The 72,089-nt window shown below is 44.1% G+C and overlaps 1 protein-coding gene across 1 annotated transcript; it reads right to left on the bottom strand.

Annotated features, from left to right (window-relative positions):
* Positions 1-41,154: 41,154 nt before the first annotated feature.
* PSKH2 (protein serine kinase H2) lies at positions 41,155-70,644 on the bottom strand. Its single transcript, XM_068983441.1, is given in 13 exon segments — positions 41,155-41,296; positions 41,298-41,403; positions 41,406-41,454; positions 49,440-49,545; positions 49,547-49,743; positions 49,745-49,803; positions 49,806-49,900; positions 49,902-49,965; positions 49,968-50,057; positions 50,060-50,094; positions 58,561-58,621; positions 64,164-64,222; positions 70,481-70,644. Coding segments are annotated over 13 exon segments (1,227 nt in total).
* Between the last annotated feature and the right edge of the window lie 1,445 nt (positions 70,645-72,089).

The raw sequence follows: 72,089 nt of genomic DNA, 5'->3' as shown, positions 1-72,089 counted from the left end.
CCATTCTGAAGATCAGTCCTGGGGGTTCATTGGAAGGACTGATGTTAAAGCTGAAACTCCAATACTCTGGGCACCTCATGTGAAGAGTTGACTCATTGGAAAAGACTCTGATGCTGGGAGGGATTGGGGGCAGGAGGAGAAGGGGACGACAGAGGATGAGATGGCTGGATGGCATCACTGACTCGATGGACATGAGTCTGAGTGAACTCCGGGAGTTGGTGATGGACAGGGAGGCCTGGCGTGCTGCAATTCATGGGGTCGCAGAGAGTCAGACACGACTGAGCAACTGAACTGAACTGAACTGAACTACTGAACTGAATGTGACTATTAGGAGAAGGCAATGGCAGATGACACCACCCTTATGGCAGAAAGCGAAGAGGAACTAAAAAGCCTCTTGATGAAAGTGAAAGAGGAGAGTGAAAAAGTTGCCTTAAAGCTCAACATTCAGAAAACAATGATCATGGCATCTAGTCCCATCACTTCATGGGAAATAGATGGGGAAACGGTGGAAACAGTGTCAGACTTTATTTTTTGGGCTCCAAAATCACTGCAGATGGTGACTTCAGCCATGAAATTAAAAGACGCTTACTCCTTGGAAGAAAAGTTATGACTAACCTAGGTAGCATATTCAAAAGCAGAGACATTACTTTGCTGACTAAGGTCCGTCTAGTCAAGGCTATGGTTTTTCCAGTAGTCATGTATGGATGTGAGAGTTGGACTGTGAAGAAGGCTGAGCGCCGAAGAATTGATGCTTTTGAACTGTGGTGTTGGAGAAGACTCTTGAGAGTCCCTTGGACTGCAAGGAGATCCAGCCAGTCCATCCTGAAGGAGATCAACCCTGGGATTTCTTTGGAAGGAATGATGCTAAAGCTGAAACTCCAGTACTTTGGCCATCTCATGCGAAGGGTTGACTCATTGGAAAAGACTCTGATGGTGGGAGGGATTGGGGGCAGGAGGAGAAGGGGACGACCGAGGATGAGATGGCTGGATGGCATCACGGACTCGATGGACGTGAGTCTGAGGGAATTCCGGGAGATGGTGATGGACAGGGAGGCCTGGCGTGCTGCGATTCATGGGGTCGCAAAGAGTTGGACACGACTGAGCGACTGAACTGAACTGAACTGAACTGAATGGCACCCCACTCCAGTACTCTTGAGCCTGGAAAATCCCATGGATGGAGGAGCCTGGTAGGCTGCAGTCCATGGTGTTTCGAAGAATCGGACAAGACTGAGCGACTTCACTTTCACTTTTCCCTTTTATGCATTGGAGAAGGCGATGGCAACCCACTCCAGTACTCTTGCCTGGAGAATCCCACGGATGGTGGAGGCTGGTGGGCTGCTGTCTATGGGGTCTCACAGAGTCGGACACGACTGAAGCAACTTAGCAGCAGCAGCAGCATGTGACTATTTTAATCCCAGATTCCTAATTTATCCTTCCCTCCTACCTTTTTCCTTTTTTAAAAAAAAGCACCTAGATCTTCTTGAGTTTCTGAAGACATCAGCATAAAGAAAAAAGCATGTAAATGATTGTATTTACATGATATTATGAAAAAGACAAAACTATAGAAACAAAAAGATCAGTGGTTGCCAGGGATTAAGTGTGGAGAGAGCGGTGACCAAAAATACAGCAGGATGGGATGGTGGACAGTGTGCAGCTGTCTTCTCTATACCTTGCTTTCAGCAGTAGTCACAAGACTTTACACACTTGTCAAAAATCTTAGAACAGTACATCCCCAAATGTGAAGTCTTCTGTACATAAAAGAGAGAGGGCACTGAATCTTATTAAACTGGCTTCTGTAAGAAATGGAGTTTGGAAAATGTCTTGCTGTATCTCACGGTTCGCTGAAACCACGGCAGGCAAGGCATGAGCGGGGAAGCTGGAAGAAAACTTGAGGAGCCGGTGGAGCTGCAGGCACGCTTATCCTCTGCTGACCGGCAAGGCAGCCTTGGCTGCCGACACACTGCGTTCTGTTCTGATTGACCCAGCCGACGTGGCCATAAGCCGCCGTAATGCGGGTGCAAGGGCTTGTCAGGGGCAGCTCATACATGTTTACTCCTCCCGTGGCCAAACCAGTACGTTGCGATGCGCACGTGCAGTGCTATGAGCTGTCTCAGCCGTTACGTAAGCACGTATGCACAAAACATGGGGCCAGGGCGAGAGGCCGACGGGCGAGAGAGCATGACCACCACCATCTTGGCAACAGCTCTTTCCTTACAGAGAAGCAGTTGAAAGGACAGAGACTCAACTTTTTTTTCCGTTGACATCTGGGGAAATCATTTACTTCTGTATTATTGCAATGAGAATAATCTTAATTATCTTCTCAAATTATGCATTATACGGATATTATGGCACATAAGGGATAGCAAGGTGGGTACAACAGCAGCCTTGTCCAGTATTAACAGAACCCTTTAAGCATTATTCCCAGCCCCCATCCAACCTTCTTTTCCTTTCTCTTCCTAGGTAGACACTTCTCAGCTAGAAAGATTTTATTAAAGGGATATATTGTTTTTTATCCTGAAGCACTTGACGCTTACACCCAGCCCCATCAGTGGAAACTGATTAATCATCTTCACGTATCAGATTGTTTACTGGTAAAGCTGAGCAGTCTTTGGAGTTTTTATTCACATCTGTGTCTCCAGAAGCTCTTCAGCCTGCTCATGTGTTAGTAGCCAAAGACCTTTTCTCTTGGGTAGAAACTGCAAATTTGCTAGTTAATTAGCTAATTTGTTTCCATGCCTTATGAGCAGGGCTCATTTGTCCCTCCCCTTTCCTCAGATTCATGCTGCTTGATTTTCTTCCAGTCTGAACGTCTTCCACTTCCTCTGAGCCCCAAATAAGATGACTAGGGTCAATTCATTGCCAACATATTTTTTTCCATTTGGGTATGTGTGTTTAATTAAAGAAAAAAAAAAAAAGAGGGATAACGTGGTCTGGAATAGTTCTTTTCTAAGGATCTCTCCGAGAGAAATACTGCTACTTTTTTTTTTTTTAAGTACAGTAAGTTTCCAACTGATATGTGAAGACAAGCAATGTTCACTAGATCAGATTAAGGTGATATCTCTCAACCAATTAAAAGGAGCATTTTCTAGCTCTCAGTTAGATATTCCTATAGGAATATCCCTTGCCTTTCTGCTGTTTAGTCAATAGAAACAAAATACTTAAAGGTCAACCAGCTATTATTCCTCCTGGTCTGGTCTCTACCCATTTGGCAGCCCATTAAAGAAATAACTTCACAGCGAGATGTATAATGGCAGCGATGTATCAGTTCCTTTTACATTCTCAAAACCATAATTTTTCCTTTCACTTTACCCCCAAAACAACATAAAGTCTGAGTGGATATTTAGAGACCTGTTCTTACACAAGTGACCTATTAAGAGAAAAAACTGTTAGGTTTGAAAACAATAGAGTAATGTTGCTTTGGGTTAATATTTGCTGTATCTTAAAAACTATTTGTAAAAACAAATGACCTGATTATCACTAAAACATCCGAGAGACTAACTTGAGCTCTAACAGTCTGTATTCTTTTCTCCAACTTCAGGGCTGGGATTGCATCTCTCCCTGGCCTCTGAATGCGTCACTGTAGCCTTGACTACAAGGGAGACATTGGTTTGAAACACAAAGCAGACCCAGGACCAGCCCAGAAAAACAGACACCCTGCACCTGACTCACACCTCTCCTGGACCTGGGCAAATGCTTTAGGCTACTCAAAACTCAATCTGAGTCAGCAGCAAATAATTCCATGAGTTTTAGAATAAGGTTTTTATTTTTATTTTTTTTTAAGTATCAACTTGTAAAAACCTTCTACAATGATGGCCAAAGTGTTGGAGTTTCAGCTTCAGCATGAGGCCTTCCAATGAATATTCAGGATTGATTTCCTTTATGATGGACTGGTTGGATCTCCTTGCAGTCCAAGGGATTCTCAAGAATCTTCTCCAGCCCCACAGCTCAAAAGCATCAATTCATTGGTGCTCAGCTTTCTTTATAGTCCAATTCTCACATCCATGCATGACTACTGGAAAAACCATAGTTTTGACTAGACAGACCTTTGTTGGCAAAGTAATGTCTCTCCTTTTTAATATGCTATATAAGTTGCTCAAAGCTTTTCTTCCAAGGAGCAAGCGTCTTTTAATTTCATGGCTGCAATCACCATTTGCAGTGATTTTGGAGCCCCCCAAAATAAAGTCTGTCACTGTTTCTACTGTTTACCAATCTGTTTGGCATGAAGTGATGGGACCCAATGTCATGATCTTAGTTTCTCGAATGTTGAGTTCTTATCCAACATTTTCACTCTCTTTCACTTTCATCAAGAAGCTCTTTAGTTCTTCACTTTCTGCCATAAGGGTGGTGGCAATCTTGATTCCAGCTTGTGCTTCATCCAGCCCAGCATTTCTCATGATGTACTGTAAAAAAGCAGTGTGACAGTGTGCAGCCTTGACACACTCTTTTCCTGATTTGGAACTAGTCTGTTGTTTCATGTCTTATTCTAACTGTTGCTTCCTGACCTGCATACAGATTTCTCAAGAGACAGGTCAGGTGGCCTGGTATTCCCATCTCTTGAGGAATTTTCCACAGTTTGTTGTGCTTCACACAGTCAAAGGCTTTGGCATAGTCAATAAAGCAGAAGTAGATGTTTTGCTGGAACTCTCGCTTTTTCGATGATCCAGTGAACGTTGGCAATTTGATCTCTGGTTCCTCTGCCTTTTCTAAATCCAGCTTGAACATCTGGAAGTTCACAGTTCACATAGTGTTGAAGCCTGGCTTGGAGAATTTTAAGTATTACTTTGCTAGTGTGTGAGATGAGTGCAATTGTGCAGTAGTTTGAACATTTTTTGGCATAGCCCCTCTTTCAGATTGGAATGAAAACTGACATTTTCCAGTCCTATGGCCACTGTTGAGTTTTCCAAATTTCCTGGCATATTGAGTGTAGCACTTTCACTGCATCATCTTTTAGGATTTGAAATAGCTCAACTGGAATTCCATCACCTCTACTAGCTTTGTTCATAATGATGCTTCCTAAGGCCCACTTGACTTCACATTCCAGGATGTCTGGCTCCAGGTGAGTGATCACAACACCGTGATTATCTGGGTCATGAAGATCTTTTTTTGTACAGTTCTTCTATGTATTCTTGCCACCTCTTCTTAATATCTTCTGCTTCTGTTAGGTCCATATGATTTCTGTCCTTCATTGTGCTCATCTTTGCATGAAGTGTTCTCTTGGTGTCTCTAATTTTCTTTAAGAGATCTCTAGTCTTTCCCATTCTATTGTTTTCCTCTATTTCTTTGCATTTATCACTGAGGAAGGCTCTCTTATCTCTCCTTGCTATTCTTTGGAACTCTGCATTCAAATGGGTATATCTTTCCTTTTTTCCTTTGCCTTTCACTTCTCTTCTTTTCTCAGCTCTTTGAAAGGCCTCCTTAGAGAACCATTTTGCCTTTTTGCATTTCTTTTCCTTCGGGATGGTCTTGATCCCTGTCTCCTGTACAGTGTCACAAATCTCCTTCCATAGTTCTTCAGGCACTCTATCAGATCTAATCCCTTGAATGGATTTCTCACTTTCACTGTATAATTGTAAGGGATTTGACATAGGTCATACCTGAATGGTCTAGTAGTTTTCCCTACTTTCTTCAATTTGAGTCTGAATTTGGTAATAAGGAGTTCATGATCTGAGCCACAGTCAGCTCCTAGTCTTGTTTATGCTGACTGTATAGAGCTTCTCCATCTTTGGCTGCAAAGAATATAATCAGTCTGATTTCGGTGTTGACCATCTGGTGATGTCCATGTGTAGAGTCATCTCTTGTGTTGTTGGAAGAGGATGTTTGCTATGACCAGTGCGTTTTCTTGACAAAACTCTGTTAGCCTTTGCTCTGCTTCATTCTGTACTCCAAGGCCAAATTTGCCTGTTACTCTAGGTATCGCTTGACTTCCTACTTTTGCATTCCAGTCCCCTATAATGAAAAGGGCATCTTTTTTGGGTGTTAGTTCTACAAGGTCTTGTAGGTCTTCATAGCACTGTTCAACTTCAGCTTTTTCAGCGTTACTGGTCAGGACATAGAATTGGATTACAGTGATATTGAATGGTTTACTTTGGAAATGAACAGAGATCATTCTGTCATTTTTGAGATTGCATCCAAGTACTGCATTTCAGACTCTTTTGTTTACTATGATGGCTACTCCAATTCTTCTAGGGGATTCTTGCCCACAGTAGTAGATATAATGGTCATCTAAGTTAAATTCACACTTTACAGTCAATTTTAGTTCACTGATTCCTAAAATGTCAATGCTCACTCTTGCCATCTCCTGTTTGACCACTTCCTATTTGCCTTGATTCATGGAGCTAAAGTGAAAGAGGAGAGTGAAAAAGTTGGCTTAAAGCTCAACATTCAGAAAAAGAAGATCATGGCATCCGGTCCCATCACTTCATGGGAAATAGATGGGGAAACAGTGGAAACAGTATCAGACTTTATTTTCTGGGGCTCCAAAATCACTGCAGATGGTGACTGCAGCCATGAAATTAAAAGACGCTTACTCCTTGGAAGAAAAGTTATGACTAACCTAGATAGCATATTCAAAAGCAGAGACATTACTTTGCCGACTAAGGTCCATCTAGTCAAGGCTATGGTTTTCCCAGTGGTCATGTATGGATGTGAGAGTTGGACTGTGAAGAAGGCTGAGGGCCGAAGAATTGATGCTGTTGAACTGTGGTGTTGGAGAAGACTCTTGAGAGTCCCTTGGTCTGCAAGGAGATCCAACCAGTCTATTCTGAAGGAGATCAGTCCTGGGATTTCTTTGGAAGGAAAATGCTAAAGCTGAAACTCCAGTACTTTGACCATCTCATACCAAGAGCTGATTCATTGGAAAAGACTCTGATGGTGGGAGGGATTGGGGGCAGGAGGAGAAGGGGACTGCAGAGGATGAGATGGCTGGATGGCATCACTGACTCGATGGACGTGAGTCTGAGTGAACTCTGGGAGTTGGTGATGGACAGGGAGGCCTGGTGTGCTGCGATTCATGGGGTCGCAAGGAGTTGGACATGACTGAGTGACTTCACTTCACTTCACTTCACTTCAAACTATGGTGGAGGTAATGAAGATAACGGGAAAAACTAGAGATCTCTTCAAGAAAATCAGAGATACCAAGGGAACATTTCATGGAAAGATGGGCTCAATAAAGGACAGAAATGGTATGGACCTAACAGAAGCAGAAGATATAAAGAAGAGGTGGCAAGAATACACAGAAGAATTGTACAAAAAGATCTTCACAAACTGGAGAATCACGATGGTGTGATCACTCATCTAGAGCCAGACATCCTGGAATGCGAAGTGAAGTGGGCCTTAGAAAGCATCACTACGAACAAAGGTAGTGGAGGTGATGGAATTCCAGTCAAGCTATTTCAAGTCCTGAAAGATGATGCTGTGAAAGTGCTACACTCAATATGCCAGCAAATTTGGAAAACTCAGCAGTGGCCACAGGACTGGAAAAGGTCAATTTTCATTCCAACCCCAAAGAAAGGCAATGCCAAAGAATGCTCAAACTACTGCATAATTGCACTCATCTCACATGCTAGTAAAGTAATGCTTAAAATTCTCCAAGCCAGGCTTCAGCAATACGTGAACCGTGAACTCCCTGATGTTCAAGCTGGTTTTAGACAAGGCAGAGGGACCAGAGATCAAATTACCAACATCCCCTGGATCATGGAAAAAGCAAGAGAGTTCCAGAAAACATCTATTTCTGCTTTATTGCCTATGCCAAAGCCTCTGACTATGTGGATCACAATAAACTGTGGAAAATTCTGAAAGAGAGGAATACCAGACCACCTGACCTGTCTCTTGAGAAATCTGTATGCAGGTCAGGAAGCAACAGTTAGAACTGGATATGGAACCACAGACTTGTTCCAAATAGGAAAAGGAGTACGTCAAGCCTGTATATTGTCACCTGCTTATTTAACTTCTATGCAGAGTACATCATGAGAAACGCTGGACTGGAAGAAATACAAGCTGGAATCAAGATTGCCTGGAGAAATATCAATAACCTCAGATATGCAGATGACACCACCCTTATGGCAGAAGGTGAAGAGGAACTAAAAAGCTTCTTGATGAAAGTGAATGAGGAGAGTGAGAAAGTTGGCTTAAAGCTCCACATTCAGAAAAAGAAGATCATGGCATCTGGTCCCATCACTTCATGGGAAATAGATGGGGAAACAGTGGAAACAGTGTCAGACTTTATTTTTGGGGCTCCAAAATCACTGCAGATGGTGACTGCAGCCTTGAAATTAAAAGACACTTACTCCTTGGAAGAAAAGTTATGACTAACCTAGATAGCATATTCAAAAGCAGAGACATTATTTTGCCGACTAAGGTCCATCTAGTCAAGGCTATGGTTTTCCCAGTGGTCATGTATGGATGTGAGAGTTGGACTGTGAAGAAGGCTGAAGGCCGAAGAATTGATGCTTTTGAACTGTGGTGTTGGAGAAGACTCTTGAGAGTCCCTTGGACTGCACGGAGATCCAACCAGTCCATTCTGAAGGAGATCAGCCCTGGGATTTCTTTGGAAGGAATGATGCTAAAGCTGAAACTCCAGTACTTTGGCCACTTCATGCGAAGAGTTGACTCATTGGAAAAGACTCTGATGGTGGGAGGGATTGGGGACAGGAGGAGAAGGGGACGACAGAGGATGAGATGGCTGGATGGCATCACTGACTCGATGGACGTGAGTCTGAGTGAACTCCGGGAGTTGGTGATGGACAGGGAGGCCTGGCGTGCTGCGATTCATGGGGTCGCAAAGAGTCGGACACGACTGAGCAACTGAACTGAACTGAATGAAGATAATGTGACCTCCTTCAAAAGATCCCATGGACTCACTGCTACACTCAGCGCCCCCGACCCTGCAGCAGGCCACCAGCAACCCATGCCTCCACCGCAGACTCCTGGACACTCCCAGGCAGGTCTGAGTCAGTCTCTTGTGGGTCTGAGTCACTGCTCTTTTCTTCTGGGTTCTGGTGCACACAAAGTTCTGTGGGTTTTTTTTCCCACCATGAGTCTATCTCCCCGTCCTGTGTAAGTTCTGGCAGCTCTATGGTGGGGTTAGTAGCAACTTCCTCCAAGAGGGCTCATGCCACACCTGGGTCTGCTGCACCCAGAGCCCCTGTCCCTGAGGCAGGCCACCGCCAGCCCGCACCTCCTCAGGAGACATAGTTCTGTCTCAGTCTCTGCGGGGTCTCTGGGTCCTGGTGCACACAAGGTTTGCTTGAGCCCTCTGAGCGTCTCTGGTGGGGATGGAGTTTGATTCTAAATGTGATTTCGCCCCTCCTACCATCTTGCTGGGGCTTCTCCTTTCCCCTTGGATGTGGGGTATCTTGTCAAAGTTGCTCCAGCACTGTGCAGCTGCATATATATATATATATATATATATATATATATATATAATGAAATATTAATCATAAAAAGAATGAAATATTGTCATCTGTAGCAACATGGATAAATCTAGAGATTATTATGCTTAGTGAAGTCAGACAGAGAAAGACAAGTATCATTTGAGACTCCTTATATGTGGAGTCTAAAATGAAATACAAATGAATCTACATACAAAACAGGGACAGATTAGAGACATAGAAAACAATATTATGGTTACCAAAGGGGAGGGAGAAGGGGGAAGGACAAATTAGTGGTATACAATTAATAGACACAAACTAGAATATATGAAATAGGGAAGCACTGTATATAAAAAGCCGCTGTAGAACACAGCAACCCATTCTGGTATTCTTGCCTCGAGAATCCCATGGATAGAGGATCCTGGCGAGCTACAATCATGGGGTCACAAAAGAGCCTGACACAACTGAGCCTGAGGCAACTGAGCACAGCATATATATAACAGCACCATATAGCGCAGGGCATTATACCCGTTGTCTTTTAATAACCTATAGGGAAATTCATGTAGCTGTTGTGTAGTTGCTCAGTAGTGTCTGGCTCTTTTGTGACCCTATGGACTGGAGCTTGCCAAGCTTCTCTGTCCATGGGATTTCTCAGGCAAGAATACTAGAGTGGATTGTCATTTCTTCCTGTAAGGGCTCTTCCCAACCCAGGGATCAGACTCATGTCTCCTGCACTGCAGACAGATTCTTTGCCACTGAGCCACCTGGGAAGCCCACAGTGGAATATACTCTGCAAAATACTGATTGCACACCTGTTGTTGTTGCTGTTGTTGTTCAGTCACTAACTTGTCCAACTCTTTGCGACCTCGTGGGCTGCAGCATGCCAGGCTTCCCTGTCCTTCACTATCTCCTAGAGTTTGCTGAGATTGGTGTCTATTGAGTCAGTGATGCAATCTAACCATCTCATCCTCTGCTGCCCCCTCTTCCTTTTGCCTTCGATCTTTCCCTGCATCGGGGTCTTTTTTCAGTGAGTTGGCTCTTCACATCAGGTGGCCAATGTATTGCAGTTTCAACTTCAGCATCAGTCCTTCCAATGAATATTCAGGGTTGATTTCCTTTAGGATTGACTGGTTACCTGAAAGTAACACAATATGGTAACTCAGCTATACTTCAATTTTTAAATTGTATTAATTGTCAAAACAGAACAAGATTAGGTGATATCTGGGGAGCATTCTCAGACATTTCTTTCAGGACTTTCAATAAACAAAACCAAAACCAGTAAATTGGAATTACTGTACAAATAAGATACACTTCAAACTAATCTCAAATATTAACTTTATTGGGCCATTATTTTTACTGAAGCAAAACATTATATTTAACCTTCCAGAAAACTCATTTGAACCAGAATTACACATATTATCTTCATTTTACAGCTGAGGAAATTTGAGATTTTCTTCATATACGAGACAGCCTCTCCCCTCCCCAACACTCCCAATTCCTCTAGGACAGATATTCACCTCTGAGTTTCTGGTACCTGCAAAGGGCAAGCCAAATAGTTGATGATCAAAAAGACTGTTTAACTAAAATAAAAGTTGCATCAGTTCAGTTCAGTTCAGTCACTCAGTCATGTCCAACTCTTTGCAACCCCATGAACCTCAGCACGCCAGGCCTCCCTGTCCATCACCAACTGCCACAGTCCATCCAAACTCATGTCCATTGAGTTGGTGATGCCATCCAACCATCTCATCCTCTGTCGTCTCCTTCTCCACCTGCCCTCAATCTTTCTCAGGATCAGGGTCTTTTCAAATGAGTCACCTCTTTGCATCAGGTGGCTAAAGTATTGGAGTTTCAGCTTCAACATCAGTCCTTCCAATGAACACCCAGGACTGGTCTCCTTTAGGATGGACTGGTTGGATCTCCTTGCAGTCCAAGGGACTCTCAAGAGTCTTCTCCAACACCACAGCTTTCTTTATAGTCCAACTCTCACATCCATACATGACCACTGGAAAAACCATAGCTTTGACTAGATGGAGCTTTGTCTCTGCTTTTTAATATGCTGTCTAGGTTGGTCATAACTTTCCTTCCAAGGACCAAGCATCTTTTAATTTCATGGCTGCAATCATCATCTGAAGTGATTTTAGAGCCCTCCCCCAAAAATAAAGTCAGCCACTGTTGCATAATTTGTGCCATAAAGTCATAACTAGGACACAATTCTCCTGACTCATTTATCTACAACAAAAATATGTCCATAATTGCACAGTCTATGATCACATTACTATGATTATTATTATAGGAACCATGCTTATCCTCCTGTTACATTTCAATCAGATGTGAGCTGCCCTTCTGCTTTCAAGACCATTCACCTCTTTTCTTTGTTTTTTTTTTTTTTTTTAGTTTTTATTTTTACTTTATTTTACTTTACAATACTGTATTGGTTTTGCCATACATTGACATGAATCCACCACGGGTGTACATGCGTTCCCAAACATGAACCCCCCTCCCACCTCCCTCCCCATAACATCTCTCTGGGTCATCCCCGTGCACCAGCCCCAAGCATGCTGTATCCTGCATCGGACATAGACTGGCGATTCGATTCTTACATGATAGTATACCTGTTACAATGCCATTCTACCAAATCATCCCACCCTCTCCCTCTCCCTCTGAGTCCAAAAGTCCGTTATACATTCACCTCTTTTCTGGCCCACTTACTTTCTTTTTTTGTTTAACTCCATACATTTTCTTTAACCTGGATAAATGTAACTTCTTAATAGGTTCTTTCCAATTTTTGCCTTTTCATACTGCATATTCATACATCGCTTTGTCAACAAAGGTCCATTGAGTCAAAGCTATGGTTTTTCCAGTAGTCACGTATGGATGTGAGAGTTGGACTATAAAGAAGGCTGAGTGCCAAAGAATTGATCCTTTCGAACTCTGGTGTTGGAGAAGACTCTTGAAAGTCCCTTAGACAGCAAGGAGAGCAAACCAGTCAATCCTATAGGATATCAACCTTGAGTATTTATTGGAAGGATTGATGCTGAAGCTGAAGCTCCAAAACTTGGCCAACCTGATGTAAAGAGCTGACTCACTGGAAAAGACCCTGACGCTGGGAAAGACTGAAGGCAAAAGGAGCACGGGGTGGCAGAGGATGAAATGGTTAGATAGCATCACTGACTCAATGGATGTGAATTTCAGCAAACTCCAGGAGATAGTGAAGGACGGGGAAGCCTGGCAAGTTGCAGTCCATGGGGTCGTAACAGACATGACTTAGCAACTGAACAGCAACAAAATAGGTTCTTTATTTTTTCTCATAGCTGGACTTTCTTTTCCTTTTTGTGTGCATATGAACAAAATAAATGAGCTCACTAGCTTGTCTCCTTTTCTTCCTTCACACTAATCCCTTCTCAAACCCCACCTTCCCTTGGAGCTAGCTTGAGTCGCCTTAAGATTTCCAGGGTCCACTGAACAATGCTGAGCATTCTTGCCTTCTGATGCATGAAGATCTCCTTCCCCTTGAGTGATCCCTGTCCTTTCTCTGCGACTTGCCTGTGTCACGTTTAGATTGTAAACCCAATGGACGAGAAATATAAGTGACGCTGTTGTGTACACAATCCAGCGTCAAAATGAAAATTGTCAGTAGCAGCTAGGACTATAACATTCAGAATTTTCATTAACTTGCAGGCAATTGCATTAATACAGTTATGTTAAAACTCTCTTGGAACATATTTGACTCATTTTAATCACCGCTGAAGTCATGAGCGCAAGTGAAAAGCTGATGTAATGTCGATGGCCTTAGGAAAAATTCTCTGGAACAATCTTCAGGGTGTTCACGTACTTCAGAACACACAGTCTCTTTTGTTGCTAAATCATTTCCATTTTGGAAATGGATATTAAGCAGCCAAAGTAATACATTACATATATTCTCATGTTTTACAGACCATGTATTAATGGGTAAATATGCAGGTTTGTTTATAGGTAATTCAACACAGAAATGAGGATTATGGTTTTCCCTCTGTGTGACACTGAAAATCTGAATCTGAAAGCCTAATTATCACTTGCTACTTAGTCTTTATATGAAATAATAAGATAATCATTTGAGACTCATGAAGTCTTGATTTTCCATCTTGAAGGGCATCATCAATGTCACAAACTGTCACGAGGCAGCTTGTGTTCTGTAGCTGGTGCTGATAGAAAACAGGAGGCCACCAGCACATGTGTCCTCGAATTACCTCTGAAAATGGAACTGATCTCTTTCTGTATAAGAACACATCTCCATCCAAAAGATAATTTGCCTTTATATCAAGAATTTATATAAAAGGCTCATTTCTGAAGATACTCCATAGACCATTCTTCTCTTAATTTTCTGTGTAATAGTTAAAATCCTGATGACCTAAACCAATTTTTATAAATATGCAATAGTGGAAAAAGCTCAGAGTATTTAAATTATTATTATTGATCATTTTGAATCATCCATTTTTATTAAAAAAACTAAAATGTATTTAAATTCCATACAATTTTATTGATTGCTTGTGCTGAACGCTGGGATTGTGATGCAAACGTGGGGATCTTTGCTTTCTTGGACGTCACGGTTCATAGTGGAAAGTATATTAAGCAGCTAATCATGGGACTACTGAATGTTACAAGAGGGTAAAAATAGGCAACTATAGGAGCATGCGAAAATATGATTTAATTTAAACAGAAGAGTCGTCACCTCATGACTCAGAAAGTGGTACATTGTGGCCAATCAAGCTTCCCATTCAACAGAGCCGGAACTAACTCTTCATACACAAGCCAGTTCAGCAGGGCAAGGGCCAACCTAGATAGTTCTATTGATGACAGTCTGGAGCTACTGAAGTAGAAATTCGATTCATTTCAGATTACTTGGCTTTTCTCAAGAGGAATTTCTCCTTCACCATCTCCCCACCCCTCACTACCCTGGCAGCTGGCCCAGGTCTCTAGCAGAATGTGTAAAATAGAAACTGGATATACGAATATGAATGACTCAGCATGAACTCTTCACTGGCAAGTCTCAGGAAAAGGTCCTGCTGATTGGGTCAGCCACTGTATTTCCATATGATTATAAAGCCTATTATTACACAGACATACTTGGAAACAACCATGAATATAAATAAGAAGCTCAGCTCTTGCTGGCTTGTTTATTAAAATGCTCTTTAAATATTTGGAGTAAGGGAAGAAGTGAGATTTCATGGAGTCTAGAGAAAGAATCATGCACGTTAAAATACATACTGAATTTTGCAAAGCTAGCCTGCCATCTAAGCAAGAAAATGAAGGTAGACAGATTTTAATGGAAAATTTTAAAATGAGCAGTCAGAGTAGTCCTCTACACATGGTAATCAAAAATATTCTGTAGATTGAATTACTGCAGAGTTGAATCAGTGGGCTCAGGTTCTTGCCACATAAATCCCCTTAGGAAGAACCAAGTTTGCCTTCTACCAGGGTGCACAAGACCTACTTGTGTTGATAAGATGGTACTTTTCTCCAGTTTACTCTTGACCTCTTTTCAGAGATCATTGCAGCTTTCACTTCCTCTAGAAGAGAAAGTGATAACAGAACAAGATCCTTTCCAGGCCATCCCCCCTTTGGTGAGGTTATTGGCTTGAGAGGAAGCATGTGGCGGCCCTGATTGTAGGGTCCCTGAGTGTGTAGTGGCAGCTCTCTGATGAGACGCACAGCATGAGGGCTAGAAGCTGCAGACGATAAATGATGCCGACGTTGCTCATTCCAAACTGATGATGATGAAGACCCTCCAATATGTAAACGGTAAGATGTTGACCACAGACTTACTGCGGCCTAGATAGAATCCCTAAAAATAAGAGCCTAAATCTTCTCCATATATCTGGCATTTCTGTGTGTCCCCTCAGGGGACATCTTTGTCCGTGGTTTACCTATCTTGAGCATATGAATGCCTTAACAGCTGACAAAAAATGGTGGCGTTTGTTAATTGGGATCAAAACGTTGACTGAGAGCTGAGAACCGGAGAATATTTTCAAAGGAGTGCTAAATCCTTTCATTGCCGGAGCCCTCTATCAGCAGGAAGCGGCCAGAGCTGTCATTGCCCCTCTTCCTCCAAGACTGAGAAGGGATCGAAGATGAGAGAACTCATCAGTCACATCCACTGCACCTGCCTTCACTACTCAAGGCTGCCGATGACAGCCTTACTCCAAGTAGCACCTCAACAGTACAATGTTTGCTCCAGCTGTCTTCCAGGAACTTGGAGACAGTGGTGTCTAGTCCAAGCTGAGCTATGGAGACTGGACAGGACTCCTGACCCTCCGACTGCGCATGAGCAAAGGTCCGCTTGGTGCCCTTTTGATATCAGAGGCAAAAACTCCCCCCTCAGATCATGTTGCGCATCTCCATTTTTTAACAGGCACAGGCCTGTAGCTCAGTTACCTCTGGGCAGAACTGGACCGTTTTCCATTCACTTTTTCCCCACGCTCCCCATTCCTCAGACTGCCCCGGTTCTTTACTCTTCACTCCATAAATACCCTGAGCCCCTTGCCTTTTGGGAGGCGGATCTAACACGTGTTCTTCCCTCTCTTGGATGTCTTGCGAATAACCCTCCCTGTATTGCAAATGTCACCGTCTCAGACTTTTGGCTTGATGCTCATGGGGCAAAATGAACCTGGTTTGGTAATATAAAAAATGTCATCCCCTTCCATAATTCTGTTCCGACTGCTGAGTATTCCAATGCATGAGGCAATATTTTAAAAGCAAGCTTTCAGTTGCACATGTCAAACTGAGCCCACCTAATCTATTTTGTTTTTATATGGGATCTGAATCTACAGAAAACTGGGCACTTTTCCTTCCTTCATCGCCCTTTTCTTCTTCATTAGTCTCCTCCGGCTGCCATAATAAAAAATACCACACACTGGGTGGCTTAGAAATTTGTTTTTCATGGTTCTGGAGGCTGGAAGTTCCAGAGCGAGGTCCAGGAGGCAGAATTTGGTTTCTGGTGGTAATTCTCTCCCTGACTTGCGCCTGGCCGCCTCCTCACTATGGCGTCACATCACACGCAGAAAGACAGACATCTCTCTCTCCTCCTCATCTTATAAGGCCACCAATTCCGTCGAATCAGGGCCCCACCCTTTGTCATTGTTATTCAGTCGCTGAGTTATATCTGACTCTCTGCATCTCCATGGACTGCAACATACCAGGCTTTCTTGACCTTCACCATCTCCCAGAGTTCGCTCAGATTCATGTCCATTGAGTGAAAGTGAAAAGTGAAGGTGAAGTCGCTCAGTTGTGTCAGACTCTTTGCAACCCCATGGACTGTAGCCTATCAGGCTTCTCCGTCCATGGGATTCTCCAGGCAAGAATACTGGAGTGGGTTGCCATTTCCTTCTCTAGGAGATCTTCCTGACCCAGGAATTGAACCCGGGTCTCCCGCATTGTAGGCAGATGTTTTACCGTCTGAGCCACCAGGGAAGTCCATTGAATATGTGATGCTATGTAACCATCTTATCCTCAGCTACCCTCTTCTCCTCCCGCTTCAATCTTCCCCAGCATCAGGATCTTTTCCAATGAGTCAGCTCTTCACATCAGGTGGCCAAACTATTGGAGTTTCAGCTTCAGCATCAGTCCTTCCAATGAACACCCAGGACTGATTTCCTTTAGGATGGATTGGTTGGATCTCCTTGCAGTCCAAGGGACTCTCAAGAGTCTTCTCCAACACCACAGTTCAAAAGCATCAATTCTTCAGCGCTCAGCTTTCTTTATAGTCCAACTGTCACACTCATACCTGACTGCTGGAAAAACCATAGCCTTGACTAGATGGACCTTTGTCAGAAAAGTGATATCTTTGCTTTTTTAATACACTACCTAAGTTTGTCAAAGCTTTCCTTCCAAGGAGCATCTATTAATTTTATGGCTGCAGAAAGGTAAAGCTTCAGAAATCTCTTGTGTGTTCTGGAAGCCCTTACGCAAAGAAGTAAGTTCCCATGTGACTCAGATAAGACTCGAGGACACCTTGCATTTATCTCTGACAAGGCCAGACACGGACCAGCCAGATCTCCATTTTTGCTTCGTAAATAGAACTGCTTTGTCCCCACTGCTCAGTCAGAACAAAGGGTTTGTTCTTCAGATTTGGGATGAGATGAACTTTGGCCCCATCAGTCTGAGCCAGCAAGCTGCCTCTCCTCAACAGCCCCTCCTGAAAGCCGGCCATATCCTGAGAACACTCTCTGCTGCCTGGGCCCATAGGCCACGCCCATTCCACCCAAGTCCACAGCCCGCTTCTTTCTAGCCTTGTTTGCTCCACACAGAGAAGCCCTTGCAGCTTCGCGGGTCAGAGCACCCTCCCCATTGCTACAATTCATCTCACACTCTTCCTTCATCTCTTCGCAATCATTCTTTCGGATAAAGTCTTCCCTTACAAAGTCTGGACCTGTTGTTTTTTGTTTTTTCCCCAACAGATTCCAACAGAAAATCCCACCCCCCACCCCCACTCCCCCATTTTTTTTCCCTTCCAACAGGGCAGGAACAAGTCTGGAGACCACACGGAACCGCTGCAATCATCCAGGCCAGAGCTGATGGGCGTCTGCAGTGGTTTGGAGCAGCAGGATCCTCTTGCTAGGGTAATTTTGTAGGCGCTGACAACACTCTGGACAAGGGAGGGCACGAAGAGCCACCTGTTGCCTGGGCGTCCTCACCGTGGGTGACCTCTGCCCGGGGCTCCCTGCCCAGGGCCACCCCTATGCCTCCCCCTGTCCCCGTGTCATTGCAGGCACACTGTGCAACCCAGCGTCTCTAGGACAACTTCCCCTTTGGGCTGTGAGCTTCCTGCAAATGGGGTTCCTGCTTTGCTCCCTGCACTCTCAGCACCCAGCCTAGCGTCCCGCTGTCCAAGGGTTCACTGACTAATTAGACATTAATTCATAAGGCTGATTTAAGATGTCCCAAGGAAAAGAAGAGAAGTGAAAAGCAAAGGAGAAAATGAAAGATATAAGTATCTGAATGCAGAATTCCAAAGAACAGCAAAAAGAGATAAGAAAGCCTTCTTCAGCAATCAGTGCAAAGAAATAGAGGAAAAGAACAGAATGGGAAAGACTAAAGATCTCTTCAAGAAAATTAGAGATACCAAGGAAACATTTCATGCAAAGATGGGCTCAATAAAGGAGAGAAATAGTATGGACCTAACAGAAGCAGAAGATATAAAGAAGAGGTGGTAAGAATACACAGAAGAACTGTACAAAAAAGATCTTCACTACCCAGATAATTACAATGGTGTGATCACTCATTTAGAGCCAGACATCCTGGAATGTGAAGTCAAGTGGGCCTTAGAAAGCATCACTACAAACAAAGCTAGTGGAGGTGATGGCATTCCAGTTGAGCTATTTCAAATCTTAAAAGATGATGCTGTCAAAGTGCTCCACTCAATATGCCAGCAAATTTGGAAAACTCAGCAGTGGCCACAGGATTGGAAAAGGTCAGTTTTCATTCCAGTCCCAAAGAAAGGCAATGCCAAAGAATGCTCAAACTACTGCACAGTTGCACTCATCTCACCTGCTAGTAAAGTAATGCTCAAAATTCTCCAAGCCAGGCTTCAGCAATACGTGAACCATGAACTCCCTGATGTTCAAGCTGGTTTTAGAAAAGGCAGAGGAACCGGAGATCAAATTGCCAACATCCTCTGGATCATGCAAAAAGCAAGAGAGTTCCCGAAAAACATCTATTTCTGCTTTATTTACTATGCCACAGGCTTTGACTGTGTGGATCACAAGAAACTGTGGAAAATTCTGAAAGAGATGGGAATACCAGAGCACCTGACCTGCCTCTTGAGAAATCTGTATGCAGGTCAGGAAGCAACAGTTAGAACTGGACATGGAACAACAGACTGGTTCCAAATAGGAAAAGGAGTATGTCAAGGCTGTATATTGTCACCCTGCTTATTTAACTTATATGCAGAGTACATCATGAGAAACACTGGACTGGAAGAAACACAAGCTGGAATCAAGGTTGCCGGGAGAAATATCAATAACCTCAGGTATGCAGATGACACCACCCTTATGGCAGAAAGTGAAGAGGAGCTAAAAAGCCTCTTGATGAAAGTGAAAGAGGAGAGTGAAAAAGTTGGCTTAAAGCTCAGCATTCAGAAAACGAAGATCATGGCATCTGGTCCCATCACTTCATGGGAAATAGATGGGGAAACAGTGGAAACAGTGTCAGACTTTATTTTTTTGGGCTCCAAAATCACTGCAGATGGTGACTGCAGCCATGAAATTAAAAGACGCTTACTCCTTGGAAGAAAAGTGATGACCAACCTAGATAGCATATTCAAAAGCAGAGATATTACTTTGCCTACTAAGGTTCGTCTAGTCAAGGCTACGGTTTTTTCGGTAGTCATGTATGGATGTGAGAGTTGGACTGTGAAGAAGGCTGAGCACCGAAGAATTGATGCTTTTGAACTGTGTAGTTGGAGAAGACTCTTGAGAGTCCCTTGGACTGAAAGGAGATCCAACCAGTCCATTCTGAAGATCAGCCCTGGGATTTCTTTGGAAGGAATGATGCTAAAGCTGAAACTCCAGTACTTTGGCTACCTCATGCAAAGAGTTGACTCATTGGAAAAGACTGATGGTGGGAGGGATTGGGGGCAGGAAGAGAAGGGGACGACCGAGGATGAGATGGCTGGATGGCATCACCGACTCGATGGACGCGACTCTGAGTGAACTCGGGGAGTTGGTGATGGACAGGGAGGCCTGGCGTGCTGCGATTCATGGGGTCGCAGAGTCGGACACGACTGAGCAACTGAACTGAACTGAACTGAAGGACTTCCCCGGTGGCACAGTGGATAAGAGTCCGCCCCCAGGTGGCGCTAGTGGTAAAAAACCCACCCCTGCCAGTGCAGGAGAGGTCAGAGATGCCCGCTGAAACCTGGGCTGGGAAGATCCCCTGAAGGAAGAAATAGTATCCCACTCCAATGTTCTTGCCATGAGAGTCCACTTGGATAGAGGACCCTTGGGGTAGGGGGTGGAGCGAGGGGGTTGGCTACAGTCCATTTGGTAGCAAAGAGTCAGACACAACTGAAGTGACTTAGCTCGCATGCCAATGCAAGGGACGAGTGTTCCATCCCCCATCTGGGAAGATTCCATCTGCCCGGGAGCAGCTAAGACTGTGCACCGCAACTGCTGAGCTCCAGGGCCCACGAGACGCAACCGCTGAATCCGCGTAGGTAACTACTGGAGCCCAGAGCTTAAAGCTTGTGCTCGGCAGCACAGAAAGTCCCCGCAATGGGAAGCCCCACACCTCGGTGAAGAGTGGCCCAGCCTCACCCGCAACTAGAGAAAGTATCCCCCCCTCCAAAAAAAAAGAAAAGGCAACAAAAACCCAGCACAGCCAAAAATAATAAAATTAAAATAAAAAGATTTCTCAAGACATATGTATGTGTGCAAGTCCTCTGGCTTCTGAATTGATAGGAATGTTTGGGAAAATAATTTGAGCTAATATATTTTCTAGATTTTGTTCGTGTGTCCTTTCACCTATAATCTCCAAACCCCTAAAAGCAGGTGCAATTGCTATGATCTTTATTTAACTGATCGGTACACAGACTAAAGAGGCTGAGCAATTTTGAGCAAGAAGCAGAGCTGAGAGCTCACACACTTCATCTCTGCAAGCTATCAGCTTCCTGCAACCTCAGAAGTAGCAGGGACCAGCTCCTCACAGGAGGGATAGCTCATCATTCTGTGTAAGGGAAGATCTGGATGATAATACATCAAAGATAGAGATGATTGAAAAGAGCAATGGAGCCAGAAAGACACAAATGGTTTGGGAATGTGCAGGCAATATTTAGAACTCAACAGAAATGCTGACCGAGGGATGAATTGTGATCATGAGACCTTTGATGTTCACTCAGTATAAGAATTATCTTCTAAAGAAAGCAGTCAGGCACTCAGTAAAAAAATGGAAAAGCATCGGGGTTTTTTCATAAATCTCTGCTCTTCTCAAATAGTCTGTGTACATTTTCTTGGCACGTTTCTGTATGTAAGCAGCTAGAAAATGCGGAGATCCAGACAAGCCAGCACGGTCCACCGCAGAGCTGACGACTGCAAATGGGAGCTTCCTCGAGAACCGCCTCCAGCACTCTAAGGTGCGACTCTGAGCGCCACCAGCGCTTTCACCACCCCTGAGACGTGCTTTAGAATATTTTAGCTAAGGGGCACTGCAGAGTGATGGCCCCGTGATAGACTTCAGCAGACAAAAACAGGGCTGACAGGAGCCTTAGTCCTAGCCAGCCTTCAGAAGGAAATAGAGACGTTTAAGAACCAAGATGATCCCTTGTATACCTGAAACGCCCATAATATTGTAAATCAACGATGCCTCAATAAGAAAGGGGAAAAAACACACCCAGATGATCCTAAGGTCACTTTAGACGGACTTGTTTCCTCCTGAAAGGCTGTGGACCAAGCACCAGCTTTGCCAAGTGTGTTTTCTAACCTCTGAACAGGACGTCACAGCGCCTCTGTTTCTGGGAGTTCTCAGGGTCAAAGTGATAGGTGAGGTTGATGACTCGTAGCTAAACATTTTTCAATCGATGTTCCATGGATTTTCTTGCTATTATATAGATTTTTGAACTGGGTTACAAATAATCAGGCTTATTCCTAGAAAGTATAATCTATCAAAATTAGACATCCTTCAGTGACAACATAAAGCAAGAGTGAAGTGATGGGAAGAATCGTTAAGGACGACATTCTCTCTGAGCAGCTGGGATCTGAGAGGCCCGCACGTAGCCCTGAAACAGAGATGCTTCAGACACTTGCCAAGAACAGGAGCAGAAGGCCGGCAGGAGGCGCTGCCCGGGGCGGGACTGGAGGCGCTGCCCGGGGCGGGACTGGACGCGCTGGGCGAGGGGTCTGGAGCTTTCCAGCGGTGCCCTACCCGGTAACCTGCACTTCTGTCTCCCCGCCCTTTCAGTCCTTTGAACCGCTTGAGTCATTTGCAAATGAGACTTTTCCGCTGCTCTTCTCAAGGTGTGCTCTTGCACATTTGGACAACAGTGACACTTAATTCTGACTTCATCAAGGTCACAAAGGTGAAAAAGAGAGGAGAGATTGCCCTTGCTAACGGGCAATTGCCCTCATCCAGTCACGTGAAGGCTTTACAGCAAAATCTGCGATTTCCCTGAGAAGAAGGAATTCTGCCTCAGGACTGCGGCAGAAGACTCCTCCCTCCGTTTGCAGCCTGTCAGCCAGCCCACATACTCCATACTCGACTGCAGATCAGCTCTCGGCCGTGGCCTGCCCGACAGATTCAGGGCTTGCCGGTCCCCAGGATTGCATAAGCCAACTTCTTAAATCTACGTCTGTATCAAAAAAATTCTCAAAATTTCTCTTCTTGTTGGATCTCTTCTGTAAGCCTTTTCTTAGAAAAATATCTTTCCCTTTTGTTTTAGATTTGTGTGTGTGTGTGGACCATTTTTAAAGTCTTTATTGAATCTGTTACATTACTGGGTTTTGTTTATTTTCTGGTTTTTTGGCCATGAGGCATGTGGGATCTTAGCTGCTGGACTAGGGATTGAACCTCCACCCTCTGCATGGGAAGACCAAGTCTTAACCACTGGACTGCCAGAGAAGTTCGTACCTTTCCCTTTTGACTGAACAAACAGATGGACCAAAAACCACAGTGAAACAGCAAAGGCCTTCAGCTCCACGTTTGTCCCCCTCATCTGCACCAGGGACTGTTCATAATACCATCTGCTCTGTCTCTAGGCTGTTTCCTTTGCGATTGCACTTGGTAATGCTACAACAAAGCTTGGAATGAAAACACCATCATAGCTGATTCATGATTAAAATCAATACAATACGTGTAAGTATATATAAACCAAAGAAACGAATATTCCATTCGCTATTCATTGATCTACAGTCTATAACTGCAGGTAAGATTTTGTTTTAAGAAAGAGCTATGAAGCAGAGAGGTTGACTTCTAGTATGCCATAATAATGGGCAAGTTGAATGACCTCCCCTTTCTCAAATGATTTGATTGTGAACTAAATGGTTGATGATCATATATAGTCATAGTTTTAATGAGCATAAAATGAAGTATTAATAATGTCATGTTTTGCATTGTATCACCCAAAAGATATGTTGGAGTCCTAACTTCTGGTGTTTCATCATGTGACCTTATAAATAAGATGCAATTAGCTAGCGGTGTAATCAGTTAAGTTGAGGTCACACTGGAGTACAAATGGCCCTTAACCCACGATGACTGGTGTCCTTGTAGAAAAAGGAGAGACTGTCTCACAAGGACAGCATGTGATGATGGAGGCAGAGACGGAAGGCTGCGGCTGCAAGGGGCCGACAGGAAACCCCTGGAAGCCAAGGCGAGAACCCTCCCACAGATTTCTGGGGGAGCATGGTCCTGCCAGCACCTTAATCTTGGACTTCTAGTCTCTGTTGCTTTGAGCCACCCAGTCTGTGGGACTTAGAAGTAAGATGATGAAAGTTTTGAAAGATGTAACACCCCAAGTGAAATGCCTTGCGGTGCATTTACAAGCCTGGGACGCGCCATGTTAGAGGACAGAGCACACTTGTCAGGCCCTGGGATGTGACTTCCTTGTGTTATTTCATTGCATTATTACGCCAACCAAATGAGGCAGGAGCTACTATTATCCACATTTACAGTCAGCAAAAGCATAGCACTGACAGCTTCCATGGCTTACCCAAGGTCGCATTCAGTTCAGTTCAGCTCAGTCACTCGGTCGTGTCTGACTCTTTGCAACCCCCTGGACTGCAGCACGCCAGGCTTCCCTGTCCATTAGGAGCAGTTACAAAATGTTGTGGGAGCACCATGACATTTTTTTGTCCTTAAGGTCTTTAAAATCTAGTGGATAAAGGTTGAAATATATGCATGTTAGTTTAGTCATCATTAGTTTTGCTTCTAATGTTGTGTTGTTCTCCTTGAAATACTACTGAAATAATAAAGGGGCTGAGAGAGACAGAAAAAGAGAGACAGAAGGAACGTGTATTGTATCAACCTTATCCCCAGCAGACCTAAGAAATACGAGTACAAACCTTCGTACGTGATATAAGCATCACATACGAGAAGGATTCATTTCCACAGTCCCCAGAGTCAAATCAACAGTTTGGGGTGAGGTGACTTTCTAAGTCAGCATCATTGCTTTTCCGTGAAATTCCTCAGTTCTCTGCGGCTTCTGCACATAATTGCATCCCTCCCATTGTCTGTGGTTCCTCTGCGGTGAGTAGAGATGAGCTAAATGAAAAAGGTCTTCCCCTTCTTGGTAAAATGAGAAGAGGTGCCTCCTACCCCTTTTAACAAAAAGGTTTTCTGCATATTCTGCTGTGTCTCCTTTGTTGAACATTCACAGTGTCTAGGAGTGGTCTCTAGAAGTTGTCGATGTCGTGCGTCTGCTAAACTAGCCAATCCTTCCCCACGCCATTTCATCCTCCAGTCCTGCTGAGAGAGGGGAAGCAGAGATTAATAGCTGTTCTTACCGGCCATTTCTTTCAAAGCTCTTCTCTTGGGGCCTTTTACCTCCACCGCCTTCCGCTTGCCTGACTACAACTCTTCTTTGCATCTTCTAAGCCACGCTGTGCAAGGATGTACACTTGACTCTCCACTAATGTCCACGTTTTAGCTCATTTCATTCTTTCATTTTCATGATGACAAGAGCAATGGCCTCTTCAACATCCCTCCAATCTTTCTGCTTCACAAAACCAAAAATGTGAGTTTCAAAGATCTTAATGGTCACAAAAATAATTGAGAGAAAACCACTTGTGTTCAGATTTATGGTCTTAACGACTTCAGGGTCTCAGAGTGGCAGACGCACAGATGGCTGTTGCTCACCCATCACTGAGCTTCCATCATATAAAGCCTGGGAAGGAATATTTAATAGGGTCCCAGGAAGCAAGACTCGCTTCTAACCTCAGTGAATTTCTAATGAGGCAGCTCTCAAGTGGACCCATGACAGACTCAGGCTCCACGGACAGGAAACTGGATTCTCGTGTGCACTAGACGCATCTCGGATAATAGTTGGACCTTTTGTTAGCTAATATTTACGGAGTGTTTCCCTGTGCTGGAGGTACTGAGTTAAATGCTTTACAAGCGTGGTCTCAGTCGCTATATAGCCCCATGAGGTGACTGGCATTATTTGCATATCGTTTCACAGATGAAGAGACTGGGAGTTTTTAAGGGATTACTAACTTACTTACGGTGGAGTCAGAATTCAAACTCAGGCACTCTGAAGCCAAAATTTTGCTCTGAACCCGCTGTACCATCTGCTGTCTGTCTCCTTCTGGAATGACTCCCCTGAGGAGTCAGGAAATCTGCTCTTGCCTTTGAAACCCTCCTGTCTGCCGCAGCAATCGAGGCAGCAGATCCCTTCTGAAGAATTCTCTGCCTGTAGCGTCCACTGTGAGAACCTCAGAAGGGCCGACTCCACCAGAAGCCAGACAAAAACTGCTCACCCCAGGAGGTCGTTAATTGCTGTGCCATTTTTAAACGGACAAAGTAAACTTTTTTCCCATTGCCAACGCCAAAAATTACCTCGCGCGTTTTTCAGCATGGTGTCCGGCTCCTCACATCCCAGCCGCAGCCTGGGCTCCGGGCCGACCTCCCCTCGCAACCTGCCACCTGCCTCCTCCCATTTCCGCCCTGGCTCACTCTGCTCTCTGACACCTTCGTGCTGTTACGTACGTATTTCTTCTTCCTGGAGTCTCCTTCCTTTTTGATAGGTTGAAAGCCCCTACTCAGCTTCCCTGATTGCTCAGTGGGTAAAGAATCCACCTGCATTGCAGGAGATGCGAGTTCCATCCATGAGTTGGGAAGATGCCCTGGAGGAGGAAATGGCAACCCACTCCAGTGTTCTTGCCTGGGGAATCTCATGGGCAGAGGGGCCTGGTGGGCTGCAGTCCAAAGGGAAAAAAAAAGTCTAACAGGACCGAGTGACCGCACAGCACACAAGCGTGACGACAAGCCCCTACTCATCTTCCAGGACTTCATTTCTCCTCACGTTCTCTGAACAGCCTTCCTACAGATGCTCCAGTTCAGTTCAGTTCAGTCGCTCAGATGTGTCTGACTCTTTGCAACCCCATGAATCACAGCATGCCAGGCCTCCCTGTCCATCACCAACTCCCGGAGTTCACTCGAATTCATGTCCATTAAGTCGGTGATGCCATCAGCCATCTCATCCTCTGTCGTCCCCTTTTCCTCCTGCCTGCAATCCCTCCCAGCATCAGAGTCTTTTCCAATGAGTCAACTCTTCTCATGAGGTGGCCAAAGTACTGGAGTTTCAGCTTAAGCATCAGTCCTTCCAATAAACACCCAGGACTGATCTCCTTTAGAATGGACTGGTTGGATCTCCTTGCAGTCCAAGGGACTCTCAAGAGTCTTCTCCAACACCACAGTTCAAAAGCATCAATTCTTCGGCGCTCAGCCATCTTCACAGTCCAACTCTCACATCCATACAGGACTACTGAAAAAACTGTCGCCTTGACTAGACGGACCTTAGTCGGCAAAGTAATATCTCTGCTTTTGAATATGCTATCTAGGTTGGTCATAACTTTTCTTCCAAGGAGTAAGCATCTTTTAATTTCATGGCTGCAATCACCATCTGCAGTGATTTTGGAGCCCCCCAAAATAAAATCGGACACTGTTTCCACTGTTTCCCCATCTTTTTCCCATGAAGTGATGGGACCTGATGCCATGATCTTCGTTTTCTGAATGTGGAGCTTTAAGCCAACATTTTCACTCTTCTCTTTCACTTTCATCAAGAGGCTTTTTAGCTCCTCTTCACTTTCTGCCATAAGGGTGGTGTCATTTGCATATCTGAGGTTATTGGAACTTCTCCCGGCAATCTTGATTCCAGCTTGTGCTTTTTCCAAGCCAGCATTTCTCATAATATACTCTGCATATAAGTTAAATAAGCAGGGTAACAATATACAGCCTTGATGCACACCTTTTCCTGTTTAGAACCAGTCTCTTGTTCCGTGTCCAGTTCTAACTGTTGCTTCCTGACCTGCATACAGGTTTCTCAAGAGGCAGATCAGGTGGTCTGGTATTCCCATCTCTTTCAGATTTTTCCACAGTTTATTGTGATCCACACAGTCAAAGGCTTTGGCATAGGCAATAAAGCAGAAATAGATGTTTTTCTGGAACTCTCTTGCTTTTTCCATGATCCAGCGGATGTTGGCAATTTGATCTCTGGTTCCTCTCTGCCTTTTGTAAAACCAGCGTGAACATCTGGAAGTTCACGGTTCACGTATTGCTGAAGCCTGGCTTGGAGAATTTTGAGCATTACTTTACTAGCATGTGAGGCAAGTGCAATTGTGCGGTAGTTTGAGCATTCTTTGGCATTGCCTTTCTTTGGGATTGGAATGAAATCTGACTTTTTCCAGTCCTGTGGCCACTGCCGAGTTTTCCAAATTTGCTGGCATATTGTGTGCAGCACTTTGACAGCATCATCTTTCAGGACTGGAAATAGCTCAACTGGAATTCCATCCCCTCCACTAGCTTTGTTGGTAATGATGCTTTCTAAGGCCCACTTGACTTCACATTCCAGGATGTCTGGTTCTAGGTGAGTGATCACACCATCATGGCTATCTGGGTCATGAAGATCTTTTTTGTACAGTTCTTCTGTGTAGTCTTGGCACCTCTTCTTAATACAAACCACGTGGTGGCAGAATTGGACGCGACTGAGTGCACACACACACACGGGCTATCATGTATTTCTTTTAATACCGCAGGTATCGCCCTTATTTTCTCTGGCTGTTCAGTTGTCTCTTGTCCCACAAGCTTGTCACTAAATTTTGGCACTATTATAAGTCCAGCAACAGAGAGCAGTGATCACAGTTGTATGTTCTTCATGTCAGCTGCCCTCTGCCAGAGTGTGCCTCTCTGTTCTTCCTGCTCAGCAAGCATAAAGTCTCATATCCACACCAGATGCCTTTCTTACCTATCTCGGGAAATGCATGTCTAGAATCCATTAGTTTTGAAGAATATATGAAGATTTTTACAAAGGTGAAAAAATGTAGACTTTAGAAACCATGCCTTTTCTTTAATGAATTTTTTCAACCTCAAGCTTCAGTTTGAACTCGACTTCCAAAAAACTAACATATGAGTGTCTTATGGCGCCCTCTAGTGTCAGAGTTATTACTGTAATCTGCTCTTCTAGGACAGAGAAGGCGATGGCACCCCACTCCAGTACTCTCGCCTGGAAAATCCCATGGATGGAGGAGCCTGGTGGGCTGTAGCCCATGGGGTCGCGAAGAGTCGGACATGACCGAGAAATTTCCCCTTCACTTTTCACTTTCATGCTTTGGAGAAAGAAATGGCAACCCACTCCAATGCTCTTGCCTGGAGAATCCCAGGGACGGGGGAGCCTGGTGGGCTGCCATCTATGGGGCTGCACGGAGTTGGACACGACTGAAGCGACTTAGCAGCAGCAGCAGCTCTTCTAGGACTAGGTGAAGTCGCTCAGTCTTGTCCCACTCTTTGCAACCACATGGACTGTAGCCTACCAGGCTCTTCTGTCCATGGGATTTTCCAGGCAATAGTACTGGAGTGGATTGACATTTCCTTCTCCAGGGGATCTTCCCAACCCAGGGATCAAACCCAGGCCTCCCACATTGTGGACGGACTAGGTATCCCTGTCCAATACTTTGACCACCTGATGCTGACTCATTTGAAAATAAGCTGACTCATTTGAAAAGACCCTGATCCTGGGAAAGATTGAGGGCAGGAGTAGAAGGGGACGACAGAGGATGAGATGGTTGGATGGCATCACCGACTCAATGGACATGAGTTTGGGTAAACTCCAGGAGTTGGTGATGGACAGGGAGGCCTGGCGTGCTGCAGTCCACAGGGTCACAAAGTCGGACACAACTGAATGGACTTAGCAATCGGTCTACCTACTGCCCATTGAATCCATGTGGTTTTCACCCCCAGTCATGCCTGGACAGGTGGGAACCCAACAAAGGGCAGGGCGAGTCCTCTCTGTGGCTACCGCACTGTTCATAGTACCTGGAACAAGGTAAGCTAAGCAAATTGAATGGATGAGAATAGAAATACAGTGGCAGAATTATACTGTCTTTTAAAAAGAAAATATTGATGACCGAAACAATTGTCAATAAAATTAAATAACAAGGTAAAACAGAAAAGCAAACAATTGGTATTTTCATTGCTTGTGAGGTGTTAGCTATTATGCCCTCCCCGCCCCCACGCCCATCCCCACCTGGTGCGCCCACCGCCCATTAGCGATCATGAACGAGTCTTTAAATTTTGCCCTTTTTGTATAAGAAAATACCTATGAGACTCCACAGCTTCCCAGGTTTGAGCAAAGCCACTTGACTGCAGGCTCCTTGAAAGCACGAACGACCAATCAGATCCACAGAATTCGCTGAGAGCAGCGACTCACAGTAACAGAAAGGTGGATGTCCTTTCTGTCGTCCGTATGAAAATTTCAGCTCACGGAAACGTGGGTGGAAGTGAAGTCTATGCCTGCCTCTGCCTCAAGCGGAAGGTCATAAGCGGTCAGACTGTGGTCCTTCCGGGCAGGCCGACCTGGGCTCACCCCGGATGGGGCAGTCAGGCAGCCCTTTCTAGTACAACACGCTATCCTGGCACTCGTAAGTTTAGTTCTGTTCTCTGCCCTCCAGTTCACCTCTGGAATCATCTGCAGCTGAAAAGTAAAAAAGCAGTTCAAGGCACCATTTTTTTTTTTAACCCATTTGAGTAGATTCTTTTTAAACTACCAGGACCCAATATTTTGGCAAGGATGTGGGAGGTATCAATTTATAGAGAATGTCTAGAAAATTAAAAGTGCATGCCCTCTGATCCCTTAATTCTATCCTGAAGATTTATCCCAAGGACAAATGTGGAAAGAAGGATGCTACAAATATTTTCATTGTACTTTTATTTATAATAACAACGTTTTGGAAACAACCTATACACTCAAAAGTAGAGTCTATCGTGGCTAAACACGTGATGATCTTACCCACATGATATTCAACATGCAGTCATTTTAATAAGTGTATGGAAGAATGTTTCGACAGAGAAAATTTTCACAATCTAAAAATAGAGAAAAAACCTACTGTAAAACAGAGTGTAGGTATTTATGAAGTAGGACAATCTGAACTGTAGATATCTCTGGTTATTGTTACTATAAGCAATTTGGCTTTCTCTTTGCAGTTTATAGATTTGTACAATGAGCGTGTATGTCCACTGTAGTCTGGAAAATAAACAGTGAAATTGCATATAAATAAAGGAAAAGGAGGAAGTGTCATGTGTCGGATCTAGTCATGAGCTGAATGAAGAGACAGAAGCGCCCATTGTTCTCCTGAGATACTCGTGACTGTGTAAGGGAGGCTCCGCAGACGTACGGGGGCCAGCCAAGAGTCCCTGCTGTTTAGGATCCAAGGGGTGAGACGACATGAACCTCCTTCAGCCTTTGTTTTCATAATAACTCATATGCGTGTCCCGCAGCAGGGTTAGACGGGGCCACGCACCTGCGCCAGGCTCATATTGAGTCAGGCAGGGAGGAGGAAGCCCGCACCAAGGCTGCGCAGCGCGCTCGGGGGCGCTGCAGCCTGCGGGGGCTTTCAGGACGGGGAGGCACCGCGTGACCACAAGGTGACATTCTGCCTTCAAAACTATGTAACAATTGTTACGAATCTTGAGCTTCAACTCTGGCCTCTTTGGTTATAATATCCACGACGTTATCCTGTGGCCAGTGGTGGTCTTTCCCATTTTTAAAGGAGCAATTCTCTTCCTAAGTCTAAACTATTAACTTGGACGTTGCAAAGAAATGTCATTTCTCATTGTCCTTCTTTCATTTACTCATGGCTATGCTGGGTCTCCCTTGATGTTTGAGAGCTTCTCTCTGCAGGGGCTTGCCTTATTCTGGGGCCCACGGCTCAGTAGCTGCTCCACGGCCCCGTGGGATCTTCCTGGACCAGGGATCGAACCTGTGTCACCTGCACCGACAGTACCAGGGAAGTCCCTCGTTTTTCTTCTTGACGAATTAATTCTAGACTAGGCTATTGACCACAATTATATGCTTTTAGTCTTTCAGGGGAAAATTTGTCAGGAATAGCAAAATTATTTCTGGGTTTTATTGGCCTTTCTTCAGAATTTGACTCTGTAAGTTTGCATTCCTGAATTCAAAGCAGAAATCAGAATATTCAATAATATTGAAAAGTTATTTCTGAGTGTGCTAATAGTTAGAAATACTCTTTTGATAGTTAAATGAATGGTCCCCAAACTTTCTTATCTAGTTTTTAATCAGTAAATGTATTTGTGTTTTTATATACTTTAAAATTGTTTGCAAATACTATTGGGTTGGCCCAAAAGTTTGTAACATTATAGAAAAACTAAAAGGAACTTTTGGCCAACCAATATGCTATTGATAAATGCTTTACGGAAAATGCACAGTGATTTCAAAAGGGTAGGCTAAAGATAAAATAAAATTTTTTAAGAAATTTAAGTTTTATTTATTAACAGTAAATGTCATTGGTTAAAAAAATAAATTTTACTTTTGTTAAAATATGTATTAACAAGATCATATAGTCAATTATGCTTTATTATTGTTGAAAACCTTGTCTAAGCTTTACAACATTGTAATTAGATGCTTGCTTCTGAATGAAATGTATCCCTCTACTTGTTTTGAATGGCTATCACTGTCATGAAAGTTCTCTCATACAGATGTGTACATTCCAATAGAGGTAATATATCAAAGGCTGATTTTCTAAGGTCTGAAACATATTTCAGTCCATCAATTACATAAAGGCTTCTGATGAAGTTGTTCATAGGTTTTTTCCCTCTTGAAGGTTTGACTAGATAGGAATTTTGAGGATCCTTCTGGACTAATTTTTGCTTCTTTTTTTCTTTTCCATCCAGCAGCTACAAAGTTTTGTTTTTTTGGTGGTTTTTCTTTATTTAAGACCTTAAAGAAAGCCTATTTTCAGAAATACCCATATCTGGACGTAGAAAGCAGTTGCTCCTGTGATACTGGTCTTTCATGGAGAATAATTCCCACCATGGGCAAGCAGGGTCCACTCAGAAGAATTTCGCTCACAGGCACATCACAGTGGCTTCTGCACACAGTCACATCTCCACAGTGCCAGCTTCCTCCCGGCTTTCCCCTCTGGGCAGTAGTGAGCACGCCTTCCCCAGCTGGTGGAGTCTCCTGCTTTGTTGGAGACCCCAGTGGAGGCCAGCCAGCTGCTGGAAAAGTACCAGTCCAGGGCCCCTGTCTTGGCAGGAGCCTCAGTTCAGTTCAGTTCAGTTCAGTCACTCAGTCGTGTCCGACTCTTTGCTACCCCATGAATCGCAGCACGCCAGGCCTCCCTGTCCATCACCAACTCCCGGAGTTCACTCAGACTCATGTCCATTGAGTCAGTGATGCCATCCAGCCATCTCATCCTCGGTCGTCCCCTTCTCCTCCTGCCCCCAATCCCTCCCAGCATCAGAGTCTTTTCCAATGAGTCAACTCTTCGCATGAGGTGGCCAAAGTACTGGAGTTTCAGCTTTAGCATCATTCCTTCCAAAGAAATCCCAGGGTTGATCTCCTTCAGAATGGACTGGTTGGATCTCCTTGCAGTCCAAGGGACTCTCAAGAGTCTTCTCCAACACCACAGTTCAAAAGCATCCATTCTTCAGGGCTCAGCCTTCTTCACAGTCCAACTCTCACATCCATACATGACCACAGGAAAAACCATAGCCTTGACTAGGCGGACCTTAGTCGGCAAGGTAATGTCTCTGCTTTTGAATATACTATCTAGGTTGGTCATAACTTTTCTTCCAAGGAGTAAGCGTCTTTTAATTCCATGGCTGCAGTCACCATCTGCAGTGATTTTGGAGCCCCCAAAAATAAAGTCTGACACTGTTTCCACTGTTTCCCCATCTATTTCCCATGAAGTGATGGGACCGGATGCCATGATCTTCGTTTTCTGAATGTTGAGCTTTAAGCCAACTTTTTCACTCTCCACTTTCACTTTCATCAAGAGGCTTTTTAGCTCCTCTTCACTTTCTGCCATAAGGGTGGAAAACCTCAACCCAAGCTGGGATTCGCCACGCACCCTGGGGCACCTTCCCCACTGCAGAGCGCAGCTTTGCTTCAGACTCGCTCTGGCTGGGGAAAGAGAGTCCTTTGGTTTCCTCGGGGACACCGGGGTGTATGCAGAGAAGTGACCTGTCCTTGACTCCCTTCCCTTCGGCTTTGCATCTCTGTCTTGAGCACAGATCTTTCCTAAAAGGCCATAAAGTGCTGTCTCCCACACCACCCACCCCTTGTCAGTATCTGGCTTGTCCCTAACCCACACTGAGTAGGTGGCGTTTACTGTGGCATGAATGTCCTTAGCACAGAAGTCCTGAAAATGCACAGCACCTGGGACTGCACAGCACTGATCACTCTCAGTCCAAAGCCAGCCCCGGCACAGGGCTCTTCTGAAGCTGCTCTAAACTGTAGCCAGAGCTGCCACACTGAGTTAGTAGCAGGAGCACTGCCGGAGGCGTGAATCTAACTTCAGATGGACCTGATGCGAAGAACTGACCCCTTAGAAAAGACCCTGAGGCTGTGAAGGCAGGAGGAGAAGGGGACGGCAGAGGGTGAGACGGTTGGATGGCATCACCGACTCAATGGACAGGAGTTTGAGTAAACTCTGGGAGATAATGATGGACAGGGAGGCCTGGCGCACTGCAGTCCATGGGGTCACAAAGAGCCAGACACAACTGAGTGACTGAACTGAACTGAACTGAACTGAACTGAAGAACAAGCAGAAGTCTGCCTCTGGATTCACAGGAGAACCATCCAACGGAACCCTGCAAGCTGACCCCTTGGACAGCCCCTCAGACCCTGAGCAGTGCCCCCTGCTCCAGGCTCTCGCCCCAGTTTTCAAATGCTGGAGGTTCTGGCGTTCAAGGGTACCAGAGGCGCGGGCTTCCTAGATGGTGCTAGTGGCAAAGAACCCGCCTGCCAACACAGGAGACATAAGAATCAAGGTTTCGATCCCTAGGTCAAGAAGATCCCCTGGAGGGGGCATGGCAACCCACTCTAGTATCCTTGCCTGGAGAATCCCATGGACAGAGGAGCCTGGTGGGCTACAGTCCATAGGGTCACAAAGAATTGGACGTGACTGAAGCGACTTGGCATGCACTCACAAAGGTGCATGTGGTCAAGTACCCAGCCTAAAAGTGACAACCCCTCTCACGCATCTCAAACCTTTGCAGTGATGGCAAGCAAGTGAAACTGGCTTTTCTCTGGTCCTGCTACGGCATAAAGTCGCCAAAACAAAAATGCGCTTGCTCTTTTGCTAAAACAAAGATTTTTTTTCCTTGCCACTGAGAGGAGTTTATCTTCTATCTGTAGCTAGATCATTAATTTTATCAAGAAAACATGTTAATACCTGGTAAGGAATCCTATATAAAATAAAACCATAGGTTGTCACTTTTTTAAAATGCAGAATAAAAGGTTTTGTTGCCACAAACTAAGTATGGTTTCAACAGACAGATGAGACTGCTGTCTGGTATCTATTGGAAAGAAAGGCTAGTGATCTTTTAGAATCAAAGTCATTGTTTTGGTCAGATGATTCCCAGCTTTTAACTACATAAAGCTACTTGTCTACGTGATATGTTAATTTCTATTACTCTAGAAATAGTTTTTTTTTTTATATTTCTTGAATAAATGCCATAAGGCAGAATTAATGATGTGCTTTATTTGTTTGTTTAGACAGATAGATAGAGATATATATTTTAAGTTTTGACTCTGCTGGGTCTGTGTTGTGGCCCCTGGACTCCTGATTGAGGCTCACAGGCTCTACAGTCTGAAGGCTCAGTAGCTATAGCCCTTTGGGGTTTCTCAAGTTGCTGTGCGTGGGCTTACTTGCCCCACGGCATGTGGGATCTTACTTCCCTGACCAGGGATCCAGTCTGAAACCCCTGCCTTGGAAGGCAGATTCTTAACCACTGGACCACCAGGGGAGTCCCTAGAAATAGTAATTTTTATGCTTGTTCATTTCAGAAGTTCAGTTCAGTTCAGTCAGTCAATTGCTCAGTCGTGTCCGACTCTCTGCGACCCCATGGACCACAGCACGTCAGGCCTCCCTGTCCATCACCAACTCCCAGAGTTTACTCAAACTCATGTCCATTGAGTCAGTGATGCCATCCAACCATCTCATCCTCTATCATCCCCTTCTCCTCCAGCCTTCAATCTTTCCCAGCATCAAGGTCCTTTCCAGTGAGTCAGTTCTTCGCATCAGGTGCCCAAAGTATTGGAGCTTTAGCATCAGTCTTTCCAATGAATATTCATAAGTTACACCAAGAAAAAAAAAAAAACAACATCATTTAATAGTAAAGGTTCTGTGAAACTTTCCTGAAGTGTTTTCACATCCATAGAAAGTATTTTGCCGTAGACATCTAAAGATTTTTCAAATATAAAATCACCGCTATCGTTTTGCTGTGGAGCTTCAGTGGTTCTGGATGCCCTTTCCTTGGGGCACCGGGTGCGTGCTCAGTTGCTAAGTCGAGTCCGACTCTTTGCGACCCCATAGACTGTAGCCCACCAGGCTCCTCTGTTGGTGGGATTCCCCAGGCCAGAATCCTGGAGTGGGTTGCCATGCCCTCCTCCAGGGGATCTTCCTGCATCTCCTGCATTGGCAAGCGGATGCTTTACCACTGAGCTGCCTGGGAAGCCCCTTTGGGCCCTGCAGCAGGCGCCGGCTCCTGGAGGAGATCATGTGACCCCTCAGGCTGTTACCTCACCCTCCTTCCCTGGGCAGGTGCCAGACTGCCGGCCGGAGCACACACAGCTGACCCTGCAGGACGCCGCCCTCCAGGCTCTGTAGCAGCCTGCTGTCACTGCCATACAGCACAAGCCAAAATCACGCTGGGAAGCAATATATTTGCAGTATCACTTGGAAGACATGTGAGACATCCCTTCCTTTTGATTTTTTCACAATTCCTCTTTCCAGCAATCCGGACAAACGTTTGAGCTTGGTACCTGGAGCTTTGGAGCTCCCAGGAACTATCTTCACCAAATCACCCACTGGTTTATATTAAGGGACATCATGAGCAAGAAACTTGTTGAAACTTCTCACTGTGTTTACTCTAAAGATGCTGCTGATCGTATTGCACTTGCTAATTACACAGCACATCCTCTCCGGGAGATCCCACAAGAAATTTTCTTTTGAGTCCCAGAGTCAGGAATGAATGTGCTCCCTCCGAGCAACTAATTACAATTAATTTGCTTTAATTTTACGGGGACTTTGAAGCATGTACCTGTTTTCTTCTTTGAACTGACTCCTAGAAAGCTGAGAGTCAAATCTGAAGTTTATCTTTAGCAAATCACCTTCTACAATCTATGGTTTTTAATATTTTTGCTTATAAATTTTATGTAATAATCTTACCTTCTAGCTCCTTCTTATCCCTTCTGCTCCCATTTTCCTTTTTCCAGCTTTCCTCTTCGACTTAATTCAAATTGATTTTTATCTCATGTTTTATCTACTTATGTAAGATACCTTAAAACCTTTGAAACAAGAAATAGATAAATTAATAAAGATTTCAGAATATCTGGTACTTTATTTCTCAGAGGCAAAATTAAACTGTTCCCATTTCCTGAACTGATATACTAGGAAATAGAAAGGAATTATGCAATTTTATAGACTTGGGACAATTCCATAGAACATTGCTTCAAACAAACCCACTAGTTAATAATGCTCAGAGCACCATTTCATGAAAGATTGGAAGTGGGGCCCCAAGACCAGGGCCACTGGCAGCAGAAAGAGGAAAATGCTTTAGGAAGGCAGATCTGAGGACCCCACGTGTGGCCTCAGGGCCACAGACACAGGCGCCGATTTCCATCCGTAGTGGGTTGAATGGTGACCCTAAAACACGAGGCCGAGCAGAAGTTCAGAACGTGATCTCGATCTCGTTTGGATTAAGAGTCTTTTAAAATATAACCGAGGTAAAGATCCAGAGATGAGATCATCCTAAATTAAGGCGGTAAATCTGGTGATGGGCGTCCTTATTAAAGACAGAACGAGACAGAGACACAGAGCGAGAGAGAAGCCATGTGAAGACCGAGGCGGAAGCCGGAGGGCGGCCCTAGGCCAAGGAGCGCCCAGCGTCGCCAGCAGCCACCGGAAGCCGGGGAAGCGGCGCGGAGCCGACTCCCCGAGAACCTCCACGAGGAGTCAAACCCGCGGGACCCGGGCTTCAGACTCCGGTCTCCAGAACACATTTCTGTTGCTTTGAACCGCTCAGTTTGTGATCATTTGTTCCAGCAGCCCTGGGAAACTGATGCATCATCTCCAGATTCAGGTTCACGTCAATCCATGTTTCAGGTTTCAGAACCTTTCTCTATGAATTTAACTCTTGGCTAAAGTGCCTTTTTGAAAGTGAAACTTCTTCACTTCAATAAAAAAGAAAAATTTCACACACAAATCAGTAATTATTCCATATATCCAGTTGAAGATGTTTTCACTGTAGCTTGTGTTTTAACTTTCCAGAAGCTTGTGCACTTAAAGGCTATTCACCATTACATTTTTATATGATGTGTTTTAATAAATAATGCTATGATATGCAATAGAATGAAAACATATAGCTCACATGTGCACGATTTCTATTATTTAGATTATATCAATCAAATATTGAGCTCCTTGAAATATAGTTATCAACCTTATATCATGGAAAGTAGGTCTTTTTTGACAAATCTTTTTAAAATATGCAAACAAAGATAATAGTAAACAGTCACATAACCACGAGGAGACAGGGAGAAAGGGTAAGAGAGAAAATATTTAGATAAAAAACTCAGGACAAATAATAATACAAGACGATCTAAATGGATATTAGACAATGGTGAAAGAGGAAATTGATATCATTATTCAGGATAAATCTTTTTTCTCTATTAGAAAAACAGAAACAATTTCATAAAAGTAATAAAAGAAGAAATGTAAAAGGAAATATGAGACAACGTATCTTTTATAAAATGAGTTGTGTTCTTTTCACTCAATTCATATTAACCATGTTCAAGTAAAGATTCAAATATTTAGAAATTGGTTTGCAATACCTCATATCACCAGAGGATGGTAGGAGAAGGTCAAAACATACAAAAAACAGCTAATTTGTATTTTTCTCTCAGGAGCTCACAACAAAGTTCCGGGTTTTGTAAACCTGTCAAAGTGGTTTTATTCAGGGCTTCCCTGGTGGTTCCGTGGTATTAATAACACGCCTGGCATGCCAGGGATGCAGGTTCGGTCCCTGGTCTGGGCAGATGCCATATGCCGTGACAGCTAAGCTGGCCTCAGTGCCTCAACGAAGGCCTGGAGCTGCCATAAATGAATAAATGCACATCTTTTTATTCAAAGCTAGCATTTCGGAAGATGATACTGCCGCAGTTTTGGTGGTTTGGCTCATCAGTCTGTTTCTCCGTGGTGGAGAAGGGAGGTGGGACTAACACCCCGGACTTTAGAATACGACCTACAAGCTCCTGCTCACATCAAACCAATGGAACAAGGAAGCGGGCCTGTGAAAGAACCGTGAATCTCTCAGTGAAAGTGTGAGTCTCTCAGTTCCGTCCTACTCTTTGCCACCCCATGGACTGTTTCAGAGAGACCACTGAAAACAAGTTGATTTGTAGGAACTTTACAAAAGCTGGAACGAAGAGGGCTTATCCAAATCACAGCCCTCCATTCAAAATCCTTTATTGGGTCAGTGACAGTGAGCAGGGGTCCACGAGTAGCCAGCAGGAGAGAAGAGGGCGTTTCTTCTGCTCATGAAAACCCCCGGTATCCACCCTGCTAGACACTCAAGCCCTTCCCGTCTCATCCACCCAGTGTCTACAGAGGATTAAGAGATTTAGGTCAGCGGGGACTTGTTTTTTCAGCAGGGAAACCCTTGGGACAAGGTTAGGGGGAAACCAGTCCAGCTTCACTTTCAAACAGCACATGCTTGCTAAGTGCAGACTACCAGGCTCTGGGGTTTCCAAAGCAAATAAGGTCTGGTCCCTGCTCTTCAGAAGTTGAAAATGTAGGAGACGTGAATCACATGAGCCACGATCCCTCTAGGTCCTTCTATTCTGTGAGTTCTCTCACCAATGGTCCCCAGTCACCGTGGAAACAAACGCTCTGCCCCTGGGGAACTGCGGGCCTGGTGTCAAGCTCCTCTCTGGGCTGCTGCTGCTAAGTCGCTTCAGTCGTGTCCGACTCTGTGCGACCCCATAGACGGCCTCCCACCAGGCTCCTCCGTCCCTGGGAATCTCCAGGCAAGAACACTGGAGTGGGTTGCCATTTCCTTCTCCAATGCATGAAGAGAAAAGTGAAAGTGAAGTTGCCCAGTTGTGTCCAACTCTGGGCAACCCCATGGACTGTAGCCCACCAGGCTCCCCCGTCCATGGGATTGTCCAGGCAGGAATACTAGAGTGGGTTGCCATTGCCTTCTCCCCTCTCCTGGGCACTGAGCCTTAATTGTCTCCCTCCACCTGGGTGCCCGATCCTTCTGGTCTGGTCCCCGCTGCCCCAGACTGCCTCCCTGGATTCCACGCTCTCTTCTGTTGTTCTTCTCTGGGACTCAACCCATCTTCCAGCCAGCTCTATGTCTCCTAAACCCGAAAGCCACCACCCTGCTTGCCACAGTAGCTGCACCAATGTGCGTTCCCACCACCACTGTACAAGAATTCCCTTTTCTCCACACCCTCACAAACACGTGTTGTCTTTTGCTTCGTTAGTAACAGATGTGAGGTGACGCTGTGGTTTTGATTTGCATTTCACTGATGGTCAATGATGTTGAGCACCTTTTTATGTACTTAATTGCCATCTGTATGTCGTCTCAGAGAGATGTCTATTCAAGTCCTTAGCCCATTTTAAAAACTGTGTTGGCTTTTTTATTTTGCTTGTTTCTTAATATTGACCTATAGAAGTCTCTTTTATATTGGAGATGAACCTCTTATCAGATATATGGTTTGCAAATACTCTCTCCTATCTTGTGGGTTGTCTTTCGTTTTGTAGTTTGCTGTGCAGAAGCCTTTTAGTTTGAAGTAACACCACCATTTATTTTTATTCTATTGCCTGCTAAGTTTCTTTATATTCCCCATAATTAACAACTTCAATGAATACTTGCAGGCTAAATATGAAATTAACGGACACTTGTGACTATCCTGACTTCCCTGGTGACTCAGATAGTAAAGCGCCTGTCTACAATGCGGGAGATCCGGGTTCGATCCCTGGGTCGGGGAGATCCCCTGGAGAAGGGAATTGCAATCCACTCCAGTACTATTGCCTGGAGAATCCCATGGACAGAGGAGCCTGGTAGGCTACAGTCCATGGGGTTGCAAAGAGTCCGACACAACTGAGCGACTTCACTTTCTTTCTTTCTTTGTGACTATCCTGAGTGTTACCTATATACTGGTCTTAACTATAAATCAGTAATTTCAGAACAAGTGCATTTATTCCCCATATCTAACCATGCCCACTACATCTCTGATTCAGCATTCCCTCACATATTTATCCCTTTTGCCTATAATCTCATATTTTATTTAATTCATCAATTATTAACAGATTTATCTACTATTTCCTATTTTATGAAGGTATGAGTCATCTTTTACAGTAGTATATTTTGCAGAATTGTATATTTTTATATGGAACAACTGCAGATAAAAATGTTAAAAATGAAGGTCACCATTATCTAATAATAATCACATGCCCTCAGAGCTCTGGAACTTTAGGGTGCCTTAACCATGATGAAATGGTCCCTAATGATCTACTGCTACTTATGAAGTCAATGTATCTGGCTTAAAATTGGATAAAGTGAGTTAAAGGTCATCTACTCACTAAAGTACAGATTGTGGTGATTCTTCTACCCTTAAGCTTCTCTTGCTCCACGTATGCCTTGATTTGTGATAAGAATATGCCTTCGAAGACTGTGCAGATCCAGGACTCTGTGGATGGGGAGATGCGCCCTGATGAGATTCCGGGAAATGACCCTTGAAGAGTCTTCATGGAAGACCCTACAGCCATGGTGATGACCCAGGAGTGGTTCCAGGCCTGCCCAGCTGGCAAGCGATGATTACCCCCCAAATCACCAGTTTGCCTATAAAGTTCTTCACCCAGTATAAAAAACCTGGCCAAGGCTGAGAAGAAAAGTAAGCAATTAAAATAGAATAAAATAATAAAACAAACACACATATACACAAACACATATATAGAATTACATTCTTAATTATAAAAATCAAAGCTTATCAAGTTCAAATGACTTTTTCAAATAAGCCACTCAAAGATCATGTCATCAAATATATAATGAGCCTAAAAATCCACTTTTGAAAAAGACAAAAAAACTCACTCTTTTTAGTGAAAGAAAAACATAAACATAGAAATTCTCTTTCAACTCTCTAATGAATGAGAGCTCTTTTCCAAAATCTGTCCAGTGTGCTGCCATCAGCAATGAAAGTTCCCACATCCTTTCACACGAGCAGGACAAAGTGAAGCAGCCGTTACTGGTGAAGTCCACCAACAAATGTTAGGTGAGCATTTCTCCCATTGCGGTCATGTCAGAGAGTCCCTGTGACTCCAAGAATGAGTCAGAGTGTGAAAGTGGAGTGGACTGGGAAATCATCAAACTTCTCTCCTTTTGAAAGCTTACTATGTGGAGAAAAGGGAACCCTCCAGCATTGTTGGTGGGAATGCAAACTGATACACCCATTGTGAAGAACAGAAAGGAGACTCCTTTAAAAACTAGGAGGACATCTACCATATGATCCAGCAATCCCAGTACTAGGCATATACCCTGAGACAGCCACAATTCTGAAAGACACATATACCCCAGCGTTCGCTGCATCAGTATTTACAATAGCCAGGACATGGCAGCTACCTAGATATCCACCCACAGACGGATGGGTAAAGACGATATGGTGCATACATGCACTGGAATATTACTTAGCCTTGAAAAAAGAGTGAATTTGACTCAGTTCCAGTGAGGCAGATAAACTTAGAGCCTATTACACAGAGTGAAGTTAAGTCAGAAAGAGAAAATATTGTACATTAATGCATACATATGGTGGAGAAGGAAATGGCAACCTACACCAGTATTGACTGGAGAATCCCAGGGACAGCGGAGCCTGGTAGGCCACGGTCCACAGGGAGAGTTGGACACGACTGAAGCGACTAAGCACGCACACACGCATGTATATGGAATCTAGAAATATGGCGCTGCTAAAGCTATTTACTGGCAGGGAAGGAATGGAGATGAAGACGTAAGGAACGGATCTGTGCACACTGGAAGAGGGAGAGAGTGGGAGAATTCAAAACGGGAGAAAGCAGCATCGACACATAGACACAACCATGCGGAAAACGGACCGCGGCGGGAAGCTGCTGTGTAGCACAGGAAGCCCAGCCTGGCGCTCTCGGAGGACCCGGGCGGGGGCGTGGAGGAAAGCGCAAGGGGGCGGTGATATATGTCTAATTACGGCTGATTTGCACTGTTACACGGCAGAAACCAACACACCATTACCAAGCGATTTGCCTCCAATTAAAAACTAAAAACAAAGCAACAGCAACAAGGAGAGAGCTTACTCTGGACTTACTACGCCTACATCTCCAGTGTGGAGAGAGAAGGGGGCTTCTGGGGAGAGCCCACCACAGTGCATTTCCTCTGAGCGCAGCAGGCCTCACTGCGCCACTGGGCTGCCTACAAGGGCAGTTCCGCCTGTAGCAGGGATATGCCATGTGCATTCAGCTATTTGAGGTTTCAGGGACGTTCTGGCAAAGTCTACAGGGTTTGCACTTCAGCGCAATGGCAGAAAATCACAGTGACTTTTCTGAGAACGGGGACTAAAGGGCAGCTGCTTTTTCTCAAACTCCTTTTCTGTGTTGCCTACCAATGAGAATGTATCTAGGAAAGAAAAAAAAAAAAAACACTACGATTTTGTATCCCTCCTCATCTACAAAGGAGAGAGATTGAGAACACTGCCCATGTATTTGCTATATCTCAAACAACAATTTCTAGTTGATGTGTATTTTTTTAAATTGTAAATCTCAAGATAAATAAGGGAATCCCTACAAACTATTGTCTTTGTTCTTGTGGGGGAAAAAAATATTAAATTCCATACATAAACATTACATCCTCCAACCTCTTAGCATTCTGAAAATTTGGATCAAAGAAACCAGTAAAGGAATTACTTTTCTTTTTCCCCCCCTCAGTTTATTTAGATAGATGAACTACGAGAAATATTTTTCCCCAAAATAAAATTCTTGAAATAAATGAATGTGTTTGCCAAATACTCACACACAGGGAAAATCAAACATAAACCTCGCAAGTCTAGACCAGACGTGTCAGTGGCTGACTCATGATGCCACGTCCTCTGATTCTGACTAGACATTTATTTGGTCCTGGATCCATACATATTTATCTGGGTTCAAGGCTGCTGCTGCTACTGCTAAGTTGCTTCAGTCATGTCCGACTCTGTGCGACCCCATAGATGGCAGCCTACCAGGCTCCTCCGTCCCTGGGATTCTCCAGGCAAGAATACTGGAGTGGGTTGCCATTTCCTTCTCCAATGAATGAAAGTGAAAAGGGAAAGTGAAGTCGCTCAGTCGTGCCCAACTCTCAGTGACCCCATGGACTGCAGCCCGCCAGGCTCCTCCGTCCATGGGATTTTCCAGGCAAGAGTACTGGAGTGGGGTGCCATTGCCTTCTCTGCTACTTAAAGTTAAATCATTTGTCTTCAGTGGGACATTACAATGAGACAAGCCACTGAAAGCTAGAAAGAATACGAAATAAGTGCAGTGAGACTTATGGAGAGCTCATTAAGATAACCAAATGAATATACATTGAAAATGCAGGAAATAAGGTAACTGGTGTTCTGGACAAAAATTCTTCAGACAAAGCTCATTATTCAAACACAGGTTATAAATTACAGAATCCCTGAGCCATAAGGAACAGCTGGAGAGTATACAGAAGACGATTTCACGTTGCATGTTAGAAAACAACAAGCGCGATGAGAAAAATGTCAGAATGTCTACATTTGTATCTTCTTAATCTAAATTTTATTTTTGTCTAAGTTTCATAAAGTACAAAACAGGCTAGTATACATGCATGTATATGTTCTAGAAATGCATAAAAACAGCATGCATGCTCGAACTTCTTGACTGACACAAAACGATCAGTTTCGTGGGATCACAGGTTTAATCAGATTCCTCCTCTGGACCAGTGTCACCTGGTGAGGTCATTCAGCCCCATCAGCAGCTTTCACACCCACGTGATGGCCACTGTGCATCATTTCTCTTCCAAGAGTTGGCCATGTCCACTCTTTGGCCTGAAAATTCCCATTTGGCGTTTCTCCTCAGCCTCAGGAAGACAGCACTGTCAACTGGCCTTGGCTCCACCGGAACGCGGAGAGAGCTGGGGACTGAGGTCAGTGGGTCTGGATCAGAGAGGCTGAGCGGCCACACTCAACTCTGAACAGCAAGGTCTTGGTTCCTGCACCAGAAAAGTGGGGATCACCAACTCTCTTTCATAAGATTGCCTTTAGGGGACTCCCCTGGGGGTCCAGTGGTTAAGAATCCTTGTAACGCAGGAGATGCAGGTTCGATCCCTGGTCTGGGAACTAAGATCCCACGTGCTGCAGAGCAACTAAGCCCATGTGCCACAACTACTGAGCCGGCGAGCTCTGGAGCCCCTGCGTCCCCACGAGAGAGTCTGTACACTGCAAAGAAAGATCTCACGTGATGCAGGGAAGGTCTCGCATGCCACGACTGAGACCCAGCGCAGGCTAATACATAAGAAATATCGAAAAAGAAAAATAAATAGATAAATAAAATAAAAGATTTGCTGTTAGAACCAAAGTAATAAAGTATGTGAAAAATTATTTCTGAAGTACAAAATATTACCTCGATTGCTGTTGCTCTTGTTCTAGTCACTATTAAATCACCACGTGACTCTTTACAGATACATTTCACTGACAACATTTAGAGGACTAGAAGGTGAAAACTGTCCAAAAGTTCTCAGACCTATTCCACTTACTATTACTGTGACAAATATGTGCCCTCAAAACTAAAAATAAAAACACCATTCTGTGTGAAGAGGCAATGAACCATATACAGAGACAGCCCTTCGCTTTTATCTGAGGCTCATCCAGTTAGTTACAAGCACACTGTAATATTCATGAACAATGCGGGCCTTTTTCGCCTTTCTTGTCCCTTTCCTTATCTGTGCCTGTTTCTCTGTAATAGAAACTAGCTAAACTGTACAAAACAACAACAAAGAAGGCAGAAAACTGAAAGTATTAGAAATCGCACTGTTAGCTTTGGAGAAATAAAAGGAATTGGGAGCGACGGGACAGATTCCTGGGAAAGATCGAGGGCAGGAGGGGAAGGGGGTGACAGAGGATGAGAGGGTTGGATGGCATCACCGACTCGATGGACAGGAGTCTGAGTAAGCTCTGGGAGTTGGTGATGGACAGGGAGGCCTGGCGTGCTGCAGTCCATGGGGTCGCAAAGAGTTGGACACGACTGAGTGACTGGACTGAACTGAAGAGGCTCTTGACGTTAAAGGAAGGATGCTTTCAGCTCCTCACTTATATAGAAAGCACCGAAGCTAAAAGGGTTGGGCAGGGCTTCCCTGATGGCTCGGTGGTAAAGGATCTGCCTGCCCATGCAGGAGACACAGATTCCAAACCTGGGAAGAGCCCACGTGCCGTGGAGCAACTAGGCCTGTATGTCACAACCGCTGAGCCTGCGCTCTAGAGCCCAGGAGCTGCAGCCACTGAGCTCACACACTGCAGGTCCTGAAACCCAAGCGCCCTGAAGCCTGTGCTTTGCAACAAGAGAAGCTGCTGAAGTGAGGGGGCCTGTGCGCTGCAAGTAGAGAAAGGCCCGTGCAGCAGCAGAGACTCAGCACAGCCAGAAATGAATGCAAAAATCAAATTATTTTTTAAAAGGATCAATCCAAGAAGATATAACAATTATACACATTTATGCACCCAACATAGGAACCCCTAAATACATAAAGCAAATGCCAACAACCATAAAAGAAGAAATTGACAGTAACAGAGCAGTAGTGTAGGACTCTGAGAGCCCACTGACACCAATCGACAGAGCATCCAGACAGAAAATAAATAAGGAAATACAAGCTTTAACTAACACAATAGACCGGATAGATTTAACTGATATTTATAGGACACTCCACCCAAAAGCAGCAGAATAAACTTTCTTCTCAATTCTTCAGGATAGACCATATTTTGGGTCACAAATCAAGCCTTGGAAAATTTAAGAAAACTGAAATTGTATCACGCATCTTTTCTGACCACAATGCTATGAAATTAGAAATCAATTACAGTAAAGCAATCTTTAAAAAACACAAATACATGGAAACTAGACAGTGTGTAGCGAAATAACCAGGTGATTACTGCAGAAATCAAAGGACTAAAGAAACAGAAATACCTGGAAACAAACGCCAGTGAAAATATGATGACCCCAAACCTATGGGAGGCAAAAGCAGTTCTAAGAGGGAAGTTCAGATCAGTTCAACCTCACCTCAAGAAACAAGAAAAATCTCAAGTAAACAACCCAACCCTACACCTAAAACCACCTGAGAAAGAAGAACAAAGAAAACCCAAAGTCAGCAGAAAGAACGAAATCATAAAGGTCAGAGCAGAAATGAATGAAACAAAAATGAAGAAACTAATATCAAAGATCAGTAAAAGTAAAAGTTAGTTTTTTGAGATGATAAAAAAATTGATAAACCTTTAGCCAGACTCTTTAAGAAAAAAGAGAGATAGCTCAATAAAATTAGAAATGAGAAAGGAGAAATCATAACTGACACCATGGAAACACAAAGGATCATAAGCGACTGCTATAGCAACTATATGCCAATAAAGTTGACAGCCTGAAAGAGATGGAAAAATTCTTGGAAAGGTACAATCTTCTAAGACTGAACCAGAAAGAATCAGGAAATATAAACAGATAGATCACAAGCACTGAAATTGAAACTGTAATTTAAAATCTTCCAACAAAAAAGTCCAGGACCAGATGGCTTCACAGGTGAATTCTATCAAATGTTTAGAGAAGAGATAATACCTACCATGCTCAACTCTTCCAAAAATTGCAGAAGGAAGAACACTCTCAAACTTTTTCTATGAGGCAACCATCACCCTGATACCAAAACCAGACAAAGATGCCACAAAAAATGAAAATTACAGGCCAATATCACTGATGAACATAAACACAAAAATCCTCAAGAAGATACTAGCAAACAAAATCCAAGAACATATTTAAAGGGTCATACAACATGATCCAGTGGAATTTACACCAAGAATGCAAGGATTCTTCAATATATGCAAATTAATCAAAGGGACTCTAAAGAGTCTTCTCCAACACCACAGTTCAAAAGCAACAATTCTTTGGCACTCAGCCTTCTTTATGGTCCAATTCTCACATCATACATAACTACTGGAGAAACCACAGCTCTGACTACATGGACCTTTGTTAGCAAAATGATGTCTCTGATTTTTAATATGATGTCTAGGTTTGTCATAGCTTTCCTTCTAAGGAGCAAGTGTCTTTTAATTTCATGGCTGCAGTCTCTGTTCTAGATGTATCTTTCAAATTACTTTTCAAGAAATCTGTAACAATTCTTCCCCTACCAACAGTGGATAAGAGGGCTAATCCCTTAGTACTCTTAGTAGCAATGAGTAAAATTGAGCACTTAAAAAAAAATTTTATCAACTTGAAAGACAAAGAAAAGACATGGTTGTCTTCATTTGCATTTCTTTGGGCATTAGTGAAGCTAGTCATTCTTTTAAAGCTTCTCATGATCTGCGTTGTCTGTGAATTCTGTCCATCCTTTCCTACCTCCCTGTGTAAATCTCGGTTCTTAATTACCAATTTGTTTTCAAACAAATACATGTACAATAAGACATTAAATCTGCAAGAGGATAGAAATATTATTTTTCAATTTGCTATTGAACTTTTAATTGTGCTTAAGATGTTATACATACAGATGTTACACTTTAAGTATGTACGATCAAGCTATCAATACTTTTCTGTATGAGGGGAAAAAAAGCCCTTTCATCATTAAACATAAAATAAATTTGGTTACTTGCTCAATAAGAAGTAAATCTCCTGTTTTGTCAGGATTCCCACACGGAGGCATTGGCAACCTTCCTTCCCTAAACAAAACAACGAAAAGTTAACAGATTCCTAAGCACTGGGAGTTCCAAGTTTAAACAATGGATAAATATTTTACACAAACTATAAGGTTAAATATTTGAGAAAACACTACATCTCACAGAGGGCTTGGATCCTCTAGAATCAAGGCGGAAAATGTCTCACCATACACCCAAGCATCACTCTGAGCCTCTGGGTACACATTAGTCTACACAGGGGCTCAGGCTCTGCATGAAGTCTTAAGACATGGCAAACTCACTTACCTACTTGATTGTCAACGTTACGTGCTAGCCACAGACAGCTCAGTCATTGAGGCCCTTTGCTACCTTGAGGCATGGCTCTCAATCAGGAGTGGTTTTTGCCCATAGGGGCCATTTGAGGATGTCTGAGGGCAATTCTAACTGTCACGACTTTGGGAACGTATGTATCTCGTGTAGCTTCTAGATGCCAGTATCTAGCAGACTCTGCTGGTGGCGTGTCTCCTGGTACCTGGTTGGTAGGCTTACCATCCTACTGCACCCAGGACAGCCATACCCCACCCCTCTCCCCACCCGCTCCAGTAAAGAATCACCCCGCTGCAAACACCAATAGTGTTGAAATTGAGAAACGCTGTTCCACTGCCCGTCAGTGCAGGGGACACCGGTTCAAACCCTGCCTCGGGAAGATCCTGCATGCCGCGGGGTAGCGAGGCCCACGCACCGCAGCTCCTGAGCCTGAGCTCTGGAGCCCACAAGGCACAACGGCTGAGCCTGCGCACTGCCACCACTGAAACCCGGGCACCGGAGCCTGTGTTGTGCAACACTGCAGCCACCTCAGTAAAAGCCTGCGCACGGCAGCCAGAGGAAGCACGCATGCAGCAACAAAGACCCCGCACAACCCCAAATAAAGCACGTTAATTTCTTTGAAAAGAAAATCTATCCAAGACCAAGTCAATAGCAGGAGACTGAGCTCTTACGTCTCCTGTATAACTATCTTTGCCTTTCTGAATCTTCCCGTAAAGCCTCACGTGGCTTTCATCGTCAAAAGACGGGGATCTGCCAAGTAACACATACTCGATTAGTCCACACATCAACTGTGCTGGTACAGGGTTTTCTCAGCAAAATTTTGGGAGCTATGTACTCTGGGGTCCCACAGAACATCCTCACTGTCCAGTCACCCCCTTTGTTCCTAGAGTGTGCCAAATCAAAGTCTGTGATTAAAATGTTCGAATCTACTCCTGGGTGATTGTGCAAGAGTTTTTCAGGCTTTAGGTCCCTGTTGAGTTATTTTCGATGCATGCACATACCTCATGCCATCAGCAACCACGTGGGGGATTCTGCAGCGTCCTGCTCTGTAAAGGATCCCTGAGAGATGAGTCGATCAAAGAACTCCCTTTCTGGACCCAACCCCACCACCATGTAAACTTGATCTCGCCCCAAAGATCTCCAGGAGCTGGGTGATGGAACGGTGGCTAACCCCCCATAGGAGAGAGGGCTCAGACTACACACCTCTCTGCCTTCTCTCATTCTGGTTTCCATCACTTGTATTGCAAAAGGTTTCTTGGTGGTCTTCAGCTCCACCCTGACCACCTCCAGAAACTGCCGGTCCCAGTAAAAGTCTTGATATCATATCTTTTGGAAGAAAAGTCAAATAAATCTGCTATCCTCTCAAGTGATGATTTTCAAAATGATTTAATTTGATGTTTTGCATCAATTTTTCTAGCTTTACATTCCCACATCCAGTTTCCTTACTTGTGTTCATTATTTTTAAACTCTCCCCCAAACCCTCTTTTGAAACGGAGGCAAGGGATAAAAAGTAATTAGTCGGCAGAAAGACAAAAAATCTTAATAACAATAACTACCATTTATTATGCATTTATTATGTGCTAGGATCTTTGTTTTAAATTTTATCCAATAAAATTCCTGCTGGGTGATATTAAAAAGTTAAGTGATTTCCCAAAGCTATACAGTTGCAATAGATGGAATTTAAATCTAATTCCTTCAAATGTGTTGCTCCAAATTTTCCTTGAAGAATTTTGGGACCTCCACCTAGCATTTTCCCTCCTCCTTCCAACTCTTTATGTTTATCATTCTGCAACAGCAACCACCAAACCAGGTGGAGAAAATAAAAAAGACACTTAGTCCTATTTATAACTGTTATGCCCAGTGTCCAAGTCCCCAAAACTGAGAGAATAAGGCATCCACAGCAATGCAAAAGCATAAAGGGGTTTATTGCTAGCTCGAGCTAGGGCTCAAGTCTCATCCAGCGCAGTGGAGTCTTGAGGAGAGCCCCGAGCTCTGAATCACATCTACTTTTATACAGACGGTTCTTTGTTCCTGTAACAGCATAGCTGATTGGTTAAACCGTATGCGCGCGCGGGACTTTCAAACCTCGCATCCCTATCCGGATTGGCTCAGGTCTGGCGCGGGCGGGGCTACAGGGATTTTTTTCTGATTGGTCGAGCTACACTGCCTGCGGGAGTTCCCAGTGCCTCAGCCTTCCTAGAGACTAAACCTCAGGCCTAGCCTGTCCCTTAGAGCCTGTCCTGGCTTCAGTTTGGTCCTAATAATAACGTCTCCAAAGAGGGAGGAAACGGTATCAGGAGGCAGGGTACAAGCAGTAGGCTTCCTCAGGCTTGACCGTGAGCTCTCAGTCCCAGCAATGTCTCGTATTTCGCTCAAGTTCTCGCCCGAGATGCTCCTTTGTAGATGACCGCTGAGAAAGTCAACGCGGCTGTGCTATTGAAAGGGCAGCTTTCGGAAGATGGGAGGGGCGGTATCAGGACCACCCTGCGGCCAGCAGCTCTCATTGTTTCCCCAACGACTCCTCTGCACTTGCAATATTTAAGGAGCCAACAGAATTTTAACCTCGGATGTGTGTCAGTAATGTGGAAAGTAATCATCTCTCAGAAAGACCAGGAAGTCAAATGGATTTCAAAAGCTAGGGCTCTTCAACTTGAATTATCTGTGTTAAAGTCTATGTAAATTTAAGAATCCTATCAGAATTTAATCTTCTATCTTTATTTAAGAAATGTTGAGAAAGTGCTTGACTTAGAATCATGATTTTACAGCTGGAAAGAAGATTAGAGAATGATTTCATCCAATCTCTCATTTTAGCAATGAAGCCATTTGAAGATCGAGTTAGCTGGTTGGTTAAACTGTGGAGTGGGGTCTAGAACCCAGGTGTCTTTACCTGCATCATAATTCGGTGCTTTTCCACTTTATTAAAATTTCTCCCAAGTAGGGATTTCAACAAACGAAATGTACTCAGGCGGGATGCAGGGAAAAGATAATTTTTTTAGACACATACTCAATATCAAAGATTCAAATGCAGATATCAACCTGTACTTTAAATAATCTTATTTCTTTTTGAATTTATTCTTCCTCTAGTCTCTTTTTGGTTTGATCCACTTACTTATTCCTTGTATTCCTGTGCTTGCTGAATAAAAATGGCCTTTGGCTGTACCAGCTTACAGGAAATAGCTTTGTTCTATACAGTGCATTTAATTTTCTGGCCAATTACCTTATCAAAACAGATAGCAATTTAGCGATCTTAAATGGATTCTGCCCCTTCTTCTCTTGCCAACTCTGTTATTTTTATTCGCATGCACTCCCAGTGTGATTTTGAAGATAATCACAAGCATTTCAAATTCTGTTGGTTTGCAGATGAACACATTACCTCTAAAGTGGATGAAAGGATTTTGCAAATACTAATTTATCACTCTGCCCTCAAAACTGCAAGAAAATTCATTTGCTCATGGGATTAATCATTAGCTATCAGAAATTACCATTTCTGAGGAACCACACTCCTACTCAAATAAAAGAAGCTTTATTCAACACTGTTACAGGCTTTTATATTCCAACGGTTTGAAAAAAATGCTAGTAATTTGGCATTGGAAGAAATAGCAAGCTTTAAGCCAAATTTTAGAGTTGTGGAAATAAATGGTTTTAGAAAACAAACGTCCATAACAAGTTGGAAGCTGTGGCCTTGCTTGTGAGCCACTTATGGCCATGAATGGTGACTTTTTTTATGAGGATGGTGACTATTTTAATGATTTGGGTGGCTATATCTTGTACAGTGCCTGACACAGAGGGGACCACAATAAATGCTGAATGAGAGACCCAGTCACTGAATGCTTATTATTTCCAATTATCACTTGTATTTTGAAAACATTAAGAAAGGAATCAGGCGTAGGAGAATACGTCTACAAGGCTAGCCCACCTCCTCCACTCCCACCTTCCATGCCCACCCTCCCACAAAGCAGCCCCAAAGGTAGTTTTCTGGGTCATCATCTCAGAGATTATAGGAAACAAATTATTACTTTGACCTCAGCTGCTACAAACTGGGAATTTTCTGAACGTGATTTTTTTAAAAATGGAAAAGATGATAATACCTATTTGACAGAAACAATTGTAATTAATTCCCAAAAAGAAAGTGAATATAGTCAGACTTAAATTCTATCATCTATCTCTCCCTGCAGGCTCACAACAGAGAGGAAAGACAATTGTTTTCTAGACCTAATTCTGCCATCAACTTGGACAAGTCACTTAATCTTCTGGGGCTCAACTCCTCGCTGGCTAAAAAAGAGCCTTGAGTTAGTCTCTAAAGTCCTTCCAGTATTGAGATCCTCTCCTTCTATGATGCTTTCATACTGTAAGGAGCTGAGTTACAAGGGTAGATAAAGACTAGCCCACAACCCCTTGGCTACGGATGACCAGAGATGCCACCCAGCAGTTTCAGGCTTGACAAGATCCCACGTCCCTTCTAATTCAAGTTCAGCTGCATCAGCCAACTTTGTTCCACTCTAAGCTTAGCGGATACTAGACTAATCATCAAGTCATCTTTGTGCCAGAACTTCCAGTGGAGGGCAAGAAAAGGCTCTGCATAGACTCTGGTCAGAACACTATGAAGAAGCAAGCACATAACCCCAGAGCTAGAATCCAGCTGGGCCTCCACATCTGTGTTCCTCCAAATGCTGCCGAATGGAGAGGATTCCGTGATGACTGTCCTCCACGTGGCCAAGCCGGGGCACTCTGACAAAATTCCTTCTGAGGCCAACCAACTGGCTGGCCTTCCTTGCTCATTACTTACGTGTCAGTTAAATCTTATGTCTACCTTCAGTTCAGTCCAGTCGCTCAGTCAAATCAGACTCTTTGATACCCCAGGGACTACAGCAACCAGGCCTCCCTGTCTATCACCAGCTCCCAGAGCTGCTTAAACTCATGTCCATTGAGTCAGTGATGCCATCCAACCATCTCATCCTCTGTCATCCCCTTCTCCTCCTGCCTTCAATCTTTCCCAGCATTAGGGTTTTTTCCAATGAGTCAGTTCTTCACATCAGGAGGCCAAAGTATTGGAGTTTCAGCCTTAGCATCAGTCCTTCCAAAGAACACCCAGGACTGAGCTTCAGAATGGACTGGTTGGATCTCCTTGCAGTCCAAGAGACTCTCAAGAGTCTTCTCCAACACCACAGTTCAAATGCATCAATTCTTCAGGGCTTAGCTTTCTTCATAGTCCAACTCTCACATCCATACATGACCACTGGAAAAACCATAGCCTTGACTGGACGGACCTTTGTTGGCAAAGTAATGTCTCTGCTTTTGAATATGCTATCTAGGTTGGTCATAACTTTGCTTCCAAAGAGTAAGCATCTTTTAATTTCCTAGCTGCAATCACCATCTGAAGAAGAGGAAGAAAGTTCCTATTAAAGTCTTACAACAGTGACTGACACCATCAAACCACTCAATCAGTTCAGTTCAGTTCAGTTCAGTCGCTCAGTTGTGTCCGACTCTTGACAACCCCATGAATTGCAGCAAGCCAGGCCTCCCTGTCCATCACAAACTTCCAGAGTCCACTCAAACTCATGTCCATTGAGTCAGTGATGCCATCCAACCATCTCATTCTTTTTCATCCCCTTTTCCTCGGGCCTTCAATCTTTCCCAGCATCAGGGCCTTTTCAAATGAGTCAGCTCTTCGCATCAGGTGGCCAAAGTATTGGAGTTTCAGTTTCAGCATCAGTCCTTCCAATGAACACTCAGGACCGATTTCCTTTACCTTAAGCAGACAATAATATTACAGGAGGGTGTGCACCGTCATTTGCCGGGGTCCAGCCCCGGTGGGTCCAGGGTGATTCGAAGGTGGGGACAGAGTCGGCGTCCTTGGAAAAATACATATTTAATTACAGATATATAGAGAGATCAGAAACGGATAGTGTAGTAGGAAGATTAGTGGAGAAAAAGAGGCTGAATAACTTGGATTACGTGGAATAGCATCCATGCTCCAGATGGGAATTCAGCCAGAAAAACGGAAGCAAGAAAGAAGTGACATGGGGGAATCAGTCTTTCTGGAAACTGATCCAATTTCTTTATTTTTGGGTTTGTTTATATACATTTTGTTACACTAGGGATGAATACAGAGTCACATGGGGGCCAGCAGTCCTGACCTTTATTAAAATCAGGTGCTTCACATAAATGTAAAAAAAAAGGTCTTAGGAATATTACATCATCTTCTGGCCATGAGACCCGCTGACATTTTATGATCCTTTCTTTCTGATAACCAAAAAACTTATTTTTTCCAAGGGTGTTTTTTCTTAAACCAGGCACCACCCTCCAAATAAAGTTGCATTCCTAGAGGGTGAGGGTGTAGTGAGTTACAATCAAGAAAGGAATTTATTTAACCCAAGGTTAACATGATTAATCTTAAAGATTAATACTTATTTCTCCTATATGCTTCAAGGTTAACGCTTATTTCTCCTATATGTTAGTTATACTTCTTATAAGGGCAGGGAACATGGAGATTTAGCAGCAAACATCAGCCCAACAAATGAAAATCCTTTCACCAATGTTCCCCTTAAGATCTATTTAGTCTTAAGATAGTGATAAAGTTACATTTTTACATAGCAAGGACACAGTGATTTATAACAAAGTACAGTGATCTATTACAAAAGAGAAAATCCATTAACTCAAAAAGTCTAGTATTGCTAACCTTAAAAACTACTATATTTCCTTTTCTATATTCCAAATACATTGATTAATATATTCCCAGGTGCCTAAGGATATGGAGGCCTGGCGGCAATCATTGACTCAACAAGAAGAAAAAGCCCTATGCTAATTAAGACTCTCAAAATACTCCAAAACTCTGTGCTGTTTATGGTTAAGAGGTAGTAAACAATCATGTGCGTAGTGGCAGGAGTATGGATAATCCTGTCACACAAGCTAGTTTGTCAGCAGAGAGGTTTGACCTGAAACACCCTTGTCACACCCAGGGTAGGGAATTAGCAGCAATTATTGGCACAACAAATGAAAAACCCTTCACCAATATAATTCCTAACCAACCCACTATACTAATAATTTCTAACTCCCCAAAAGAATTCGCCTTTAGTAAGTCTAAAACATCTCATGCCTCTCAGATTGGGAGGCTGTAAACAATCACATGTGGCCGGACAAAACTATACAGGCGGGCTAGATAACCTTCAGAGGAGTCCGGAAGCTGAAACACTCTTGTCACGCCCAGGAATTTTTATTGCCTTGGAGCTGCATGTTTACTCCTTCTCCGAGAGAAACGGTGATGGGGGAGAGACCCCGTAAAGTCAGAGGTGTAGGTGAGAGCATAAAACAGACTCTGGTTTTGGGGCTAGAAGCTCGGGAACAGGGGGTTTCCTGAGGCTTGATCATGCCTTTGCATATGCCAAGCCACCTTCCTCATGACCTTTGCCATGGGCAGAGTTCCTCACGCTGGCCCCCGGCAGTCATTTACATATATTACTGCACTGACCTCACAAGATTCTTCTGTTGTTGTTGTTCAGTGACTCAGTCATGTCTGACTCCTTGCAACCCCATGGACTGCAGCACACCAGGCCTCCCTGGCCCTCACCATCTCCCGGAGCTTGCCCGAGTTCATGTGCATTGCATCAGTGATGCCATCCAGCTATCTCATCCTCTGATGTCCCCTTCTTCTGCCCTCGATCTTTCCCAGCATCAGGGACTTCTCCAATGAGTCGGCTGTTCACATCAAATGACCAAAATACTGGAGCTTCAGCTTTAGAATCAGTCCTTCCAACAAGTATTCAGAGTTGATTTCCATTAAGATTGACTGGTTTGATGTCTTTGCTGTTCAAGGGGCTTTCAGAAGTCTTCTCTAGCACCACAGTTCAAAGGAACCAATGCTTTGGTGTCCTGCCTTTTTTTACAGTCCACTCTTGTGAAGCAGGTATTTATTATTATTTCCATTTTACAGAGTGGAAACTGAACAAGGAGAAAGGCTAAGGAACACTCCCAAAGACGTACGATAGAGAAGACAGGAGTGGATCTCAAGCCTAGTTGAGTCAAAGTCCTGTTTGTATTACACTAGTAGAGTGTAACAGAAGCTCCTTCACACACCCAGCCCCAGTGTATCCAAAGCGAGGTCCTCCTCGCTGCCGCTGTGGATGGTGACTGCAGCCATAAAATTAAAAGACACTCCTTGGGAGAAAAGCTATGATCAACCTAAATAGCATATTAAAAAGCAGAGACATTACTTTGCCAACAAAGGTCCATCTATGGTTTTTCCAGTGGTCACGTATGGATGTGAGAGTTGGACTATCAAGAAAGCTGAGTGCTGAACAATTGATGCTTTTGAACTGTGGTGCTGGAGAAGACTCTTGAGAGTCCCTTGGGCTACAAGGAGATCCAACCAGTCCATCCTAAAGCAAATCAATCCTGAATATTCATTGGAAGGATTATTCACTCATTGATGCTGAAGCTGAAGCTCCAATACTTTGACCACCTGACTCATTAGAAAAGACCCTGATGCTGGGAAAGACTGAAGGCAGAAGAGGAAGGGGACAACAGAGGATGAGATGGTTGGATGGCATCACTGACTCAACTCAACAGACATGAGTTTGAGCAAGCTCCAAGAGATGGTGAAGGACAGGGAAGCCTGGTGTGCTGCAGTCCATGGGGTCGCAAAGAGTCAGACACGGCTGTGCCACGGAATAACACCCCTCCACCAAATCCCCCTGTGCCCCACCCCTACCCGACGCTGTGTAGGTGGGAGACCTCCCTCCTGCCCCTGGACTCTGAGATCAGGGATTCCCTCCCTTTCCTCCTTGTGGTTCCTCCTTCCTTTTAGTCTAGAACTTTCCCTATCCTCTGCCCTCCCCACTGTTTTCAAAGAGACACTGGCTAAAAGAACAAAGGTTTTATTCCAGACTACTGCAATAGGGGTCAACATTACTTAGCTGGGAAAGAACAGATGAACTCAACTGTGGAAACACACGGCAGGATAGCGTAAGGCTGGAGGGAGCTTGTAGGAAATTATCAACAGCAGAGGCCACGGGGAAAGGAAACCGGGAGTTAGATTCCGGACTCCCATAGAGACTGGTTCATAAGGCCAGGATCTTTCTTTTTTTTTGTTTGTTTCCAGGATCTATTTTTTAAAAATTAATCTATTTATTTTAATTGGAGGCTAATTACTTTACAGTACTGTAGTGGTTTTGCCATACATTGACATGAATCTGCCACGGGTGTACACGTGTCCCCCATCCTGAACCCCCCTCCCACCTCCCTCCCTATCCCATCCCTCAGGGTCATCCCATTTCACCAGCCTGGAGCACCCTGTCTCATGCATCGAACCTGGACCTGTGACCTGCTTCACATATTTTGTAATATACACGCTTCCATGTTATCTTTCTTGATTGTATTTCAAAAGAAAGGATGGTCCAAGTCCTGGAGAAAGACATTCCTGGGTTGTAGAACATTTACATCTCAAAGGGGCCGAGATCTAGGGAGGTCAGGGGCCTTTTATCAGAAGACCTTGGGGTCCTGGCTTCCCTTGTGGCTCAAGTGGTAGACAATCCGCCTGCAATGTGGGAGACCTGGGTTCCATCCCTGGGCTGGGAAGATCCCCTGGCGAAGGGAAAGGCTACCCACCCCAGTATTCTGGCCTAGAGAATTCCATGGACTATACAGTCCACGGGGTCGCAGAGAGTCTGACACGACTGAGCGACTTTCACTAGGTTCCTGGCAAGCCTAGGGGAATGGTAAGGCCTTGGGTCGCTGGTCACCTTTCTCAGCCCTGCTCCAGCCCTGCCGCTCCCCCGGCGCTGTACTGCGCTTTACCTGGTGAGGCCCCGGGGCTCGAACTTGGCACAAAAGCAGGCAGCTTGCATCCTGCGCACCGCTGTGGGTCAGGGTCCTCCAGAGGACTGCACCCGGGCTGGTGCAGGCGCCCCAGAAGGTGCCCCTTCCTGCTGGCCCTGCAACCCAGGGCCAAGGCAGGGAGCAGGGCCTGCTCTGCAGGGGGTGGCCACGCACTTATTGCCAGAACCACAAGGGAGGTGGGACAGAACACCCAGCCCAGGAGTCCTTGCTGGGAAGAAGGCCTTGCTGACGTCAGGCTGCCTGGATCCGTACTGACCACTTACCCTAGTAGATTTAGAGGTGGTAAAAGCAAAGGGGAGGAGAAGGCAGGAGCCTCAGTTTTCCGGTCTGTGAAATGGGGATGTGAACATACGAAGTTATATCTATTTATAAAGTATAGCTTCCCTCTAAAGGACTTTTCCTGTCTCCAAAGCAGAGCTCACTCATATTAAGATGATATGAACTTTTGATGTATTATGTTTAAGCTCTAAGAGCTTGTAATATTTCAAGCATAAGACATCACTGTACTCTTTCGGGTCAGTTGTGCACCCTAGTCCATGTCTGGCACTCTGCTAGCTCCTGCAGCCAGAAGAGACATGAGCTACACCCTGCCAGTGATCCATCTGAAATGCAAAAACTCCGAGCAAAACCAGATGCCTAGAACTAAGCACAATACACTATGCAAACACCAGGATAAAACCCGTGGGGGAAACTGTAATAATAATTATGTGGTGGTTTAGTCGCTAAGTCGCATCCGACTCTTGCCACCCCTGGACTGTAGCCCGCCAGGCTCCTGTGTCCATGGGATTTTCTAGGCAAGAATACTGGAGTTGCCATTTCCTTCTTCAGGAGATCTTCCTGACCCAGGGATCGAACCAGGGTCTCCTGCATTGCAGACGGATTCTTTACTGACTGAGCTACGAGTTTCAGATATTAGTAGTTATATATAATATTAATAATATAATTGTGCTATAATTGTTAATTATTCTATAATATAGAATCTTCTGTTTTGTCTATTTCATTTTTACATACATAAGTGTTTTTATGTCTTTGCATGTATTATAACTATTTTAATAAATGATGTTTTATGCTTGGGTTATATATCAATAGATTGATTTTATATGATTTATATTGATAGTTTATATAAACGATGTGCAGGAAGTGAAATTCAGTAAAGATCAGACACCCCTCACAAGTCATAGAGCCAGAACTGGAGGCCAAGTCTCCCAGTTTAGCACCCTTTTAGTGGTCATTTCTTTCATAATTTCAGTTAACCTTGGGCTTCCCAGGTGGTTCAGGGGTAAAGAATCTGCCTGCCAAGCAGGAGACATGGGTTCAGAGCCTGGGTCGCGAAGGTCCCCTGGAGAAGGAGATGGCAACGCACTCCAGTATTCTCACCTGGAAACCCCATGGACAGAGGAGCCTGGCCGGCTGCTGTCCGTGGGGTCACAAAGAGTCAGACAGGACTGAGCACTCTCAGACAGCGCTTAGTCTGTTTTAGCAGGGAACATCTGTGATGGGTCAATTAGTCCTGGATTTGCCTGGAAGAACTAACTGTATTTTGAAGGAAATTTTAAAACATGACTTTCGTGTAGCTTAGAGAAAATGAGCCCATCCTGCAGAGGGAGCCAGAAAAACAGACTTTTCATGAAAAAGAACCTGCAGGATTCTCCGTTACTGGGGGACAGAGAGAAGGTTGACGGTAAGCCAGGAAAGAATCTGTGGTTTTGCGTTTCAGGCTTTTGAATGAATTGGCAGAATAGGCAAAAGACCGAAAGACGCGGAATGAGAAACAGAAGAAAGGGGCGCTGATGGAGAGAAGTAAAACGTTTAGAGGCTGCTCAAGGAGCCAGCTCGCTGCTCTGGGGAGCCCAGAGCTGTGAGCTGAGCATGCTGGCGGCGGCCCAGGGCACAGGAAGCGCCCTCCTAAATCCAGGTCCTGGGCCTCGAGGACAGCCTCCCGCAGCTCTCCGAGGAGGTCCGTCCATGGAGCTGGCACCCTGCAGTGAGGGCTTCATCAAGAGCCTACTGCTCAGCCCGAACTTTCCTTGAAAATTGGCTAATACAATCTCTGGCTTTTAAGCCCTTTAAAAATGAAAATAGTAAATTAGAAACAAAGTTCTCTTTTGAAAAGCACCAACTATTGTTAATAACTGCAAGTGTTGTTGAAAATATAAATTTCGTGCCAGGAGACAAAATTTAATGACTTACCTAGTCAAAACTTTTATGGGTTATCACCAAGCTTTGAAATGTCAAAATGTTAAGCACACACCATCAGCTTGTTCCTGTAGCCTATCTAATCCCTCGGAAAGAACTGGTGGCGGCGTCCCCTGTGTCTATTTCTCTTTGTTCTCATAATTGCTTCATTGTTTTTGAAATCATGCAAGCGTTGTTTGGGATCGCATGCTATTTATACATTAATTAACTATTTGTAGCTATTTAATTTATATATTTTCTCCTAATTGAGGTAATACAACTGTTGAAGTAAGTTTTAGACGTAAGGCTCATTTAAAATGAATTTTATGTTCATGTGTTTAGTGCTTATGAAGGCTTCCTGTGAGACTCACAGCAGTTGAAGAAGGACGATGGTGCTTAACTAACATCTGGTTCTGGTGCTAAAGTTTACTCCAGTGGTGTTTTCGGAAGAGGATGAAATAAATTGAACCTCCAGTTTCTAAAGAAAAAAATCCAACCTCATCCTCAACTCTCACTCATTACCCACAAGTCACAAATGCTCATTAAATGGTTGGTGATAACATTTAAAGCAATATGTAATACATTGCACCAATCAGTCAGTGCCGGGCTCTCTCCTATACCCAGCTTTCAAAAAGTAGGGTCAGAAGGGCACAGGGAATCCTAGGCAACAGAGACTCTCAACTAAGCAACTTGATGTGTGAAAGATATACTCAACAAATTATAATCCAATCCTAAGGAATATTGCACCGAAAGGATTTAAGAGCACGTGCTTGTCTGACACTTTGCAATACAGTGGACTGTAGCCCATCAGGCTCCTCTGTCCCTGTGAGGAAGTTATGACGCCCTTGCCTTCCACACAGAGCCTTTGCTATCGCTGCTGCTGTGCTGTGCTCAGTCGCATCCGACTCTGAGACCCCAGGGACTGCAGCCCGCCAGGCTCCGCTGCCCATGGGATTCTCCAGGCAAGAGTACTGGAGTGGGTTGCCATTTCCTTCTCCAGAGGATCTTCCCTACCCAGGGGTCGAATTTGTGTCTCCCGAATCTCCTGCATTGGCAGGCAGATTCTTTGCCACTGAGTCACCTGGGAAGCCGTTGAAAGGATATAAGGAATTAAGGCAAATCAAAAGCTCAATAAAATTATCATTTAGGGAAAATTCATTTCCCTCTTACATGAATGATACTGGTGAACAACACAGAAAAATAATACAAATTTTTCTATTCTCTTCTATTGTCAGTCTTTAGTATACGTCACTAAAGGAAGGAGAGCAACGCAAAAAATTAGGGGTGTCGCCAAAAGTGGCACACTGGGAAGCCCTACAATTCTATGACCTCCTCTTTAGATTAAGAATAAGAAGATATAACCAAAAGACATATTTAACAGATAAAAATGAGGAATTTGCTGCATTTGGGATGGGTTTTTTAAAATAGCTGCAATTTTGTTGTTTTTCAACTTTTCCTTCTTTTTAAAGCTCCCCCCCCCCCATTGGGGTTAATTTTCTCTAGAATGAACTCATGCCTGAAACATCAGTTTGAAGGTGTTCATCTTCTTGACTTCCAGTTTCCCAAGGTGCAGGGTCTGTGTTTCTAAGGAGGACTAGAATGGGGCTCTTTTAAGTCAATTTCACATACACAGTGAAGTGTGGCGCCAACAATGCAAAACTCCTCTCTCAGCTTTCTTTTCATAAAACCAATAATAAAGAACCATCAAGTAAGATGCCTCTGTGTGAAATTTAGAGATGAGAAGATCGTTCCTGCCACCCCTGGCAGACTATTTTTCATTATCACAACACACACACACACACACACACACACACACACACACACACACACTTAAAAAAAATTATAATTCAGACAAGTCAGCAAGAAATTTTTAATTACTTTAAATATTTTACCTCCACTATAGTAGTGAGTCATTCCTGTTAATTTGCACAGCTCTACATTTAGCACTGAAAAAGAGTATTTCATTTTTGTAGAATTTCGATAATTACAAAAAGAAGATAAATGTTAAGATACAGCAATAAATTGCCAGTAAGAGCTCTGCTGTCAAATAAAAGCACGAATCTTTCTTTTTTTTTTAATAGTAATGAGTCAAAGAAGCCAACAGCCAACTGTGAGTGAAGTTTTAGTGCATAAATCAAAGAAGATAAAGTGAGTTTTTCCATAATATTTTAAATGTTTTGCCCAAAAGAATTCTGCATTTTTAAGTTGACAAATTGTATCCAAAGCCTTTAGAAAAAAATGATGATTAGAAATAGGTTTAGTTACATGGGAAAAAAATTTACAATATATTAATATTTCTGGGTAGGAAAAAAGATAAAAATGAAACCCTATATTGTGTGATCTCATTTGTAAACTCACTAATGAGATAAATTCCTGTGGTGTGGAATGAAGCCTCCAGCCAAAAATCAAACAGCAAGGAACCAAGGCCTGCTGACAGCTATGTGATGGAGCTGGGAACAGATTCTGCACCCCCAGCTGAGCCTCGAGATGACTGCAGCCCCACATGACAGCTTGATGCCACCTTGGGAAAGCTTGGCTCTGAAAGTGGACTTCCAAGTTCAAGTCCTCTTAATACCACTTCCCAGCACTGTGACCTTAGGAAAGTTACCTAGCCTGTCTGTGCTCCCAGCTTTATCCATGAATTTGAAATGACAGCATCACAAATGTCATAAGGTTGCTGTGAATAACTTCATTCATGTAAAGCACTTAGAACGACTACCTAGAACTTTATAAATGCTCATAAGTAAGTGAAGTCGCTCAGTCGTGTCCGACTCTTTGAGATCCCATGGACTGTAGCCTACCAGGCTCCTCTGTCCATGGTATTTTCCAGGCAAGAGTACAAGAGTGGGTTGCCATTTCCTTCTCCAGGGGATCTTCCTGACCCAGGGATCGAACCCAGGTCTCCTGCATTGCAAGCAGACGCTTTACCCTCTGAGCCACCAGGGGATTGTGTCAGTTACCTTCAAATTTAGTCGCTTTTGGCTAAGTGAAGTTGCTCAGTCCTGTCCAACTCTTTGCGACCCGGTGGACTGTAGCCTGCCAGGCTCCACCATCCATGGGATTTTCCAGGCAAGAGTACTGGACTGGGTTGCCATTTCCTTCTCCAGGGGATCTTCTTGACCCAGGGATCAAAACAGGTTTCATCGAAGGCAGACTCTTCACCATCTGAGCCACAAGAGGAGCCCCATAATAATTACATAGTTCACTAAAAACTAGCCTAAATAAGTGGCTTTAAGGGACTTCACTTATCTCTTGTTTCATGAGACATCTGCAAATTTTGCTGCCTTCAAACAACAAAGTCAGAGGAGAAGCATCCGCTGACTCTCAGGACCAAGGCTCTCCCAGCATGCCTACGATGCCAGGGCATTAGTGAATGCCTGTCCGACCATGCACGGTTGGTCGGCTCCTCCGGCAGTCAATTCCTTCCAGTAGGAAGTTCTCACGGCTGCCACAGGTAATCAAGTATCAAGACAATTATTATGAAAAGAAAGCCATACTTCAAAAGCTAAACTACTTTGAAATGAGCTTTTTAACAAAACTCAAAACTTTTTTTTTTTAATGTGCATTTATTTAGCTTTGGCTGTGCTGTGTCTTGGTTGCTGAGTGGGCTTTTCTCTAGCTGCGGCGAGCGGAGGCTCCTCTCCGGCTGTGGGGCACGAGCTTGTCTTTGCAGCGTCTTCATCTTCGGGGAGCGCGGGCTCAGTCACGCGGCTCCTGGGTTCTTAGAGCGCAGGCTCAGTAGTGGAAGCCCTCGGGCTTGACTGCCCGCAGCATGTGGGATCTTCCCGCATTAGGGATCGAACCCGTGTCTCCCGCACTGGTGGGCAGATTCTCCACCACTGAAGCCCCAAATCAAAATGCTTATTCCAAGAAAGTTTAGACAGTTTTCATAAACATTTCAAAAGCCAGTGACCTAGACACTGATTCGTAACTTGAATAAATCCAAATTTCTTATCTATTTACTGAAACATGCTCTGGATTTCCCTGCTGCAATATTTAATTCAAACCAGACTCTACAAAAAAGTCCACAGGGACAAGAACCTTGGTATTTTATTGGCCTGTGCTTTCAAGGCATTTCCACAACGTGACACTTCTCTAATTTCTGTTATTCCCACAGAAGCCTCTCTCACCAGGGAAATAGCTTTCTCATCCTTGGAAACTGACAACTGTATCTTTGGCAATGCATTTCTCTCCAACTGTTATTCTGTGACTAATTTTCTCTCGCCAACATTTTGTGGAAACCTGCTGCGGATTGAAATCGGAGGTCACCGATTCCTTGCAAACGTCAGTCTCAGAACCAGGACACAACCTTACCTCCGAGAGGAGCCCATGGTCATGCTGAAGCCACCTGTGAAAGCTTTCAAGACCTGAGCTCTTCACGCTGTCATCCACACCTCTGGCATCCAAATTTGTCAGGTGCCAATTGCCTTCAGGAATAGCAGAGAATGTCTAAATCCAGGCTCTTTCCTCCACTATGTGAAGTTTATTTCTGAAATGTTATTTTGTTTCATTTTGTCCTTTTTAAGACACTACTTCTTGGTTTATTTTCTGCAGTTTCCACATATATCCTGGGTGGTTTTATGAAGTAGCAAATTTTTGATGACTGAAGGGAAAGTGCTTAGGTTATTAAAGTTATTATCATTAGTTGGTCACTATATGTTTGTGCCTTTAAAAATACTGAATATATAAGCATCTGTTGGAAAAATAGCTGAGATGAGAAGTCTGATAAATATTCAGACGTTGAAAGTGTTCCCTAGTTTGATATTTTCACCCTGGTTCTTCTCACACTTGATCCTAACCATTACCAACAGCTCTCAAATTTCAATATGCATAAAAATAACTCAAGGAGCTAGTTAAAAATGAAAATTCAGAACACTTTTTCCAAAATTTCAGATTCACTGAGCCTGGGGAAAAGCCCCCAAATCTGCATTTTTAACAAATCAATGCAAGGTGGTCTATAAACCCCAGTTTGAAAATATTGTTTTAGACATTGAAAACTAAAAGTCATTAAAATTTAAACCAAAGAATCATAACTATATTCAGTACTATTATCATGAATGGCAAAACTGACCACCTGAACAGCGAACTCATAGACACCACCCAAGTGCCATCACCTCCAGGGAAACCAGATGTTAGGTAGCCACCACCACTGCCAGGAGGAGAGAGAAAGGAAGAGAGGGGGCAGGGCAAGCTCTCGATGGGTTGGACAGCAGGAACGCAATCGGTAAAGAGTTGCTTTACCAACCTTTCTGTTAAAAGTTTAGTTTTGTTCTCTTCCAACTTCAGAGATAATACATGGTGAGTGCAACACTTTTGAAACCACGAAAAGAAAGCTGACCTTTAAAAAGAACTTTGATTTATGGATATAAATAAATGTCATTATTTTTCATTTTTCTTTATCATTATTCCCTAAACATATTATGGTATATATTGATATAATGTAACATTTTTTCCATCTATCAGTATCTTTATTTCCTATGTAGAAAATTATCTAAGCAACTATTTTAAATGACTAACCAGCGTTCCCTCATATAGCTATTCCACAATTAAATATTCCTTTGTCATTGAATATTTAGTTCCACGGTGTGGTGGACATGGGATGTCTTTCAGCATAGACGCTTCACTTTATTCATTTTTGATACTGATGACTGATTTGACTGCATCGTCTCAGTTGCAGCAGGGTCTTCGCTACATCATATGGAACTTTTGTTTGGGTGCATGAACTCTCTAGTTGTGGTGTGCGAGCTTAGCTGCTGCTGGATCTTAGTTCCCAGACCAGGGATCGAACCTGCATCCTCTGCATGGCAAAGCAAATTCTTAACCACTGCACCACCAGCGAAATCCCAACACACAGATATTTTAAATGTTCGTGTTGAAGTCTTTCAAGCTTTTCCCTGTATCGTTTCTGCTTTTTGCGTTATAATCAGAAAGGACTCCCAAATTGAATACACTGTGATGTAGAAATGCACTGTGCAATCAGCCTTTGAACTTTTAATCAGTTTCTCATTTTCTACCCATCACACAGATTGGAGGTCACCAAAACAAATTTTATCTCAGGGTTCAGGAGTTGTTAGACCTGGCTCTCACTGCTTTAGAAGTAAAGTAGGGGAAAGTTGTGGCCTCATTCTCCTCGGGTAAATCCCAATTCACCAGACTGTTTATAACTTCCTGTCTCTTGTGACTTTGCAACTTGCCATTCTCCTCATTGACCCTATTTACCACTCTGCTGCTGCTGCTGCTGCTGCTAAGTCGCTTCAGTCGTGTCCGACTCTGTGCGACCCCATAGACGGCAGCCCACCAGGCTCCCCCGTCCCTGGGATTCTCCAGGCAAGAACACTGGAGTGGGTTGCCATTTCCTTCTCCAATGCGTGAAAGTGAAAAGTGAGTCAAGTCGCTCAGTCGTGTCCGACTCTTCACGACCCCATGGACTGCAGCCCACCAGGCTCCTCCGTCCATGGGATTTTCCAGGCAAGAGTACTGGAGTGGGGTGCCATTGCCTTCTCCAATTTACCACTCTCTAGACCTGTGAAATCCTGTATTGTGTGTTATTCAGTAGCCTGCCATCTAGTGGTGGAAATAGGGAAGTGAAGGTTTTTTCCCCCTTAGAGAATAATCCTATTTCACAATACAGCTCTAAGGTCACTCACTCTGGTAATAACTTACTATTTGTATAAAACTGTGAATAGCTTTGGAGAAAGCAATGGCACCCTACTCCAGTACTCCTGCCTGGAAAATCCCATGGACGGAGGAGCCTGGTGGGCTGCAGTCCATGGGGTCCTGAAGAGTCGGACATGACTGAGCGACTTGACTTTCACTTTTCACTTTCATGCATTGGAGAAGGAAATGGCAACCCACTCCAGTATGCTTGCCTGGAGAATCCCAGGGACAAGGAGCCTGGTGGGCTGCCGTCTATGGGGTTGCACAGAGTCGGACACGACTGAAGCGACGTAGCAGTAGCAGCAGTGAATAGTTTAGGCTTTCCCCGTGGCTCAGCGGTAAAGAATCCGCCTGCAATGCAGGAGACACAGGAGATTTGGGTTCAGTCCCTGGGTGGGGAAGACCCCCTTTAGTATTCTTGCCTGGAGGATCCCGTGGACAGAGGAGCCTGTTGGGCTACAGTCCATAGCGTGGCAAACAGTAGGAAACGACGGAAGCAGCTGAGCACGTACGCCTGCCAATGCAGGAAACGCAGGTTCAATTCCTGGGTCAGGAAGATCCCCTGGAGAAGGAAATGGTAACCCACTCCAGTATTCTTGCCTGGAGAATCCCGGGGACGGAGGAGTCTGGCTACAATCCATGGGGTCGCAAAGACTCAGACACGACAGCGACTAAACAACAAACAACAACGTGAAGGGTTTATGAATCACTTTTTAAATAGTAGAATGAATCATAAACCTAGAGTCAGAATATCTTTATCTCCAGATTTGCAATTATTGATTTGTAATATCTGCTTTTTTTTAATCCTTAACTCTTCTGAAGTTGGGCCTCCCTTTCTTTGAGGTAAGAAGGTCGGGTTTGTGTGTGTGTGTGTGTGTTTCAATATTTATTTCTTTGTTTTTGGCTACGCTGGGTCTTGGTGGTTGTGCACAGGCTTTCTCTAGCTCTCCAGTTGTAGAGGGCTTCCCTGGTGGCTCAGACGGTAAAGCGTCTGCCCGCAATGCGGGAGACCTGCTTTCGATCCCTGGGTCGGGAAGATCCCCTGGAGAAAGAAATTGCAATCCACTCCAGTATTCTTGCCTGAAAAACTCCATGGACTGAAGAGCGGGCTACAGTCCATGGGGTCGCAAAGAGCTGGACATGACTGAGCAACTTCACTCTCCCTTTCACGAGCTGCCGAGAGTGGGGACCACGCTTTAGGCGCCGTGTGCAGGCTTCTCCTTGCAGTAGCTTCCCCTGTTGTGGAGCGCAGGCCCTAGCAGCTGAGCTCAGCAGCGGCGGCTCAGGGCCTCCACAGTGCAGCCTCAGTAGTTGTGGTCCTTGGGCCAAGTTGTCCCTTGACATGTGGGAGCTTCCTGGACGGGAGATCCAACCAGTGTCCCCTGCGTCACAGGGCAGATTCTTAACCACTGGACCAGTAGGGAAGGCCAAGAAGACTGTTTTTGATGTTCCTAAGTTCCTTATAATTTCCAGTACATTTTACAATCTTATGAAATGTGGCACTGGAATAACTCAAATCAATAAATTTCTTTTCCAGATTCTTTAAAGAATTAACCACAAAAAAGCCATGAGTGTCTCCATATTTCTTCAGTTGGTATGACATCCTATCAAATTTTCTATGATAACATCCTTTCCTATGCTAAGATTATAAGCTTTGTATGTATAAAACTATTTCTGATTACAAATCTTTCTTCTGCAACATTTTAAAAAATGTAAATATAATGTGTAAGAATGACCTCTATAATAATAATGTAAAATAATGACCTTTCTACCTAATAATTCATTTTTTCTTAGTTCATATTTTTTCATAGAAATAATGTTCTCAGCATAACAACACCATTTATTCTTCCCACTGGTGAATTTTCCATCACTAGTTCCTATAATTACCATAAAAGCTTACTGTTGTAGCAAGACAGGTCCTGGGATCTCTGCCATCAAGATAGAAAAAAATGAAAAATCAGAAATATTTGGAGTGGAGAAGATAAACACTGTAAGGCTATTACATTTTAAAATGTGCATGAATTCAAAAGTAGATAATTTCTTCAAGTAAAAACATGAATAATACAATTGTGTGATATATGAGTTTTATAAATTTTTAAAATAATTAATGTTATAATCAGAATTTCTCAAATACTATTCAAAAGAATACTAATTCTTCATGTCACTAAAGACACTAGTTGCCCAAACAAAGGGAGCCATTTTCCAATCTATTGTTTGGAAAATGCTATCTTAAAGTTCAAAAGTTCTAAGCACCAAAGGACTTTCCAGAGACTTCAGTATGTTAGCATGCATTTTGATTGTCCAAGTTCGGGGGTACTATCTAACCTGTTTGTTCACAGAGCTTCTCCTTCCACCATAGAACATCTCTCAAGGAAATAGCAACTGAAAATAAAAAGTAGAAAACCAAAATCACAATTTAAAAGCAGTGAGATTCAGTTTTATTTGGGAACACTACTGAGGACTGTAGCCCAGGAGAGTCTCTCAGATAGCTCTGAAGAATGGCTCTGAAGAGGCAGGAAAAGAGCCGGCAATATGTATGTGAATTTGGGGCTGGAAAATATGTGTAGTCGAGCATACATCTTGATAAAAGATTATTGCTAATCACACACATGCACACAAACCAGATATGTGAAGTCAATGAGTTTAGTGCTTTTCTATTTACGGGAAGGTGCAAGAATCTGGAGTCACCAAAATTCTTCCTTAGACATGCATCTTAACTATCTCGGGACCAAAATCCAAAGCACAAAATGCTCATCCTGTTTTTTCCATCCTGAGTTCCCTGAATTCAGGACTTACTGTTGGAGGCTGACTGCAGTCCATTGCGACTTAACCCTTTGTGTAACTGGATGGTGAGCGATATTCTGTGTTTTTGTGTTTACGGATCCTTAAAACAAGGTAAGTTGCAGTGAATATGTAAGGTAAATGCAACCAGATTGTGGAATAACAGATGAAAACATTTTTTAAAAATGCTGTTTAGGATGAAGAGAAGGGCTTGCATTATGGGGGAAACCAGTGATGGCTTTGTTGCAGGAAGGGGGATGCCTACCAGGGCCCCAGAGTGGGCTCTTGTGTAACACTGGGAAACAGGTCCTCTGAGGAGACACACGTGCTGACAGAACCAGAGGCTTCTCTGGGAAGGAGCACCCGGATGGAGAGCAGGAGGGTAAGAGGACCCAGCCCTGCCACAGGGCTCTCAGTCTGCAGCGTCATGGCGAGGGGATTCGCTTCCAGGTTGTCTCCGGCCAGTCATTCTGGCTCAGGGTCTTTCTTGGTGGCACACGCATCGCTCAGCCAAGATGGATTCCAGCGAAGAGGATTCTGGGAGGTTGGTAGGTCACACGGACTGGTGTTTCCTTTCGACCTTTCCCGAATTCTTCTGGTTGGTCGTGGCTTGTCAGCTCCTTGCTCCTTACCAGGCCTCCTGTCATAAAATAACTGTAAAATGACTCATGCAAATGGCCACTGTGGTGCCTGGCCAGGGTGGACGGTTTCAGGCAGTGTTTCCCCTAACAGTTTGGTCAGCAGAGGGAGACAGGAAGTGGGAGAACTCCTTGATGTTTGTTGATGTACGTTAAAGAGAAGAACCACAGGCCACATGTATTGCCACTTGCACCAAAGCCCGTGATTCCACCTGGATTTAATCTAATTGTACTTTCAACCTTCCCCAGAAATGCAACTTTATTTTTATCAAGCAGTTGGAATTTTCTGGGCATAAGTCCTCTTGGAGGAGGTCGCCATTAACCCCACCATAGAGCTGCCAGAACTTACACAGGACTGGGAAACAGACTCTGGGACAGCACCAGCAGAACCTTGTGCACCAGGACCCAGATCCAGACTTGCCCAGGAGGGTCCAGGAGTTTCTGGAGGAGGTGTGGGTTGGAGGAGGCCTGTGGCAGGGTCGGGAGCACTGGGTGCGTGCATGGACCTTTTGAAGGAGGTCGCCATTATCTTTGTTATATACAGTATACAGTAAAGTTGCTTAGGCGCGTCCCACGCTTTGTACTGTAGCCTACCAGGTTCCTCCATTGGTGGGATTTTCCAGGCAAGAGCACTGGAATGGGTTGCCATTGCCTTCTCCAGGATCCCGACCCAGGGATCAAACCCAGCTCTCCAGCACTGCAGGCAGAGGCTTTACCTCTGAGCCACCAGGGAAGCCCCTTTTCCCTCCATTACCTCCACCATAGTTTCAGTTCAGTTCAGTTCAGTTAAGTCACTCAGCCGTGTCCGACTCTTGCGACCCCATGAATCGCAGCACATCAGGCCTCCCTGTCCATCACCAACTCCCGGAGTTCACTCATTGAGTCTTGAAGTGAAGTGAAGTCACTCAGTCGTGTCTGATTCTTTGTGACCCCATGGGCTGTAGCCTACCAGGCTCCTCAGTCCATGGAATTTTCCAGGCAAGAACACTGGAGTGGGTTGCCATTTCCTTCTCCAGGGGATCTTTCCAACCCAGGGATTGAACCCGAGTCTCCCGCACTGCAGGCAGACGCTTCACCATCTGAGCCACCAGGCTTGGCCCCAGGTAAATAGCAGAGAGGGAGCAGAGCTCCACTCATCAACAGAAAATTGGATTAAAGATTTACTGAGCATGGCCCCGCCCATCAGAACAAGATCCAGTTTCCCCCTCAGTCAGTCTCTCCCATCAGGAAGCTTCC

This window comes from Capricornis sumatraensis, chromosome 11 (genome assembly GCF_032405125.1).
Source record: "Capricornis sumatraensis isolate serow.1 chromosome 11, serow.2, whole genome shotgun sequence".
NCBI classification, from domain to species: Eukaryota; Metazoa; Chordata; class Mammalia; order Artiodactyla; family Bovidae; genus Capricornis; species Capricornis sumatraensis.
Note: the sequence above shows the minus strand (reverse complement) of the source record. Positions and strands in the feature narration are given on the sequence as shown.